The sequence below is a fragment of the Rattus norvegicus genome, chromosome 8 (assembly GCF_036323735.1).
Source record: "Rattus norvegicus strain BN/NHsdMcwi chromosome 8, GRCr8, whole genome shotgun sequence".
Taxonomy (NCBI): Eukaryota; Metazoa; Chordata; class Mammalia; order Rodentia; family Muridae; genus Rattus; species Rattus norvegicus.
This window is the reverse complement of record NC_086026.1, coordinates 26,603,428-26,675,516: the sequence shown is the minus strand read 5'-3', so window position 1 is coordinate 26,675,516 and position 72,089 is coordinate 26,603,428. Positions and strand designations below refer to the sequence as shown.

The 72,089-nt window shown below is 37.0% G+C and overlaps 1 protein-coding gene and 3 pseudogenes across 1 annotated transcript in view; 1 reads left to right on the top strand and 3 right to left on the bottom strand.

Annotated features, from left to right (window-relative positions):
- Olr1178-ps (olfactory receptor pseudogene 1178) lies at window positions 17,033–18,173 on the bottom strand (annotated as a pseudogene).
- On the bottom strand, window positions 25,229–45,449 carry Foxk2-ps2 (forkhead box K2, pseudogene 2; annotated as a pseudogene).
- A 10,969-nt stretch (window positions 45,450–56,418) lies between these two features.
- On the bottom strand, window positions 56,419–57,317 carry Ppp3r1-ps4 (protein phosphatase 3, regulatory subunit B, alpha, pseudogene 4; annotated as a pseudogene).
- Window positions 57,318–71,885: 14,568 nt separating this feature from the next.
- Window positions 71,886–72,089, top strand: part of Olr1177 (olfactory receptor 1177) — a 939-nt gene continuing 735 nt past the window's right edge. The window contains exon 1 of the mRNA NM_001000865.1: window positions 71,886–72,089. This exon is cut by the window's right edge and continues 735 nt beyond it. Within this exon, the coding sequence (NP_001000865.1) occupies window positions 71,886–72,089 (204 nt within the window).

The following is a 72,089-nucleotide window of genomic DNA, read 5'->3' as shown; positions in this document are numbered from 1 at the left end:
ACACACAATCAGAAGCAGCTCTTTGTTCCCAGATCCAGTTGAAAGAAAACAGGTCTACAGGAGTGGTAACACCTGTAGCTTACAAGCTTACAGGAGGGTCAAGCCACTGTCAGAGATAGCAAGACAAGCTAATAGAAACAACTTGATGGTGAGAAGCAAGTTCATGAGCCTCAGCAACAGAAGCCAAGACTACTTGGCATCATCAAAGCTCATTTCACCCACCAAACCAAATGCTGGAAAACAAAAAGGAAAAACAAGATTTGGATTTAAAATGACATCTCATTATGAGGATAAAGAACTTTAAGAAAGACACAAATAACTCTGTTAAAGAGATACAGGACAACATAGGTAAACAAGTAGAAACTCTTAAAGAGGAAACACAAAAATCCATTAGAGAATTACAGGGCAGCACAAAACAGGTGAAGGAATTGAACAAAACCATCCAGAATTTAAAAATGGAAATAGAAACAATAAAGAAAGCACAAAGAGAGACAATCATGGAGATAGAAAACCTAGGGAAGAGATCAGGAGTCATAGATGTGAGCATCACCAACAGAATACAAGAGGTAGAAGAAAGAATCTCAGGGGCAGGCAGAAGATATCATAAAAAACATTGGCACATCTGTTAAAGATAGTGTAAAATGCAAAAACTCCTAATGCAAAACATCTAGGAAATCCAGCGTACAATGAGAAGATCAAACCTAAGGATAATAGGTAAAGAAGAGAGTGAAGACTCCTAAATGAAAGGGCCAGTAAATATGTTCAACAAAATTAAAGAAGAAAACTTTCCTAACCTAAAGAAAGAGATACCCATAAACATACAAGAAGCCTACAGAACTCCAATAGTTTGGACCAGAAAAGAAATTCCTCCTGTCACATAATAGTCAAAACATCAAATACACAAAACAAACAAAAAATATTAAAAGCAGTAATGGGAAAAGGCCAAGTAACATATAAAGGATGATCTCTCAGAATTTTACCAGACTTCTCACCAGAGACTATGAAAGCCAAAAGATCCTGGGCGCATACCATACAGACCCAAAGAGAACATAAATGTGGGCCTAGGGTACTATATCCAGCAAAACTTTCAATTAACATAGAAGAAGAAACTAAGATATTCCATGACAAAACCAAATTAACAGAATATCATTCTACAAATCCAGCCCTACAAAGGACAATAGATGGAAAACTCCAACACAAGGAGGGAAACTACACCCTAAAAAAATCAAGAAACTAATCTCCTTGGGACAAAACCAAAACAAGACAGCCACACAAACATAATTCGACCTCTAACAACAAAAATAAAAGGAAACAACAATCACTATTCCTTAATATCTCTTAGGATCAATGGACTCAATTCCCCAATAAAAAGGCATACACTAACAGACTGGATACATAAAGAGGACCAAGAACTTTGCTGCATATAGGAAACCCACCTTAGTGACTAAGACAGACTCTTCCTCAGTGTAAAAGGCTGGAAAACAATTTTCCAAGAAAATGATCACAAGAAACAACTTTGAGTAGTCATTCTAATATAGAATGAAATTGACTTACAACCAAAAATTATCGAAAAGATAAGGAAGGACACTTCATATTCATCAAAGGAAAAAAATCCACCAAGATGAACTCTCAATCCTAAATATCAATGAACCAAATGCAAGGGCATCTACGTTGATAAACAAAATCTTAATAAGGCTCAAAACACACATTACACCTCAAACAATAATAGGAGGATATTTTGTAATACCGCTCACATCAAAGGACAGATCATGGAAACAGAAACTAAACAGAGACATAGAGAAACTAACGGATGTTATGAATGAAATGCATTTAACAGATATTTATATAACATTTCATCCGAAAACAAATATAACATCTTCTCAGCACCTCATAGTACATTCTCCAAAATTGACCATATTTGGTCACAAAACAGGCCCCAACAGATACAAGAAGATTGGAAAAATCCCATGCATCCTATCAGATCACCATGGACTAAGGTTTGTCTTCAATAACAAAAAAAAAAAAAGAACATAAAGCCCATATACACATGGAAGTTGAACAACTCTCTACTCAATGATAACTTGGTTAAAGAGGAAATAAAGAAATTAAAGACATTTTAGAATTTAATGAAAATGAAGGTATGACATAACCAAACTTATGGGACACAATGAAAACATTGCTAAGAGGAAAATTCATAGCTCTGGGTGCCTCCAAAAAGAAACTGGATATAGCATACAATAGTGACTTGACAGCACACATAAAAGCTCTAGAACAAAAAGAAGCAAATACACCCAGGAGGAGTAGAAGGGAGGAAATAACCAAACTCAGAGCTGAAGTCAACCAAGTAGAAACAAAAAGGACTATACAAAGAATCAACAGAACCAAAAGCTGGTTCTTTGAGAAAATCAACAAGATAGATAAACCCTTAGCCAGACTAACCAGAGGACACAGAGAGTGTGTACAAATTAACAAAATCAGAAATGAAAAGAGAGACATAACAATAGAATATGAGCAAATTCAAAAAAATCACGATATCCTACTTCAAAAGTCTATATTCAAGAAAACTCGAAAATCTGGAGGAAATGAACAATTTTCCAGACACATACCAGATACCAAAGTTAAATCAGGAATAGATAAACCATCTAAACAGTCTCATAACTCCTGGAGAAATAAAAGCAGTTATTAAAAGTCTCCCAATCAGGGTTGGGGATTTAGCTCAGTGGTAGAGCGCTTGCCTAGCAAGCACAAGGCCCTGTGTTCGGTTCCCAGCTCCGGAAAAAAAAGCAAAAAACAAACAAACAAAAAAAAAACAAACAAAAAAAAGGTCTCCCAACCAAAACATGTCCAGGACCAGATGGTTTTTGTGCAGAATTCTATCAGAACTTCATAGATGACCTCATAACAATACTGTCCAAACTATTCAGCAAAATAGAGACAGAAGGAACACTACCTAATTTCTTCTATGAACCACATAATTATTTCATTAGATGCTGAGAAGGCATTCAACAAAATTCAACACCCTTTCATGATAAAAGTCTTGGAAAGAGAAGGAAATCAAGTCCCGTACCTAAACATAGTAAAAGCCATATACAGCAAAACAGTGTCCAACATTAACTAAACGAAGAGAAACATGAAGCAATCCCACTAAATTCAAGACTAGACAAGGCTGCCCACTCTCTCCTTACTTATTCAGTGTGGTACTCAAAGGCAATCAGAAAACAAAAGAGGTCAAAGGGATACAAATTGGAAAGAATATAGTCAAATATCACTATTTGCAGATGATATGATAGTATACATAAATGACCCCAAAAGTCCCACCAGAGACTTATTAAGCCTGATAAACAACTTATGCAAAATGTTTGGGTATAAAATTATCTCAAACAAATCAGTAGCCTTCATCTACTCAAAAAATGAGACTGAGAAAGAAATTATGGAAATGACACAATTCAAAATAGTCACAAAAAACATAAAATACCTCGATGTGACAATAATCAAGCAAGTGAAAGATCTGTATGATAAGAACTTCAAGTCTCTGAGGAAAGTAATGGGAAAAACTCAGAAGATGGAAAGACCTCCCATGCTCATGGGTTGGCAGGATTAATCTAGTAAAAGTGGTAATTTTGCCAAAAGCAATCTACAGATTCAGTGCAATCTCCATCAAAATTCCAAGTCAATTCTTCATAGAGTTAGAAAGAGCAATTTGCAAATTCATTTGAAATAACAAAAAAAAAACCAGGATAGCAAAAAATATACTCAATAATAAAAGAATTTCTGGGGGAAATCACCATCCCTACCCTCAAGCAGTATTACAGAGCGAAAGTGATAACATTTGATGGTTTTGGTACAGAGACAGGGAGGTAGATCAACAGAATAGAAGTGAAGACCCAGAAATGAACCCACCCTCCTATGGTCACTTGATCTTTGACAAAGAAGCTAAAACTATCCAGTGGAAAAAAGATAGCATTTTCACCAAATGGAGCTGGTTCAGCTGGAGGGTAGCATGTAGGAGAGTGCAAATTGACCCATTCTTATCATCCTATTAAAAGCTTAAGTCCAAGTGGATCAAGGATCTCCACATCAAACCAGATACACTCAAACTAATAGAAGAAAAAGTGGGGAAGATCCTCGAACACATGGGCACTGGGGAAAATTACCTGAACACCAATGGCTTATGCTCTGAGATCAACAATCGACAAATGGGACCTCATTAAACTGCAAAGCTTCTGTAAGACAAAAAGCTCTGGCATTAGGAAAAAATGACAACCAATAGATTGGGAAAAGATCTTTACCAATTCTACATCCAGTAGAGGACTAATATCCAAAATATACAATGAACCCAAGAAGTTAGGCTACAAAGAGCAAAATAACCCTATTAAAAATGGGGTACAGAGATAAACAAAGACTTCTCAGCTGAGAAATATTGAATGGTTGAGGAGTACCTAAAGAATTGTTCAACATCCTTAGTCACCAGGGAAATGCAAATCAAAATGACCCTGCAATTTCACTTCATACCAGTCAGAATCACTAAGATCAAAGACTCAGGTGACAACAGATGCTGGTGAGGATGTGGAGAAAGAGGAACACTCCTCCACTGTTGGTGGAAAAACTGGTACAGCCATTCTGGAAATCAGTCTGAAGGTTCCTCAGAAAATTAGACATTGCACTACCTGAGGACCTAGCTATACCTCTCTTGGGCATATGCAAATGTTGACCTAACATACAAAAAAGACACATTCTCCACTGTGTTCATAGCAGCCTTATTTATAATTGCCGGAAGCTGGAAAAGACCCAGTTGCCCTTCAAAGGAGGAATGGGTGCAGAAAATGTACATCTACACAGTGGAATACTACTCAGTTATCAAAACAATGACTTCATGAAATTCATAGGTAAATGCATGGAACTAGAAAATATAATCTGATTGAGGTAACCCAATCACAAAAAACACACATGGTATGCAGTCACTGATAAGTGGATATTAGCCCAAAAGCTCAAATTACCCAAGATACAATCCAAAGATCACATGAAGCTCAAGAAAATGGATGACCAAAGTGCAGATGCTTCAGTCCTTTTCAAAAGGGGGAACATAAATATTCATAGGAGGAGATATGGAGACAAAGTTTCGAGCAGAGTCTGAAGAAATGGCCATTCAGAGCCTGCTCCAACTGGGTGTACAGTCCATTTATATTCAGCCACCAAAACTAGTTAGTATTGATGAAGCCAATAAATCCATGCTGACAGGAACTTGTTATAACTGTCTCCTGAAGCTCAGCCAGAGTTTGTCAAGTATAGAGGCGAATGCTAGCAGCAAACAATTGAACAGAGAATTGGGTCCCCATTAGAGGAATTAGAGAAAGGATTGAAGGAGCTGTAGGGGCTTGCAATCCCATAAGAACAGCAATATTAACCAACCAGAGCTCCCTGCAACTAAACCACTACCCAAAGGCTACACACTGACTGACCCATGGCTCCACCTTCATATGTAGCAGAGGATGGCCTTGTTGGACAGCAATGGCAGAAGAAGCCCTTGGTCCTGCCAAGGCTGGACCCCCCTCCCCAGTGCAGGGGAATTTCATGGGGGGTGTGAAGGTGTGTGGTGGAGGAGGGGGAACACTCTCATAGAAGACGGGAAGTAGGATTGGATAGGGGGCTTATGGCCAGGAAACCAGGAAAGGGAATAACATTTGAAATGTAAATAAATATTCAATAAAAAGTTTAAAAAAGAAACAAAGAGAAGAGTACAAGGAATCTGTAAAACCAAAAGCTGTTTCTTTGAGAAAATCAACAAAATACATAAGCCCCTAGACAAACTAACTAAAGGACCCAGAGGCAGTATCCAATTAACAAAATCAAAAACATAACAACAGATATGAAGAAAATTTAAAAAAAAAAGAGATCCAAGTACAAAAGCTTATACTCAACAAAACTGGAAAATCTATATGAAATGTATGATTTTCTATGTCATTTTATTGGGAAATTGAGTCCTTTGATGTTGAGATATTAAGGAAAAGTGATTGTTGTTTCCTGTTATTTTTGTTGTTAGAGGTGAGATTATGTTTGTGTGAGTATCTTCTTTTGAGTTTGGTGAAAGATTATTTTCTTTCTTGTTCTAGGTTGTTATTGCCCTTCTTATGTTTGAGTTTTCCATGTATTATCCTTTGTAAAGCTTGATTTGTGGAAATACTTTGTTTAAATTTGTTTTTTTCATGGAATATCTTGCTTTCTCCATCTTTGTTAATTGATAGTTTTTCTGGCTGTAATAACCTGGGCTAGTATTTGTGTTCTCTTAGGCGCTGTATGACATGTGCCCAGGATCTTCTGGCTTTCACAGTCTCTGGTGAGAAGTCTGGTGTAATTTTGAGAGTTTTTCCTTTATATATTACTTGCTCTTTTTGCCTTAATGCTTTTAATATTCTTTGTTTTATGCATTTGGTGTTTTGATTGCTATGTGACAGAAGGTGTTTCTTTTCTGGTCCAGTCTATTATAGTTTTGTAGGCATCTTGTATGTTCATGGTCATCTCTTTCTTTACATTAGGGATATTTTCCTCTATAATTTTGTGGATGATATTTTCTGGCCCTTTAAGTTGGAAATTTTTTCTCTCTTCTCTACCTATTTTCCTTGGATTTGATTTTTCTTCATGTCCTGGATTCCTAGATGTTTTGTGTTAGAAGCTTTCTGCATTTGCCATTTTCTTTGACAGTTGTGTCAAGCCCACCCCCGCCATGGTATCTTCTTCCCCTGAGATTCTGTCTTCTATCTCTTGTATTCTGTTGCTGATGTTTGCATCCATAACTCCTGATCTCCTTCCTAGGATTTGTATCTCCAAGGTTTTCTCCCTTTGGAATTTCTTTATTGTTTCTATTTCCATTTTTAGATCCTATATGATTTTGTTCAATTTCTTCATCTGTTTTTGGTTTTCTGTAATTCTTTAAGGGATTTTTGCATTTCCTCTTTAAGCACTTCTACCTGTTTTACTCCATTCTCTTGTATTTCTTTAAGAAAGTTATTTATGCCCTTCTTAAAGTCCCTTAGCAACATCATTAGATGTGATCTTAAATTTGAATCTTGCTTTTCTTGTGTGTTTGGTTATCCAGGACTCACCGTAGTGGGAGAACTGGGTTCTGATGATGCCAAATAGCCTTGTTTTCTGTTGCTTAATTTCTTGTGCTTGCCTCTTGCTATCTACTTATCTCTGGTGTTAGTTGGTCTTGCTGTCTCTTGAGACTATCCTTCCTGTGGCCCTGTGGTCCTGTGAGCCTGTGATCTTAGGTGCCTCAGTATTCGTAGAAGACCAGCTATCTTTGGGAAGGATTTGGGTCCAAGAGCTATGACACATGGTTAGTTCTGGGGTGCAGATGGAGACTGGAAGGATTCTTTTCCCAGTTGCTTTTTGATTCCTGAGCCCTGTGTTCTTCTTGTGGTTCCCTCATTGGACAGTGGTGATCTTACACATGGGCTTAGGACTTAGAGCATTCCTGTATGGCCAGCTCTCTTCCAGTGGGATATGGGTATAGAGATCTGTGAGACAGCCTTAGCTCCAGTTTACAGATGGAGACTAGAAGCAAGGTTATTTTCTTGTGCTTCAGTAGTATTAGGATATCAAAGATTGCTGGTGTAGGGAAGCTTGCCTTGGCTTTTGCTAATTTTGTTCTTTTAAAGACCTTTAGCTCTCTGAATATCTTTGGTGGTTGAATATTCCTATTTTTAGTAAGTATTGGAAAGGAGTTTACTTTGATGGTTATCTTATGGTGATCTCCTAATGAGTATCTATGGGATGTATGGTTCTGAATCACCACATCTGTATTGTTAAGGATCCCCAGGTCTAATGAAGGTGGGCAGAGAGTTGGTAGGATAGTGGAGGTCCCCTTAGGATATCAGTCTGTTCATGGCAGGTTGAGGTACACCAGAGGTACTAGCGGGAAGGGAAGATGTTTGGAGGAAGGGAAGATAACTTGTATGGTTCAGGCTCAGCAGGTGTTTTGAATGTGGGTGAAGAGGTGGCAGGAGAATGGAGGTCCTGCCTGAGATAGCAGGATGGGCAGGGCATCTTGGCTTGACCCAGAGCAGTCAGCCAGCAGGGAAGATGGGATGGGGAAGGAAAGTTTTCCTGTATAGTTCAGGATCCATAGGTCTGATGAAGGTGGACAGAAAGAAGGTAGGAGAATGGAGGTATCCATTCTATAACAGAATGCTCAGGGAAGTTTTGCTTACCCTAGAGGACTCAGAGAGCAGGGAAGATCTAAATTTTTAATTTCCATGGCATTTATCTGTACCTTTGATTTATGATCATTTATAGCCGTTGGCCAAAATACTTTTTTTCTGGTCTCTCTTGAATAGTTTGTCTTACCTACTAAGGGTACTCTGTCTTCAATTACATCCACAGCAGTGTTGTTTTTGAACAACAGACATAAATCTTTTGACTGTTCTGTGAGTTTCTCTAATGTAAAAAGGGAAAAATTAAATAAAATTTGATATTAGGAACTGTGGGAGGAACACAGGATGTTTCCCAATAGCAAAGGGTTACATTTCCTGCTCGCAGTTGATCTGTACTCATTAATACATTCTGGCCTTTGCCATATCTTCTGCATACTCCAGAAGGCTTACATCCTTTTGTACTATCTGTAGAAGAAATATTGTTCCTAGCAACAACTTGTTTACAATTTCTTTTCAAATAAACTTGCTTGTCACAATTAAAACATGACATTTACATTATTCTTAAAACTTTGTGAAACCATTTTATTAACAGGAGATCAAATATTAGCTATATTTCTAATGCTTTCATCTATTCGTGATGATCTTGCCTTTATTTATTTTTTATTGGATATATTTCTTTGTTTACATTTCAAATGTTACTCCCTTTCCCAGTTTCCTGTCCAAAAGTCCCCATGCCCTCCCTTTCCTCCTCCCCCATAATGGTGTTCCCCCTATCCACCACCTCAACATTTCCCTGCCCTGGGGGTTCAACCTTGTCAGGCAGGACCAAGGGCTTCTCCTTAAAGAACTAATCAACATTTTAAATTTGGAATTAACATTTCTAAAAGCCACAAACTTTATTAATATTTGTCTGATTTTTGAATCTGATACTTTTCTATTTACAGCTGAAATCAATGTTTGCAAAAAATTAGTGGAGGCTTCTTTTTGAAATTGTACAATTTTAATAAATTACTCAAAACTGTTTTCTGAATCTTTAAACTTGTCCCAAATCTTTAAAGGTGTTAAAAAACATAAAACCAAGCCATGATCATCAAATTTAAGCTGACTTTGTAACTCAACATAATGATCTTCATCTAGCAACTGATCTTGGGAAATATTAATACTTCTAGCTCTATATTGTTTTTCTATGGCCCCAGCTTCCTCTTTCCATCAATAAGCCATTGTAATAGAGGACCAGCTTCCAATATTTGTGTCGCCAAGTCTTTCCAATCTTAGAGCATAATTTTTTCTATATTGTCCGTGCATTTATTATCTGTTTCACATATGGTGAATGCATATTATATTAAATGATCATGACCTTGAATATTTTCAAATCTAATATGTCTATAGGATTACATTTAAATTCTTTATAACCTTGGGAGTGCCTACCATCTGCTGCTAATTCTTGTATAGAAGCTCTATAAACAAAAGTTAATTTTCTTACACTCTTGGGCAGCATCTATTTAGATTCATCTTGTGTTGGCATGGTAGATTCTTATCTAAATTCCTCTGCTTATGTCTGAATATTTTTCTTATTTTCATTTATAGATCTTATAAGGCTTACATTTTATCAATACTCTATTTATACTTGTCACAAAGTCTCTATGGCTATTAAGAATGAATACTAGAGTAATAGTGATTATAATTAGTATTATTAGTAATTATAATTAATAAAATACTAGAATAATAGTAATGATAATTAGTATTGTGTCAATCTCCATTAAGTAATTCATTTTTTAAATTTTTTACTTATATTTTCAAGCCATGTAAAGTAGGACTATACACAATTCTATTTTTTCTTTTTTCTTTTTTTATTAACTTGAGTATTTCTTATATACATTTCGAGTGTTATTCCCTTTCCCGGTTTCCGGGCAAACATCCCCCTCCCCCCTTCCCCTTCCTTATTCGTGTTCCCCTCCCCACCCTCCCCCCATTGCTGCCCTCCCACCAACAGTCTAGTTCACTGGGGGTTCAGTCTTAGCAGGACCCAGGGCTTCCCCTTCCACTGGTGCTCTTACTAGGATATTCATTGCTACCTATGAGGTCAGAGTCCAGGGTCAATCCATGTATAGTCTTTAGGTAGTGGCTTAGTCCCTGGAAGCTCTGGTTGCTTGGCATTGTTGTACATATGGGGTCTTGAGGCCCTTCAAGCTCTTCCAGTTCTTTCTCTGATTCCTTCAACGGGGGTTCTATTCCCAGTTCAGTGGTTTGCTGCTGGCATTCGCCTCTGTATTTGCTGTATTCTGGCTGTGTCTCTCAGGAGCGATCTACATCCGGCTCCTGTCGGTCTGCACTTCTTTGCTTCATCCATCTTGTCTAATTGGGTGGCTGTATATGTATGGGCCACATGTGAGGCAGGCTCTGAATGGGTGTTCCTTCAGTCTCTGTTTTAATCTTTGCCTCTCTCTTCCCTGCCAAGGGTATTCTTGTTCCCCTTTTAAAGAAGGCGTGAAACATTCACATTTTGATCATCCATCTTGAGTTTCATTTGTTCTAGGGATCTAGGGTAATACAAGCATTTGGGCTAATAGCCACTTATCAATTAGTGCATACCATGTATGTCTTTCTGTGATTGGGTTAGCTCACTCAGGATGATATTTTCCAGTTACAACCATTTGCCTACGAATTTCATAAAGTCATTGTTTTTGATAGCTGAATAATATTCCATTGTGTAGATGTACCACATTTTCTGTATCCATTCCTCTGTTGAAGGGCATCTGGGTTCTTTCCAGCTTCTGGCTGTTATAAATAAGGCTGCGATGAACATAGTGGAGCACGTGTCTTTTTTATATGTTGGGGCATCTTTTGCGTATATGCCCAAGAGAGGTATAGCTGGATCCTCAGGCAGTTCAATATCCAATTTTCTGAGTAACCTCCAGACTGATTTCCAGAATGGTTGTACCAGTCTGCAACCCCACCAACAATGGAGGAGTGTTCCTCTTTCTCCACATCCTCTCCAGCATCTGTTGTCACCTGAGTTTTTGATCTTAGCCATTCTCACTGGTGTGAGAATGTTAGCAACTGGTTTGCTGTATATGGCTTTTACTATGTTTATGTATGGGCTTGAACTCCTATTCTTTCCAGGACTTTTATTATGAAGGGGTGTTGAATTTTGTCAAATGCTTTCTCAGCATCTAATAAAATGATCATGTGGTTTTGTTCTTTCAGTTTGTTTATATAATGGATCACGTTGATGGTTTTCCGTATATTAAACCATCCCTGCATGCCTGGGATGAAGCCTACTTGATCGTGGTGGATGATTGTTTTGATGTGCTCTTGGATTCGGTTTGCCAGAATTTTATTGAGTATTTTTGCGTCAGTATTCATAAGGGAAATTGGTCTGAAGTTCTCTTTCTTTGTTGGGTCTTTGTGTGGTTTAGGTATAAGAGTAATTGTGGCTTCATAGAAGGAATTCGGTAGTGCTCCATCTGTTACAATTTTGTGGAATAGTTTGGATAATGTTGGTATGAGGTCTTCTATGAAGGTCTGATAGAATTCTGCACTAAACCCATCTGGACCTGGGCTCTTTTTGGTTGGGAGACCTTTAATGACTGCTTCTATTTCCTTAGGAGTTATGGGGTTGTTTAACTGGTTTATCTGTTCCTGATTTAACTTTAGTACCTGGTATCTGTCTAGGAAATTGTCCATTTCCTGCAGATTTTCAAGTTTTGTTGAATATAGGCTTTTATAGTAAGATCTGATGATTTTTTGAATTTCCTCTGAGTCTGTAGTTATGTCTCCCTTTTCATTTCTGATTTTGTTAATTTCGACACACTCTCTGTGTCCTCTCATTAGTCTGGCTAAGGGTTTATCTATCTTGTTGATTTTCTCAAAGAACCAACTTTTGGTTCTGTTGATTCTTTCTATGGTCCTTTTTGTTTCTACTTGGTTGATTTCAGCTCAGAGTTTGATTATTTCCTGCCTTCTACTCCTCCTGGGCGTATGTGCTTCTTTTTGTTCTAGGGCTTTCAGGTGTGCTGCCAAGCTGCTGACATATGCTCTTTCCTGTTTCTTTCTGCAGGCACTCAGCTCTATGAGTTTTCCTCTTAGCACAGCTTTCATTGTGTCCCATAAGTTTGGGTATGTTGTACCTTCAGTTTAATTAAATTCTAAAAAGTTTTTAATTTCTTTCTCTATTTCTTCCTTGACCAGGTTATCATTGAGTAGAGCATTGTTCAATTTCCACGTATATGTGGGCATTCTTCCCTTATTGTTATTGAAGACCAGTTTTAGGCTGTGGTGGAACGATAGCATGCATGGGATTATTTCTAACTTTCTGTACCTGTTGAGGCCCGTTTTTTGACCAATTATATGGTCAATTTTGGAGAAAGTACCATGAGGAGCTGAGAAGAAGGTATATCCTTTTGCTTTAGGATAGAATGTTCTATAAATATCCGTTAAGTCCATTTGGCTCATGACTTCTCTTAGTCTGTCTATGTCTCTGATTAATTTCTGTTTCCATGATCTGTCTATTGATGAGAGTGGGGTGTTGAAATCTTCTACTATTATTGTGTGAGGTGCAATGTGTGTTTTGAGCTTTAGTAAGGTTTCTTTTACGTATGTAGGTGCCCTTGTATTTGGGGCATAGATATTTAGGATTGAGTTCATCTTGGTGGATTTTTCCTTTGATGAATATGAAGTGTCCTTCCTTATCTTTTTTGATGACTTTTAGTTGAAAATTGATTTTATTTGATATTTGAATTGCTACTCCAGCTTGCTTCTTCTGACCATTTGCTTGGAAAGTCGTTTTCCAGTCTTTCACTCTGAGGTAGTGTCTGTCTTTGTCTCTGAGGGGTGTTTCCTGTAGGCAGCAGAATGCAGGGTCCTCATTGCGTATCCAGTTTGTTAATCTATGTTTTTATTGGGGAGTTGAGGCCATTGATGTTGAGAGATATTAAGGAATAGTGATTATTGCTTCCTGTTATATTCATATTTGGATGTGAGGTTATGTTTGTGTGCTTTTCTTCTCTTTGTTTTGTTGCCAAGACGATTAGTTTCTTGCTTCTTTTAGGGTGTAGCTTGCCTCCTTATTTTGGTCTTTACATTTATTATCCTTTGTAGTGCTGGATTTGTAGAAAGATATTGTGTAATTTTGGTTTTGTCATGGAATATCTTGGTTTCTCCATCTATGTTAATTGAGAGTTATGCAGGATACAGTAACCTGGGCTGGCATTTGTGTTCTCTTAGGGTCTGTATGACATCAGTCCAGGATCTTCTGGCCTTCATAGTTTCTGGCGAAAAGTCTGGTGTGATTCTGATAGGTCTGCCTTTATATGTTACTTGACCCTTTTCCCTTACTGCTTTTAATATTCTTTCTTTATTTTGTGCGTTTGGTGTTTTGAGTATTATGTGACGGGAGGTGTTTCTTTTCTGGTCCAATCTATTTGGAGTTCTGTAGGCTTCTTGTATGCCTATGGGTATCTCTTTTTTTAGGTTAGGGAAGTTTTCTTCTACGATTTTGTTGAAGATATTTACTCGTCCTTTGAGCTGGGAGTCTTCACTCTCTTCTATACCTATTATCCTTAGGTTTGATCTTCTCATTGAGGCCTGGATTTCCTGTGTGTTTTGGACCAGTAGCTTTTTCTGCTTTACATTATCTTTGACAGTTGAGTCAATGATTTCTATGGAATCTTCTGCTCTTGAGATTCTCTCTTCCATCTCTTGTATTCTGTTGGTGAAGCTTGTATCTACAGGTCCTTGTCTCTTCTTTTGGTTTTCAATATCCAGGGTTGTTTCCATGTGTTCTTTCTTGATTGCTTCTATTTCCATTTTTAATTCCTTCAACTGTTTGATTGTGTTTTCCTGGAATTCTTTCAGGGATTTTTGTGTCTCCTCTCTATGGGCTTCTACTTGTTTATTTATATTTTCCTGGAATTCTTTCAGGCATTTTTGCTATTCTTCTCTGTAGGCTTCTACTTGTTTATTAATGTTTTCCTGTGTTTCTCTAAGGGAGTTCTTCATGTCTTTCTTGAAGTCCTCCAGCATCATGGTCAAATATGATTTTGAAACTAGATCTTGGTTTTCTGGTGTGTTTGGATATTCCATGTTTGTTTTGATGGGAGAATTGGGCTCCGATGGTGCCATGTAGTCTTGGTTTCTGTTGCTTGGGTTCCTGCGCTTGCCTCTCGCCATCAGATTATCTCTAGTGTTACTTTGTTCTTCTATTTCTGACAGTGGTTAGACTGTCCTATAAGCCTGTCTGTCAGGAGTGCTGTAGACCTGTTTTCCTGTTTTCTTTCAACCTGTTATGGGGAGAGAGTGTTCTGCTTTCGGGCCTGTAGTTTTTCCTCTCTACAGGTCTTCAGCTGTTCCTGTGGGCCTGTGTCTTGAGTTCACCAGGCAGGTCACTCGCAGCAGAAAAGTTGGTCTTACCTGTGGTCCTGAGGCTCAAGTTCGTTCGCGGGGTGCTGCACATGAGCTCTCTGCGGCAGCAGCAACCAGGAAGATCTGCGACACCGTTTCCGGGAGCTTCAGTGCACCAGGGTTCCAGATGGCATTTGGTGTTTTCCTCTGGAATCAGTAATGTGTGGAGAGTGCAGTCTCTTCTGGTTTCCCAGGCGTGTCTGCCTCTCTGAAGGTTTAGCTCTCCTTCCCACGGGATTTGGGTGCAGAGAACTGTTTACCCAGTCTGTTCCTTCAGGTTCCAGTGGTGTCTCAGGCACAGGGGTCCTGCCGCTCCTGGCCCCTCCCCCACGGTAACCCAGAGCCCTTATACAGTTTCCTCTTGGGCCAGGGAAGTGGGCAGGGGTGGGCAGTGTTGGTGGTCTCTTCCGCTCTGCAGCCTCAGGAGTGCCCACCTGACCAGGCAGTGATGTCTCTCTCCCACGGGGTCTGGGAACAGAGAGCTGCTGTGGGCCGGGATCCGCGGGTGTGGGACTCCCGGTAAACAGAGGAAGTACCTGGTCCTAGAGGAATTCTGACTCTGTGTGTCCCGAGTTCACCAGGCAGGTCTCTATCAGCAGAAAAGTTGGTCTTACCTGTGGTCCCGAGGCTCAAGTTTGCTCGCGGGGTGCTGCCCATGAGCTCTCTGCAGCGGCAGCAACCAGGAAGAAGCTATATTTTCAATCCTTAACATGGGAAACATTTTTCCTTTTAAAACTATGTAAATCTTCTTGAGAAGTTCACATGTATCTTTCCATATTTTATGGTTTATTTTTCTGCAGCTGGTTTTATTTTTCTGTCCTTGTGGTTTTGCCATGTGTTGAAACACAAAGTAGTTTTTTAACAGAGTCTAAATAGTTTGATTTTAGCAATTAAGACTTGGAAGTCAGATGTTGGGGAGAAAGCATGCTAGCTCACCTGACCTACTTTCTCATCCAATGTCTCAGAATGAATTCCCTCTCTCATGCCATCCCAAAAAAGCTGCTCCAAACTGAATGTCTTCCTTTCGACTTCCTGTGTGTCTAGTTAGATGTTCTTATGACTCCCTTTTACTTTCTATGATTTTTTTTGTAAATAATCCTATGATCACTTCCTGTGAACTTGTTGCTTGTTCCTCTCTTAACTTATGGTTAACATTTTTTAATCCTATTACAATATCCAAGCAGAAAGGTCTTGGAATAAAGGTATATGTTAAGAGGAATATATCTAAAACAGATTTTCCAGTAAACAATGCAAACTTGGGCTTCATAGTTTGATCAAATATTCTGCAACAGGGAGAAAGCAAACAACACCATGCTTCTGAAAGCTATGAGTACTTTCAGTCACATCTCACTACTTCCAAATAAAAGCATCACTTATCATAGACAGCACCTTATTCTGGGTGTATCAACAACCAAGTAGAAGGTAATTTGTTAGGCACAGACACAGAATATCTATTGAGAAAAATTTGACAGGAGTGATTTCCCTACTAGGTACTTATTATTTCTGTTGCCATGGAACTCTCTCTCTCTCTCTCTCTCTCTCTCTCTCTCTCTCTCTCTCTCTCTCTCACACACACACACACACACACACACACACACACCTTTCTTTTTCTCTCAGGTTTATATCATATAAGGTATAAATATCCAGTCATGAGTGGAAGAACCATAATATCCCACCCCCTCTAACTCAGAAATATTCTGGAGGGAAGTTTAGAAAGAGCCAAAAAGCCAGGGAAAACTGAGGAGAATTATGCAGAACTCTGACTTCCAGATATGATATACCTACTATATTCTTGATCACAGAACAGGTGTAATTAGCTCTAATAAAACCACAAAATTTGTCCTGTCAAACCTTGTCATGGGAACAGGAGAGGTTATAGCACCCTGTCTTAGGGTTACTATTGCTGAGAAAGGACACCATAAGGAAGATAACTTTTATATAGATGGCATTTAACTGGGGTGGTTTAGTTTTAGAAGTTCAGCCCATTATTATCATAGCAGGAAGCAAGGCAGTGTCCAGGCAGACATGGTGTTGGGGAAGGAGCTGTATGTTTTGTATCTTGATCTAACTGTAACAAGAAGAGACTGACATAGGACCTCAAAGCACACCATCACAGTGACTTACTTCTTTCAACAAGGCCACACCTACTTGAACACAGTCACACCTCATAATAATGTCAGTTCCCATGTTCCAAGTATATTACAACCACCATAGATTCACCTACCACTGAAGTTACAGTTAATGGGGGAGAGAAACATATTGCAGTATGATGTCCTAATATTAGTACTTTTCATAAGATTTTCACAATGAAAAACAAAGATACTACTAAATTAAGGTGAAGAACATTACCATCCCAAGAATGATTTTGACAGACCCCCTGAGTTCATTAGCCATATTTCACATCATATCTAAAATATAATAAAGTGACCCATAATAATGACTGCAAACTTTAAATGCCATGCATAGAGAATTAAAATATCTGTAAAAAGTACACAAGTGCAAAGTTACATAAGTTTTCAGGATAGTGTAAATTAGGCATGTGATTTTTTGATAGAAAAAGACTTAAGAGAGGTATATTTATAAAATTTGTCTTATATTTCTTAGTATGAATTTAGTTCTGATGTTATTGATCCAGGATGGACAAGAGGCAACTCTGATAAAAAGTTTACTAAGGGCACCCTTCACATCTTTGTTTCGCAGGCTATAGATAAAGGGGTTCAGCATAGGGCTAATCACAGAGTACATCAGTGAAGCAACCATTCTTCTTCGGGTAGAATGGACCACAGAAGAGCTGAAGTAAACTCCAATTCCTGACCCATAGAACAAACAGACCACACAGAGGTGAGATCCACAGGTGGAAAAAGCTTTGTACTTACTCACAGTAGAGGACATCCTTAATAAGGATGAGACAATCTGTGAGTAAGACATGAGTATTCCTGTCATAGGAATCACACCTAGTAGGGAACTCAACACATACATGAAGATATTATTGATATGAGTGTCAGAGTTGGAGACTTTGAGAACTTGAGCCAGTTCACAGAAGAAATGTGGAATTTCTGTGCCTCTGGAGAAGTTCAGTTCATTCATCAATAGAACATGAATCAGGGAGACCCAGAATATGATAATCCAAAACATCAGAACCAGAAGGGTACACACCCTAGGGTTCATGATAACAGTGTATTTGAGGGGGTTACAGATGGCTACAAAGCGATCATAGGCCATTAAAGTGAGTAAAACATCATCCATCCCAACAAAAGTATTAAAAAAATATACCTGTGTAAGGCATTCTATGTAGGAGATGTCTTTTGTCTTTGACTGCATGTTCACTAGAATTTTTGGTATTGTGGTTGAGATGAAATAGATGTCAACAAAGGACAGATTGGAGAGGAAGAAATACATGGGGTTGTGGAGATGTGAGTTAGAGCCGACAGCCAAGATGATGAGCAAGTTCCCAAGCACTGTGACCAGGTACACGGACAGGAACAGTCCAAAGAGAATGGGTCGCAGTTTAGGATCATCTGAGAAACCCAGGAGGAAAAATTCTGATATCAGTGTGTGGTTTTCTGTTTCCATATAACTTGTGTATCTGTTAGAGATAAGGTAAGGATGGTTTTCAAATAATAGCTACTGACATACTCTTGAAAGCCTACTTTTCATTCTGGCAATGACTGACACCTACTTAACCAACTTATTTAAAAATGCCTTATGAACACTATTTCAATGTGTATTGTTTCATTTTTATAATATTATTATTAATACTAATCGACTTCTTTATAATAATTGTTTTGGTACATGAAATTCCCCAGGTAACTATTTAACTGAGATTTAGAAATTTAACTTCTTATCAAGTTTCTTGAACATAATTTTGATTTATTTATTTAAATCAGTGTAAAGAGAAAGTCATGAGGACTTTTATTTTTGGTTGTGAGCCTAGCCTTTAACGGCTGAGCCATCTCTCCAGCCCTCATGAGAACTTTTAAATTTGTCAGGAATAATTATCATTGAGTATATCTTGTCAACTGGAGCAGCAACAATTCATCGTTCATTTATTAATGTAAATGTAGTAGCTATTTTTTCTATTTGAAAGCCATGAACAACTTACAATTATTGAAATTTCCTGAAGCTCCTTCTGGGAAGAGAAAGGATCATGTGGATTATAAAGATAGAAAACAAGATAGCATATCATTAGTATAATAAAACAGGGGGAACTACATATTCATGTGTGCTTATATGTCCATGGATAGGAGTATGAATACATTGTTTTGAAAACTGGAGCACTAATGGTTAAGATATCTAATCAATTGATTTGATTATAAGTGTTGAAAGGTAATGTAAACAAAATTATCATTGAAAAGTAAAAGTAAAAGAAAATTATGACATATGCATTGCCAATTTTCAGTGATGGAATCTGTTGGTATTATGAATACTTCATTAATTTCATTTAATTTAGGAAAAAACACCTGCAAAGTGGTAAAGTAATTTATCCTGTGACAGTTGGGGAATGAAATATAATACCTTTTCTGAAGTAGGAATGTTTAAGCAGAGAACAGAAAGCAATAAAGACAAAAGAGAAAGAGTGAGAATAAGAGAGAGAGAGAGAGAGAGAGAGAGAGAGAGAGAGGCATTTAACCTGAGAACACAGAATATAGTTACTCTATGATGTCGTCACCTGGAATTGGTGAGGATTTCAATGACCAGTGAAATAAGAAGCAAAGGATGAGGACATCGGGAATAAGGTGTGAGGTTCCCGTACTCTCTTCTGCATTTTCTTCTTGTCAATTTAACATTTGTTATATTACATTCTTTATTAGTCTGAGATCCCGAGTTTTTGTCTCATTACTTGCATTTTTGGTGAATTGTGTTTTGCCTATTATATTTTAGAGCCTAATAGTGAGAAATGAAGTATGTATTGTGGAGAAATCACTAACAAAACAGAAATTTTACAAATTTTTTATATGAATGTTAGTACAGGGAATAGTAAATGTAAATAAAAATATTAATGTTTATATAAACGGAGTAACAGATGACAAACAGGAAATTATAATTCTAGAAATTAATCTTGAATAGATATGAATTATGAAATTCACCAAAGGAAGTCTTACATGATTCTACAAGTCATAGAATTGGATGGAGAATAAAGAGATTCTCTTCAGAAACTGAAATTGGAATATAACTATATTTCAAAGATGGATTGTAATATCTGGAAAAGAGTCAGTGAAATGCATATAATAATAGAACAATCAGGCACTTTCCACTTTCCAGTCTTCTAATGGTGTAGCCCACTACATGCATCCTTTCTGCTTTCCTAAGTACCTCACCAGTCCTGACTGGAGCATACCAGCTCTTCCAATATTTGTTACTGAAGCTGTTTTCTGCCAATTATCTGTTCAGAGAAGGCATATCAGATGAGTTTTTCACAGCACAGATATTGGGAGTGGAGAAATAAGGAGTAGAAGGAGCATTATTAAATTGTCGTATGTCCCAGGGCATGAATTCTCAAAGCTCCTCATTAGTTTGATTGTTCTATTGTCTTTACACTCTTTAAAAGTTTCCCTGGGGTACATAAAAAGGAAACTTGAAAACTGTTAGTCACCTTTGTGATTTTGCAGTTAATAGTTAGTAGTTAATAGTTAATAGTTAATAGGGAGGTTGATTTATTTTCTCCTAGGAAGAACTCTTAATTTATATTTTATTAAAAGTCATACTATGGATCACACCCCACAGATGTTAATTATAACCAAAAAATCCAAGGAAATCTGTAATTTAACAACATTACTGGGGTTGAGAAGTGTTATATATACAATATTACAAAGGAAAGTAATACTTTTTATATTATAACAATTTCTGTTTATTTTTCAATCTTGTTAATTAATTATCTTACTTGACAGATAAAATCCTACATATGTAGCCCATAATATAACATGTTTAAAAGTATTTTACCTCAACACCCAGAGGAAGCTTAAATCCCAAGTGCTCTAATACTCCCAGGATTACAGGTGAGAAGACCACAGCATCCGCCCCCAAAGCCAGAGTAACTGGGTCCCCAAGGATCCAGGGACACAGGAACCCTAACAAAGCCAGGGGCACTGTTCCCTTCCAGTCTGAACCAGTGCCCTATGAAGACCTCGGGCACTGGCTTTGCACCCAGTCCAACAACATCCAGAGGAAGCTAAACTCCCAGGAGCTCTAATATGCCCAGAATCACAGTTTGAACCTGCACCTGGAGCAGACCTGGTGTGCTGGCTTTGAAGTGTGGATACTTCAGTCCTTCTTAGAAGGGGGAAGAAAATACTCACAGGAGGAAAACAAAATGTAGAGCAGAGACTGAAGGAAAGGCTATCTAGAGACTGCCCCACCTGGGAATCTATCCCATATACAGTCACAAAAACCCACACACTATTGCAGATGCCAAGAAGTGCTTGCTGACAGGAGCTTGATATAACTGTCACCTAAGAGGCTCAGCCAGAGCCTGACAAATACAGAGGTAGATGTTCACAGCCAAGCAATGGACTGAGAATGGGGTCCCCAATGGTGGAGTTAGAGAAAGAACTGAAGGAGCTAAAGGGGATTATAACCATATAGGAAGAAAACAATATCAACCAACCAGACACCCCACAACTCCCATGGACTAAACCACCAACAAAAGAGTACACATGGAGCAACTGATGGCTCCAGCTATATATGTAGTAGAGGATGACCTTGTTTGGCATCAATGGGAGGAGAGGCCCTTGATTCTGTGAAGACTTGATGCCCTATTGTAGGGGAATGCCAGGGCAGGTTGTAGGGAGGGAGTGGATAGGTGGGTGGGAGAGCACTTTCATAAAAGCAGGGGCAAGGGGGATGGTTAGAGGGTTGCTGGAGAGGAAACTGGGAAAGGGGATAACATTTGACATATAAATAAAAAAAACTAATAAAAGAAAAGTAGTATTTTACATTAGTCATAAATTAAACCTGAGAATTAACATATGTATCAAATTACTATTTCATATTAGAGTATTGTTCATGAACACATGTAACTAGTACGTCACTGACTACAATTACTCTCCATTACACTCCATTATATAGTCCCATATTCAAAATGTAATTTTGTCATCTTTGACAAGTGCTTATCTAATATGACCCTTCAACTCTACTGGCCACTTTCAAATCTCTCACGGTAAACTGAAGAAATTTTAAATATCAATGTAATCATGTTCAATTTTCCTTACTTTGCTTCGTTTATTTCAAAACACACACACACACACACACACACACACACACACACACACACACACACTTTATTTTCCTGATACAAATTGTCAAGTTATTTTTCCCCATACATAACTACATAATATGATAATTTGGTATTTATTTGTTGTTTTTCTTTATTTCCAAATCTAAAAACATTATTCAGCTTGGATCTGGTGGCACCTGGTGATGCATGCCAGCACTTGAGAGAAAACTAGAGAAAGATATCTGAGTTTGAGGCCATCATTATCACAGAGCAAGTTCAAGGACAGCTGTGACTACACAGAGAAACCCTCCCTTGAGAATACAAACAAATGGACAATGGTTCAAAGAATCCCTTTTCTTCCCAGCCTTCAAAATGCTTATTTTGATGTTAATATTATTGATGCATTTTACTAAAAGTGAAGAATCTTCACTATTATGTTTCTATGTTTGCACATTAACTCAACTTCTCAGGAAGAAATGCAACAACATTAAATTCTCTACAGGACTGATTGTCACATAAGTAAATGTGGAGTGTTAGACTTTTGTATGTCCACAATCAAATTGTCTTGGGCCTTTTAACTTCCTATGTAGCTATTTATTGTCCAATTCTGGATGTGTTCTAATATCTTTGTGTTTATCAGATAAGTATTTTGAATATACAAAGAGGTCCATATCATTCAAGAAAATCTAACAATATTATTAGGCAATATCAGAAGTCATAAGAGTTTCCATTTTGCTGTTACCACTTACTGTATATTTTCAGCAGTGTATTTCACGGCATCCTTATTTATGATTTATGTTTGAATGTGCTCTCATACTATAAAATTTTATAAAACTGTTACCATATTAAATAGGTATTATGAACATGTTTTACTAGGTCATGGTCATTCAGAAGTTATTCCATAATAAATGATCTCTTCTTACCTATGAAGTGACAACTATGTGTTTTGTGTTAACACACAAATTCTGTTTTGCACATTTGCATACCCTGTTTTATTGTTCACCCTATACATCTGACCTATTAATGTGCTATTCATAGTTCTCCCTGCTCTGTGTTCATATTATTATTTTATCACCTTCTACTTGTTCAAGCAACACATAGTACCTTTCTAACTCATGGTTTAACATGATGTCTTTCTCTTTAATCTACATTTTTGTCTGCAACTGATGTGATGTTATAATTTTCATGGTTTCACAATATTCCACTGGTTAGCAGTAAAATTTTTCTGGTTGTGACAATCTCATTAGATGCTATTAAAATTTGTACTTTCAAATTTTGATTCAACTTCATTAGGTCACATGTTCCCATCAACAGATCACTTTCTTCTAGATTCCCCAAAATAATAGATTATAACTTTGAAATTGATGTCTAAAATTTCGATGTAAGCTAAGAGTCTGTGATAATAACCTCATTTCCGTTTCAATTGCATCAATGTGTTTCTTTTTCTTTTAATATTGCTTAGTTTTCTCAATATATTTTCTGTCTCATTTATGTTTGTTTGTATGTATGTTTTTGCAGTGTTGATAATCAAATCCAGGACTTTACACATTATAGTCAATAAATATACATCCTAACTAATGATACTTTTTCATTATGAAAACTGATGCTTTCCTCTCGACACTTCAAAAGGTTTTTTTAGATTAAATTTCATCTAACTCTGAGTCTTAATAATTTCCTTCTTTTGGCAGTTATTCTTTTCTTATAACCATAGGACACAACATCTGTTTTTTTTTATTCTATATATGTTAGTGAATGTACTGATAGTTACAAGCCATCCTTTGAGAACAAACTGCCTTTTCTGTATTCCATATATTTTTATTTTATTAATTAAACCTGCTCTCTGAAAAGTTTATACATATATACTGTGCATACTCAACAATTCTTATCCCCAACTTTTTTACACTCTCGATTACATTCTCAATTCTCTTCCCTAAAAATCCCTTTCTCACATTCCTGTGTTTTTGATTTGTTTGACTCTCTGATAATAACTAGAGCCATCAGTGTCCCATAAACTAGAAGCTGCCTATTGGAATTTAGTGGCCTAGGAAGTTGTTATATAACTACCTATTATTTGATGGTCTGTTTCTGCTTCTTCCCTGGTGATATTTAGATAGTGTAGTGCATCAGGCTGCAATGAAAGTAAAGAAGCTTAGGTTCATAGACACTCAGTTGGCATGAGTTCAGGGAAGAAATAAACCTTCTCCAAGATCATTTTCAGATTTACAGTTCTCTTTATTCTGGGGTAATAAGAACTACATAAAGCTTGGGGAGTTGTTAGGCATTTTCAGCATGAAGGTCCATTATTGATTGGTATGGAAGTGGTGAAAATTCTTCATTTGCAGTAGGAGGAATTCCAGGTGCTTGCTTATATGAAATGAGAAAGTTAAGTCTGTAGTTTGGTCACAGGCTCCAACCTTACCCCTGCCAGTATCAAGATGAGATTTTTCAGGTTTGGAAACATCTCAATGTTAGTCTTGCCCCAGGTCCATTTCCCCTGGTTTTACTTGCCCCACACCTATTTCCCAGAATCTCTCAATAACCAGTAGTCTGATAGTAAAGGAAAACACATAAAGATCACCTCAAATTCTGTCACAAATTCTTGTGACATATCCCATAAAAATAGTTTTTTTTGACTGACAATGCTCAAGATAAGGTTTCATGGAGCAATGACCGGGATAAGCATGAGAGTCTGAAAAACCAGATGTAGTCTTACCAGAAGAATAGTGCATAAGTCATCAGGATATGAACTACATCTATTTACAGCAATGTAGTAGGGAATAGTGGGCCTGTGGTGGCCCAAGGCATGGCAGCCAGGAAGGGAAACCAATCTACACTATGGTAAGGAGGTGGGATGGATCTGCCATATTCTGAGTATAGTCCTTAGGTGCCCAAATCTAAACCACATCCTGGGAGAGTTAGGCCTTCTGTCTGAAAGTCAGTAAAGTGTTCCAGACCTCACAGAAATGAACATTCACCAGTGCAAGAGCTTCTTAGAAGGGAGGAAATGGCTATGGAACTCAATGCTTTGATGTCATACAAAGAAACACAGGACTAATTTGACTAACCCCACAAATATACCCATTTTCTTATCTAGCTGAACAAATAACCTTAAAGAAAAACCCCAGGCATGAGAAAATCACACCATACAATATATGATTTTACGACACTATCTCTTTACATTTCCTATGTAATTATATGGTAAATATTTTACTTTTTCTTTATTTATTCATTCTTTTCCTCTTAAGTTAATTTGTGCTGCTTTTCATTTAACTCATTAGGTTCCCTTTGCAGTCATCTATCTTACAAATATTGACATTCTTGTATTACTTTTTTCCATTAATTTTTACTCATTCACTTTACATCTGATCACACTTTCCCCTACACCCAGCATCCCCCACATAGTCCCTCCCCTCATATCTTCTATTCTCCACTGAGGTGCGGGACACCCCTCTCCCACGTATTAAATCACCTGGGCACCTAAAGTCATTGGATGTCTAGGTGTATCCTCTCCTACTGACGTAAGGCCTTTGCCTGGTTCTTCCTGGGAACGTGGCACTTTGATGAAATAACGGTTCAGAGAGAGATTGTGGCGAATTGAATTCTGCTAGCCCTTGTCCGCAGTCCTGTAGTATGGATAGTTTTTAGTGATGTGTGTATAGATCCCATTTAGGGTAAGTTGTTTATCAGGAGCCATTGCAATTGCTTGTACTATCAATTGTACATAGGAATAAGGTGGTTTTGAGTCATCATTTGGGCTGTCTCCACCTAAAGCTTCCTTTTCATTTTCTTGGTGTGAATTGTCAGCTGTTAAATTAAGGTCAGATGGTATCACACAGCCCATTTTGTACCCTAAAATCCTGCTCCCTGGGGGCTGGATGGGCAGGATTTTGCAGCAGTGATAGTTCCCGTGGGGGAGGGAACGGGGCTGATGAGGAGGGCCACCATGTCTTGAATGATGGTCAGGGGTGAGATGTGTGGCTGCACAGGCTTCACCGGTGACTCAGGTGCTTCCTGCTTCTCTCTTTTCTCTCTGGATAGGGCTGTGAATGTTATTTTGATATTTGTGCTCAGAAACCTGAACGTGCACACGCGTGGCAGCTGCAGCGGCGGCGCCCCCCGCCACTGGAACACCCCGTACACGAACACGCAGTTCTTGCCAAAACAGCTTAGGTAGAAGTCGCAGCCCGGGTCTGGCCGGGGCTGTGTGGGTTCCGGGACGGCCGCTCTGTGGCCACCGCCGGGGATGTGAAGATCTCCAGGTGGCGCGACAAGATGAAAGCTCTAGTGGCCCATGCTCTTATCTACCGAGCCCTGCGAAGAGTTGCGCCCGATGGTCACCGAATGGTTCTTCATGAGGCACTCGAACTCGCGGCCTTCGAGCCGCTCCACTGCCCAACTGCCGGGCGGGGATCCGCCACACCCAGTCCCGCCTGCGGGGCCTGGCTGATACGCGTGGGTGCCCTATAAATTCACCTATCATGAATTTATAAAGTGAAATTATGGTTGTAGACATTATGCATTATATGATAAATTCTAAAGTAATCATTAATTTAAAACTGAAAAAATTAAGTTTCTAGTAATATGTGATTTGAATTGCTTTGAATTATATACACTAAATATGACACAATTATGTTTGATTATACGTCTATTGGAAATCAAAATTATTCATTTATTTTTATACTCCAGATATTATTCCCCTCCCAGTTTACTCTCCCTGTCCCCCAAAAGTTCCACATCCCATACTTCCTCCCAAGGTCCTCCTCCACAAGGATATCCCCACCCCACCCACACCACCAGACCTCTAAACTTCCTGGAGCCTCCAGTCTCTTGAGGTTTAGGTGCATCTTCTCTGAGTACACCCAGACTCAGGGATCCTCTGCTGTATATGTATTGGAGTCCTCATCTCAGATGGTGTATGCTGCCTCCTTGGTGATCCAGTATGTAACCTCAGGGGAGAGGTCTGCTGGTCCTCCTACAGGTTTGCCCTCCACCTTTTTTCCTCCTGTTTCCTCCTGCTCTTTCCTAATTCAACGGAAGGCTCGGCAGCTTATGCTCATGGTTGGGTGCACATATCTGCATCTGACTCTTTCAGCTGCTTGTTGGGTCTTTGAGAGGGCAGTCATGATAGGTCCCTTTTGTGAGCGCCCCATAGCCTAAGTAATGGTGTCAGGTCTTAGGGCCTCCCCTTGAGGTGGATCCCACTTTGGACTTGTCACTGGACCTTCTTTTCCTCAGGCTCTTCTCCAGTTCCATCCCTGAATTTCTTTCAGACAGGAAGAATTATGGGTCAGAGCTTTGTGGGATAGCATCCCGATTCCTAATTTGTTGTCTTGTCTTTCTGTTGGAGGTAAGTTCAGTAAGATCCTTCTCCCTACTGTAGGGTTCCCCCTTTGAGTCCTGAGGGTCTCTCACTTCCCAGGTCTCTGGTATATTCTAGAACATTCTCCTTCCTCCTGAGGTGTCCTGTTTCTGTTCTTTCTTATGTCTCTCGGGGATTCAGTCCTTTCCCCCCCCCCACAACACCAGATCATGTTTCCCTCATCCCCAACACTATTCCCTTTCTCTCCACTGACCCTCTTTCCTTCCCCTCACTTGTAGTTGCTTTCTTCTATCTCCCAAGTGTGACTGAGGTATCCTCACTTGGGCCCTTCATCTTGTTGACCTTTTTGAATTCTGTGGAATATATCCTGGGTATTCTGTCCTTTTTTTTTTCTTTTTTTCGGAGCTGGGGACCAAACCCAGGGCCTTGCGCTTGCTAGACAAGCGTTCTACCACTGAGCTAAATCCCCAACCCCCTTATTTTTTGTCTAGTATCGACTTATTGGTGAGAACACACCGTGCATGTCCTTTTGGGTCAGAGTGGGTCACCTCACTCAGGATGATATTTTCTAGTTCCATCTATTTGCCTGCAAAACTCAGAAGGTCCTCATTCTTAATAGCTGAGTAGTATTCCATTGTTTAAACAAGCCACATTTTCTGCTTCCATTCTTCAGCCGTGGGACATTTGGGTTGCTTCCAGCTTCTGGCTATCACAAAGGCTGCTATTAACACTGTGGCATGTGTGCTCCTGTGGCATTGTGGACTATCTTTTAGGTATATTCCCAAGAGTGGTATTGCTGGGTCTTTAGGTATGTCTATTTCCAAATTTTTGAGAAACTTCCAAATTGATTTCCAGAATGGTTGTACCAGTTTGCAATCCCACTAGCAATGCAGGAGTGTTCCTCTTTCTCCATATGCTTCCCAACATATGTTGTTTTCTGACGTTTAGAACTTAGCCATTCAGACGGGTGTAAGGTGGAATCTCAGGGTCGTTTTGATTTGCATTTCTCTGATCACTAAGGACTTTGAACATTTCTTTAGGTGCTTCTCAGCCATTCAAAATTCTTCTGTTGTGAGCTCTCAGTTTAGTTCTATACCCCATTTTTGGTTGGGTTTTTTTTTTTTTTTTTTTGGTGGTTGGCTTCAGGAGTTCTTTATATATTCTAGATAATATGTGGGGTTAGTGACTTTTTTCCCAATCTGTAGGATGCTGATTGGTCTTATTCACTATGTTCTTTGCTTACAGAAGCTTTCCAGGTTCATGAGGTCCCATTTATCAATTCTTGATCTTAGAGCATGAGCCATTGGAGCTCTGTTTAGAAAAATTTCCCCATGCCAATGAATTCAAGGCTCTTCCCCACTTTCACTTCTTTTAGATTCAGGGTACCTGGTTTTATGTTAAGGTCCTTTATTCACTTAGACTGGAGCTTTGTGCATGGTGACAAATATGGTTCTATTTTAATTTTTCTACATACAGACAGCCAGTTAGACCAGCACCGTTTATTGAAGATGCTTTCTTTTTTGCATTGTATATTTTTGGTTTCTTTGTCAAAGATAAAGTGTGCGTAAGTGTGTGTTTTATTTCTGTGCCTTCAATTCTATTTCATTGATCAACCTGTCTGTCTCTGTACCAATACCATGTAGTTTTTATCACTATTGCTCTGTAGTAAAGCTTGAGGTCAGGAATGGTGATTCCCCGAGCCTCTTTTATTGTTAAGAATTGCTTTTTGCTATTCTTGGTATTTTTTTCCTTTTCCAGATGAATTTGAATATTGCTCTTTCCATGTCTTTGAAGAATTGTGTTGGAATTTTGATGGGGATTGCATTGAATCTGTAGATTGCCTTTGGTAGGATGGCAACTTTTACTATGTTCATTCTGCCAATCTGGAAAATCTCTCCACTTTCTGAGATCTTCTTAGTTTTCTTTTTTGACAGACTTGAAGTTCTTACCGTGGAGATCTTTCAGTTGTTTGGTTAGAGTTACCCCAAGATATTTTATATTATCTGGGTCTATTGTTAAGGGAGTTGTTTCCCCAATTTCTTTTTCACCCTGTTTATTATTTGTATAATGGAAACCTACTGATTTTTTTGAGTTAATTTTATATCTGGGCACTTTTGCTAAAGTTGTTTATCAGCTGGAGAAGGTCTATGGAAGAATTTTTTGGGTCACATATGTATACTATCATATCATTTGCAAATAGTGATAACTTTGGTTCTTCTTTACCAATTTGTATCCCCTTGATCTGTTTTTGTGTCTTATTATTCTAGCTAGTACTTTGAGTACTACATTGCAAAGATATGGGAAAAGTGGGCATCCTTTTCTTGTCCCTGATTTTGGTGGGATTGTTTCAAGTATCTCTCCATTTAATTTGATGTTGACTGTTGGTTTGTAGTAAACTGCTTTTATCATATTTAGGTATGGGTCTTGAATTTCTGATCTATACAATAGTTTTAACATGAAGGGCACTTGTATTTTGTTAAAAGCTTTTTCTGCATCTATGTAGATGGTCATATGAATCTTTTCTTTGAGTGTGTTTATATGGTGGATTATGTTAATGGATTTTTTTATATTGGACCAACCTTTCATCCCTGTGATGATGAATAAAGAATTTTATTGAGTATTTTTGCTTCAGTATTCCTAAATGTGTTTGGTCTGACTTTCTCTTCTTTGGTAGGGTCCCTGTGTGGTTTAGGTATCAGAGTAATTGTGGCTTCATAGAACGTATTAGGTGGTGTTCCTTCTGTCTCTATTTTACAGAGTAGTTTGGGGAATATTCTTGACAGGTTTTCTCTGAAAATCTGGTAGAATTCTGAACTAAATCCTGTTTAGAAAGTTTACCTGTTCTTGATATAACTTTTTTTTTATTAACTTGAGTATTTCTTATATACATTTCGAGTGTTATTCCCTTTCCCGGTTTCCGGGCAAACATCCCCCTCCCCCCTCCCCTTCCGTATGGGTGTTCCCCTCCTAAGCCTCCCCCCATTGCCGCCCTCCCCCCAACAGTCTAGTTCACTGGGGGTTCAGTCTTAGCAGGACCCAGGGCTTCCGCTTCCACTGGTGCTCTTACTAGGATATTCATTGCTACCTATGAGGTCAGAGTCCAGGGTCAGTCCATGTATAGTCTTTAGGTAGTGGCTTAGTCCCTGGAAGCTCTGGTTGCTTGGCATTGTTGTACATATGGGGTCTCGAGCCCCTTCAAGCTCTTCCAGTTCTTTCTCTGATTCCTTCAACGGGGGTTCTATTCCCAGTTCAGTGGTTTGCTGCTGGCATTCGACTCTGTATTTGCTGTATTCTGGCTGTGTCTCTCAGGAGCGATCTACATCCGGTTCCTGTCGGTCTGCACTTCTTTGCTTCATCCATCTTGTCTAATTGGGTGGCTGTATATGTATGGGCCACATGTGGGGCAGGCTCTGAATGGGTGTTACTTCAGTCTCTGTTTTAATCTTTGCCTCTCTCTTCCCTGCCAAGGGTATTCTTGTTCCCCTTTTAAAGAAGGCGTGAAACATTCACGTTTTGATCATCCGTCTTGAGTTTCATTTGTTCTAGGCATCTAGGGTAATTCAAGCATTTGGGCTAATAGCCACTTATCAATTAGTGCATACCATGTATGTCTTTCTGTGATTGGGTTAGCTCACTCAGGATGATATTTTCCAGTTCCAACCATTTGCCTACGAATTTCATAGAGTCGTTGTTTTTGATAGCTGAGTAATATCCATTGAGTAGATGTACCACATTTTCTGTATCCATTCCTCTGTTGAAGGGCATCTGGGTTCTTTCCAGCTTCTGGCTATTATAAATAAGGCTGCGATGAACATAGTGGAGCAAGTGTCTTTTTTATATGCTGGAGCATCTTTTCGGTATATGCCAAAGAGAGGTATAGCTGGATCCTCAGGCAGTTCAATGTCCAATTTTCTGAGGAACCTCCAGACTGATTTCCAGAATGGTTGTACCAGTCTGCAATCACACCAACAATGGAGGAGTGTTCCTCTTTCTCCGCATCCTCGCCAGCATCTGCTGTCACCTGAGTTTTTGATCTTAGCCATTCTCACTGGTGTGAGGTGTAATCTCAGGCTGAACCCCATTTTTTATAGGGTTATTTGTCTCCCTGCGGTCTAACTTCTTGAGTTCTTTGTATATTTTGGATATAAGGCCTCTATCTGTTGTAGGATTGGTAAAGATCTTATCCCAATCTGTTGGTTGCCATTTTGTCCTAACCACAGTGTCCTTTGCCTTACAGAAGCTTTTCAGTTTTATGAGATCCCATTTGTTGATTCTTGATCTTAGAGCATAAGCCATTGGTGTTTTGTTCAGGAAGTTTTTTCAAGTGCCCATGTGTTCCAGATGCTTCCCTAGTTTTTCTTCTATTAGTTTGAGTGTGTCTGGTTTGATGTGGAGGTCCTTGATCCACTTGGACTTAAGCTTTGTACAGGGTGATAAGCATGGATCGATCTGCATTCTTCTACATGTTGACCTCCAGTTGAACCAGCACCATTTGCTGAAAATGCTATCTTTTTTCCATTGGATGGTTTTGGCTCCTTTGTCAAAAATCAAGTGACCATAGGTGTGTGGGTTCATTTCTGGGTCTTCAATTCTATTCCATTGGTCTATCTGTCTGTCTCTGTACCAACACCATGCAGTTTTTATCACTATTGCTCTGTAATACTGCTTGAGTTCAGGGATAGTGATTCCCCCTGAAGTCCTTTTATTGTTCAGGATAGTTTTAGCTATCCTGGGTTTTTTGTTATTCCAGTTGAATTTGCAAATTGCTCTGTCTAACTCTCTGAATAATTGGATTGGTATTTTGATGGGGATTGCATTGAATCTGTAGATCGCTTTTGGTAAAATGGCAATTTTTACTATATTAATCCTCCCAATCCATGAGCATGGGAGATCTTTCCGTTTTCTGAGGTCTTCTTCAATTTTTTTCTTCAGTGTCTTGAAGTTCTTATTGTACAGACCTTTTACTTGCTTGGTTAAAGTCACACCGAGGTACTTTATAGTATTTGGGTCTATTATGAAGGGTGTCGTTTCCCTAATTTCTTTCCCGGCTTGTTTCTCTTTTGTGTAGAGGAAGGCTATTGATTTATTTGAGTTAATTTTATACCCAGCCACTTTGCTGAAGTTGTTTATCAGCTTTAGTAGTTCTCTGGTGGAACTTTTGGGATCACTTAAATATACTATCATATCATCTGCAAATAGTGATATTTTGACTTCTTCTTTTCCCATCTGTATCCCCTTGACCTGCTTTTGTTGTCTGATTGCTCTGTCTAGAACTTCAAGAACTATATTGAATAAGTAGGGAGAGAGTGGGCAGCCTTGTCTAGTCCCTGATTTTAGTGGGATTGCTTCAAGTTTCTCTCCATTTAGTTTAATGTTAGCAACTGGTTTGCTGTATATGGCTTTTACTATGTTTAGGTATGGGCTTGAACTCCTATTCTTTCCAGGACTTTTATTATGAAGGGGTGTTGAATTTTGTCAAATGCTTTCTCAGTATCTAATAAAATGATCATGTGGTTTTGTTCTTTCAGTTTGTTTATATAATGGATCACGTTGAAGGTTTTCCGTATATTAAACCATCCCTGCATGCCTGGGATGAAGCCTACTTGATCGTGGTGGATGATTGTTTTGATGTGCTCTTGGATTCGGTTTGCCAGAATTTTATTGAGTATTTTTGCGCCAGTATTCATAAGGGAAATTGGTCTGAAGCTCTCTTTCTTTGTTGGGTCTTTGTGTGGTTTAGGTATAAGAGTAATTGTGGCTTCATAGAAGGAATTCGGTAGTGCTCCATCTGTTACAATTTTGTGGAATAGTTTGGATAATGTTGGTATGAGGTCTTCTATGAAGGTCTGATAGAATTCTGCACTAAACCCATCTGGACCTGGGCTCTTTTTGGTTGGGAGACCTTTAATGACTGCTTCTATTTCCTTAGGAGTTATGGGGTTGTTTAACTGGTTTATCTGTTCCTGATTTAACTTCAGTACCTGGTATCTGTCTAGGAAATTGTCCATTTCCTGCAGATTTTCAAGTTTTGTTGAATATAGGCTTTTATAGTAAGATCTGATGATGTTTTGAATTTCCTCTGAATCTGTAGTTATGTCTCCCTTTTCATTTCTGATTTTGTTAATTTGGACACACTCTCTGTGTCCTCTCGTTAGTCTGGCTAAGGGGTTATCTATCTTGTTGATTTTCTCAAAGAACCAACTTTTGGTTCTGTTGATTCTTTCTATGGTCCTTTTTGTTTCTACTTGGTTGATTTCAGCTCAGAGTTTGATTATTTCCTGCCTTCTACTCCTCCTGGGTGTACTTGCTTCTTTTTGTTCTAGAGCTTTTAGGTGTGCTGTCAAGCTGCTGACATATACTCTTTCCTGTTTCTTTCTGCAGGCACTCAGCTCTGTGAGTTTTCCTCTTAGCACAGCTTTCATTGTGTCCCATAAGTTCGGGTATGTTGTACCTTCATTTTCATTAAATTCTAAAAAGTCTTTAATTTCTTTTTTTATTTCTTCCTTGACCAGGTTATCATTGAGTAGAGCATTGTTCAATTTCCACGTATATGTTGTTATTCTTCCCTTATTGTTATTGAAGACCAGTTTTAGGCCCTGGTGGTCCGATAGTATGCATGGGATTATTTCTATCTTTCTGTACCTGTTGAGGCCCGTTTTTTGACCAATTATATGGTCAATTTTGGAGAAAGTACCATGAGGAGCTGAGAAGAAGGTATATCCTTTTGCTTTAGGATAGAATGTTCTATAAATATCCGTTAAGTCCATTTGGCTCATGACTTCTCTTAGTCTGTCTACGTCTCTGTTTAATTTCTGTTTCCATGATCTGTCCATTGATGAGAGTGGGGTGTTGAAATCTCCTACTATTATTGTATGAGGTGCAATGTGTGTTTTGAGCTTTAGTAAGGTTTCTTTTACGTATGTAGGTGCCCTTGTATTTGGGGCATAGATATTTAGGATTGAGAGTTCATCTATGTGGATTTTTCCTTTGATGAATATGAAGTGTCCTTCCTTATCTTTTTTGATGACTTTTAGTTGAAAATTGATTTTATCTGATATTAGAATGGCTACTCCAGCTTGCTTCTTCCGACCATTTGCTTGGAAAGTTGTTTTCCAGCCTTTCACTCTGAGGTAGTGTCTGTCTTTGTCTCTGAAGTGTGTTTCCTGTAGGCAGCAGAATGCAGGGTCCTCGTTGTGTATCCAGATTGTTAATCTATGTCTTTTTATTGGGGAGTTGAGGCCATTGATGTTGAGAGATATTAAGGAATAGTGATTATTGCTTCCTGTTATATTCATATTTGGATGTGAGGTTATGTTTGTGTGCTTTTCTTCTCTTTGTTTTGTTGCCGAGATGATTAGTTTCTTGCTTCTTCTAGAGTATAGCTTGCCTCCTTTTGTTGGGCTTTACCCTTTATTATACTTTGTAGTGCTGGATTTGTAGAAAGATATTGTGTAAATTTGGTTTTGTCGTGGAATATCTTGGTTTCTCCATCTATGTTAATTGAGAGTTTTGCAGGATACAGCAACCTGGGCTGGCATTTGTGTTCTCTTAGGGTCTGTATGACATCAGTCCAGGATCTTCTGGCCTTCATAGTTTCTGGCAAAAAGTCTGGTGTGATTCTGATAGGTCTTCCTTTATATGTTACTTGACCTTTTTCCCTTACTGCTTTTAATATTCTTTCTTTATTTTGTGCGTTTGGTGTTTTGAGTATTATGTGACGGGAGGTGTTTCTTTTTTGGTCCAATCTATTTGGAGTTCTGTAGGGTTCTTGTATGCCTATGGGTATCTCTTTTTTTAGGTTAGGGAAGTTTTCTTCTATGATTTTGTTGAAGATATTTACTGGTCCTTTGAGCTGGGAGTCTTCATTCTCTTCTATACCTATTATCCTTAGGTTTGATCTTCTCATTGAGGCCTGGATTTCCTGTGTGTTTTGGACCAGTAGCTTTTTCTGCTTTACATTATCTTTGACAGTTGAGTCAATGATTTCTATGGAATCTTCTGCTCCTGAGATTCTCTCTTCCATCTCTTGTATTCTGTTGGTGAAGCTTGTATCTACAGGTCCTTGTCTCTTCTTTTGGTTTTCAATATCCAGGGTTGTTTCCATGTGTTCTTTCTTGATTGCTCTATTTCCATTTTTAATTCCTTCAACTGTTTGATTGTGTTTTCCTGGAATTCTTTCAGGGATTTTTGTGTCTCCTCTCTATGGGCTTCTACTTGTTTATTTATGTTTTCCTGGAATTCTTTCAGGCATTTTTGCGATTCTTCTCTGTAGGCTTCTACTTGTTTATTAATGTTTTCCTGTGTTTCTTTAAGGGAGTTCTTCATGTCTTTCTTGAAGTCCTCCAGCATCATGGTCAAATATGATTTTGAAACTAGATCTTGGTTTTCTGGTGTGTTTGGATATTCCATGTTTGTTTTGATGGGAGAATTGGGCTCCGATGGTGCCATGTAGTCTTGGTTTCTGTTGCTTGGGTTCCTGCGCTTGCCTCTCGCCATCAGATTATCTCTAGTGTTACTTTGTTCTGCTATTTCTGACAGTGGCTAGACTGCCCTATAAGCCTGTGTGTCAGGAGTGCTGTAGACCTGTTTTCCTGTTTTCTTTCAGCCTGTTATGGGGACAGAGTGTTCTGCTTTCAGGCGTGCAGGTTTTCCTCTCTACAGGTCTTCAGCTGTTCTTGTGGGCCTGTGTCTTGAGTTCACCAGGCAGGTCTCTTGCAGGAGAAAAGTTGGTCTTACCTGTGCTCCCGAGGCTCAAGTTCACTCGGGGTGTGCTGCCCACTAGCTCTCTGCGGCGGCAGCAACCAGGAAGATCTGCGCTGTCGTTTCCGGGAGCTTCAGGGCACCAGGGTTCCAGATGGCATTTGGTGTTTTCCTCTGGCGTCCGAGATGTGTGTGCAGAGTGCAGTCTCTTCTGGTTTCCCAGGCGTGTCTGCCTCTCTGAAGGTTTAGCTCTCCCTCCCACGGGATTTGGGTGCAGGGAACTGTTTATCCGGTCTGTTTCCTTCAGGTTCCAGTGGTGTCTCAGACGCAGCAGTCCTGCCGCTCCTGGGCCCTTCCCCACGGGAACCCAGAGGCCTTATACAGTTTCCTCTTGGGCCAGGGATGTGGGCAGGGGTGGGCAGTGTTGGTGGTCTCTTCCACTCTGCAGCCTCAGGGGTGCCCACCTGACCAGGCGGTGAGGTCTCTCTCCCACGGGGTCTGGGAGCAGAGAGCTGCTGCAGGCCGGGATCCGCGGGTGTGGGACTTCCGGTAAACACAGGAGGTGCCCGGTCCTAGAGGAATTCTGCCTCTGTGTGTCCCGAGATCATCAGGCAGGTCTCTTGCAGCAGAAAAGTTGGTCTTACCTGTGGTCCCAAGGCTCAAGTTTGCTCAAGGAGTGCTGCCCACGTGCTCTCCGCGGTGGCAACCTTGATATAACTTTCATATGTGGAATCTGTCTAGAAAAACCATCCATTTCATCTATATTTTCCAGTTTTCTTGCTGGGCCCATATTGGAAAATTTTAATACATTTATTCCTTGATAAATACAGTACAAAACAAATGCCTCTTAAAACACATAAAAATGACATGTTTTTTTGTCTCTGATCACATAAATATTTTGACTCATATATAGTAGTAAAGGAAGGAAGCAGTACTCAGGAATTTTTCTAGAGTAAAGGAAAATATACCTCAAAAATTCTGAAAATTGACATTCATTTTTTTCTTATACTTCCAACATTAATTTTTGGAAGTACTTACAGACTAAGATAAATTAAACCAATTTGGATAATGTTGAGCTTTGTGCATTTAGCCTTCCAGGTCCTAGTGCAGTCAATAATTATCCAGTGCTTCTAGCTCTTCGTTTTTATGTTTGTAGTGAATTGGCACACATGTTCTTCTTTTTCCATGAATAACTCTATCAAAAAACTCTTAAATGTCACTATTTATATTGATCTTGTCTCAAGACCTGGTACAATAAGGTGAACATATCTGTACTTTCTAACCATGCTAGAAGAGAACAGAAGCTTAACCTGGTAGGTATAGAGAGTGTGGAAGAGTGAAAGGGTACTGAGATGTTTCTTTATGTATTGTGCAGACAAACTTCATGATTCTGGTATAAAGATGAGGGACAATTAGCATGAACTATTTCATTTATTTGGACTTTGAAATACATACTTTGTTATACTGTGTGTACTAAATACTTCAGTTAAGATTTGCTTTCCAATGACCCAGATTTTACATACACATATCTCACATAAAATGAATCCCTTTAAATTAATTCTTACAAATCCCCAAATGTCTATAATGTACTTGGTGAGGGAAAGTATGAGTAGCCTATTTACCATGACTCCAAGTATTGTTGTCAATGTTAGTCTGAGTATATGAAGTTTTTTCTATCTGCTGCCTTTCTGTCATATGTTAGAACATAAAACAGTATGTTAGTTTGGGTCACTGACTCCAAGATTGTCAGGTAGAAAAAAAATTAAACCATGTATACACCAAGTGGACTTATCATAGACACAATTTTCCATAATAGGAGAAATTGCAGTTAGCCACTTAATAAAACCAACATTTTTTACTTCCCATCTTCCCAAATGATTCCTCATCTCCCTGTCTTCATTTTAGAATTCATTGTCAATCCCATATGAAATTAGTGGAACCACTAGGTATATTTTCTGTAGGAAAAAGATACAAGAGGAAAACTAGAGTGTTCATATCATATCTGAGATCAGAACTGTTTCTGCTAACCACTCTGGGATCTATGTGTAGCCTTCCACATTTATCTTTTGCTTGTGTTAGTCCAGACAACTTCAAAAGAAGACACAGTGTCAGGTTTTATATTTTGTATGTTCCTGAGAATGATCTCCAATGTGCCAAATCGAAGTAAAAGAATAGCAAATTTTTGTAGGTATACAACAAATCATCACCAGTGTAAACATTGAGAACAGGCATCATAAATCTCCTGGGAAATCTCCTTTAAGGTAGTCAGGGGGAACTTCTAATAGTAAGAGTCACAGAGCAGAGTGAATAACTCGTGTAAGCATTCCAGGTAAATGAAAGATAAGAATGGCAACTTGAAATGAGCTCTCATGACATCCAACAGGTGGTTAACTGGACTTCTACTTGCACTATTTCTCCATTATTGAGGTTCCCCTGTATGGACTTCCTGTGGCTAAATTTTCAGATTCCCTTTACAAATACAAACACTTACATAATGCAGTAAGCAATAGCAGCATTTGCTGAAAATAATTTACTTTCTACCTGGTCTTAAGAGCACAATGCTTATACTCAGGCAATTTTCTCTTCCCTCCCTATTAGAGATACTCCAGACCTTGGTGATTGTTGGGGGGAAGGTGGTAATAGGGGGAGGATGGGGAGGGGAACACCCATACAGAAGAGGACAGGGAGGAGTTAGGGGGATGTTGGCCTGGAAACTGGGAAAGGGAATAGCAACGAAATGTAAATAAGAAATACCCAAGTTAATAAAGATGGAGGAAATAAATGGCTTAAAAAAAAGGAGTGGGAGCATCCGCATATTGGCCATCCTTCTTCTTGAGCTTCCTGTGGTCTGTGGATTGCATCTTGGGTAATTCGAGCTTTTTGGCTAATATCAATGAGTGCATACCAAGTGTGTTTTTTCTTTTCTTGAGTTACCTCACTCAGGATGATATTTTCTAGTGCATTCCATTTGCCTATGAATTTCGTGAAGTTATTGTTTTTGATACCTGAGTAGTATTCCATTGTGTAGATGTACCACATTTTGGAATCCATTCCTCTTTTGAAAAGCATCTGGGTTCTTTCCAGCTTCTGGCTATTATAAATAAGGCTGCTATGAACATACTGGAGCATGTATCTTTGCTGTATGTTGGAGCATCTTTTGGGTATATGCCCAGGAGTGGTATAGCTGGGTCCTCAGGTAGTAGAATGGCCAATTTTCTGAGGAACCTCCAGATTGAGTTCCAGAGTGGTTGTACCAGTTTTCAATCCCACCAACAGTGGAGGAGTGTTCCTCTTTCTCCACATCCTCACCAGCATCTGCTGTCCCCGGAGTTTTTGATCTCAGCCATTCTGACTGGTGTGAGGTGGAATCTCAGGGTTGTTTTGATTTGCATTTCCCTGATGACTAAGGATGTTGAACATTTCTTTAGGTGCTTTTAGGCCATTCGATATTCTTCAGACAAGAATTGTTTGTTTAGCTCTGTCCTCCATTTTTTAATAGGATAATTTGGCTGTCTGGAGTCTAACTTCTTGAGTTCTTTGTATATATTATATATTAGCTCTATATCAGATCTATGATTGGTAAAGATCTTTCCCAATTTGTTGTTTGCTATTTTGTCCTGATGACAGTTGTCTTTTGCCTTACAGAAGCTTTGCAGTTTTATGAGGGTCCATTTGTCGATTCTTGATTTTAGAGCATAAGCCATTGTTTTTGTTTTGTTTTGTTTTTCAGAAAATTTTCCATACTGCCCATGTGTTTGAGACTATTCCTCATTTTTCTCCTATTACTTTGAGTGTATTTGGTTTGTTGTGAAGAATGTTGATACACTTGGACTTAAGCTTTGTACATGGTGATAAGAATGAACCAATTTGCATGCTTCTTCACGCTGACCTACAGTTGAACCAGCACTTTTTGTTGAAAATGCTATCTTTCTTCCATTGGATGGTTTTAGCTCCTTTGTCAAAGATCAAGTGACCATAGGTGTGTGGGTTCATTTCTGGGTCTTCAATTCTGTTGCACTGATCTATCTGCCTGTGTCTGTACTAATACCATATAGTTTTTATGACTATTGCTTTGTAATACTGCCTGAAGTCAGTGATGGTGATTCCCCCAGAAGTTCTTTCATTGTTGAATATATTTTTCGCTATCCTGGTTTTCTTTTGTTTTTCTGAATGAATTTGAAAATTGCTCTTTCTATCTCTATAAAGAATTGAGTAGGAATTTTGATGGGGATTGCATTGAATCTGTAGATTGCTTTTGGCAAAATTGCCATCTTTACTATATTAATCCTGCCAATTCATGAGCATGGAAGATCTTCCCATCTTCTGAGATCTTCCTCAATTTCTTTCTTCAGAGAATTGAAGTTCTTTTCATACAGATCTTTCACTTGCTTGGTTAAAGTCACACCACAATATTTTATATTATTTGGAACTTTTGTGAAGGGTGTCATTTCCCTAATTTCTTTCTCAGTCTGTTTATCCTTTGATTTGAGGAAGGCTACTCATTTGTTTGAGTTAATTTTATACACGACACTTTGCTGATGTTCTTTATCAGGTTAAGTAGTTTCCTGGTGGAACTTTTGGGGTCACTTAAGTACACTATCATATCACATCCATTATTTTAAATTCCTGCTGAGCAACTTAGAAGGAGTCATTAAAAAATCTGAAACATAACTGTGGTAAATATTTCTGAATACCAACTTAAATATTAGTGTTGACTGGAGCTGGTAAAAGAAATTAGTGAATCAAATGCAGACTATATTTCTTCTATATCAGCATCCTCAGTACTGAAGTTACATGGATGCATCACTACATTACACTTGATTGTTTACTATTTAGTAATACTGTTTCCACTTACTTCTATGTTTCATAAGACATTATCAAAGTATATTTCTAGGAGGTACCCATGTTGTATATGGAACAAAAATTAATAGGTTCTTTATGTAGGTTTTTTATATATTAATTATATTATATATACCAATATTACATATTGCTTGAAATTGGCAGATATTACTGGAATGATTATTAAAATACATGCCATTCAAGTAATATATCATTAAAATTACCAGTATATCTTTGGAAAGCCATAAATAAATTCTTTCATTTCTAAATTTCTGAGGTCTATACTTCAAGATATTGGAAGCATGAACATTTTAAGTTTTGTTAACCACTCAATAAATACTTTCATGACTTAGTTTCCAAATGTTCAAAATCAATGACACTTCAACAGAGTAGCTTCTCTCCTGTTTGGACAATAATTTGTTAATGGATACCCAGTTATAGACAACATGAAGAAGCTCTTACTTTTAAGGTATAGTTACATTCCTTTATATAGACATAAAAATAGAGACAAAAACTATTCTTCAAGAAAAGGAAGGACAAATTGTCAGGCAAAGACAGATATATTTTAGACTGAGACACAAACATATTTATTTTCTGGCATTGTTTTATCCATTGGAAAATGGCATATTATTACCTAGCCATGTTGAAATTTGTGTATCATTACGCTGAACAGACTGCTAGTATAATGTTGTCCTGCAATCCTAGCAAATAGAACAATGCGGTTAAGGCAAATAATTTTTGGAGCAAAACTAATGTAACTGGTTAAGAATGATATCAAAAGTAGGTTATTCACTGGGACTCAGAGAACTTTACTCAGTCAACCTATTCAAATTTCTCATTTGTTTATATGCCTAAGGATTTGTTAGTAATATAGCTGCATTTTAGTGTTGGTGTATTGCCGGCTACCTTTGGAACCACTACACTTCATTAATGATGTACAAGTTTGTGCTCCCACAAGCAATCGATAAACATTCCACTTTCCCAACATTCTCATCAGTATGACCTGTATTTGTTTTATCTATCCTGGCCATTGTGACAGGTATCAGTTCAAATCTCATAGTAGCTTTTATTTGCATTTTCCTGATGGCTAAGGAGGTTGATAATTTCTTTAAGCATTCCTCACCTCTTTATGTTTCATCTATCAGTAACTTACTTCTTTTTAGGACTCATTTTTGATAGAGTTATTTATTTTCTTGTTGCTCAGAATTTTGGATCTTTATATATTTTATATATTAACCCTCTAATTAGCATATAATTTCTAAAGATATTTTTCTTTCTTTTTTATTGGTGATCTGTTTCTTTGCCTTATGTTTTCCTTTTCAGTTTCCTGAGGTATTATTTATTTATTTTTGGTCATAGTCCTGCAATCAGTGTCCAGTAACTTAAGAGTAGGCGCAATGACTAGAAACAGACAACCAACACAAAATAAACTCAATTGAGTTTTTGTAGATATTTTGTTTTGTGTTGAATTCTTTGGAAAATTTTTTTCATCCCTCTCTAATAAGATCTTTTGCTTGTACATTACATTATTGTTTTGAGTTTGTATTTTGTGGTATATGAGTGTATTTCTTATCATTTTGTTTGTTTGTTTGTAGTTTGTTTCCTCTTAGACATATATTTCACTAGTTGGGGATGGGGAAGATATGGGGAAGTGTCGAGAGAGGGGGAAAGCATAATCAAATATATAGTAATAGAAAATTTCAATAGAAAATTCATAAAGTAAATAAATGATCCTCTTTGTGTGCACTGAGAAAAAGATACCTAGATGTTTTGAAGATGTTTTCATGGAAAGAAGCTTAAGTTGAATGTTGTTGCCCTCTCAGTTAATTTATGTACAAGAGAAATCATTTTAATATATGTATGTGCTCTATAGGGATACTAAACTCACTTGATAACACAAAATTATACCTTCTAATTGTTTATTATTTTGTGTTTATACAGTTGTATTATGCTTATATGAACAATAGGTACTTTTATATAAATATTTTTATGCAACTCTCTTTGAGGGATGTGAAATCAATATCAATATGGACATTGGTGGGAAAGATCAACACAAGAAATTCATGAAGTAATTCTAATTACAGAGTTGACATGAAATAATCTGAAGATAACCACAGTCTACAACTCCATTAGAAATAATGCAAATAATATCTAGTATGTAAATGTTACTATACATAGTTCCATGATGGAAGAAGAGTTCATATTCATTAAACATTTTCTGAAGTTCATTAAATATTCTAAGACAATATTTCTCATCATTAGTTAGAAGGAAAAAAAAAACATCTTGAATGTTACTGTCATGTAATTAGTTTTGATGTTATATCAAGTAATTTTGATATGTTAAATCATTCACAGATTATGTGTGTGTGTGCAACGTGTGAAATTCTAGATAACTAAATAAACATTTTGTAGAATTTTTATAAAAATGTATAGAAAGGAGGAAAATATTGTCCCTGGTTTAAAAACGTGGTAGCATTATTGCAAAGTATATTTATATTATTTCATTTATTTTTCTGTTTTGTACTTCATAATATATTTACAGTAAGATATGATGAACATGAGTATATGTCTTGAATTGGAATTGTTTATAATTTATCAGAATATTTCATGTAAGTATCTATTAAATACAAATAAGGTTAAGTCTAGTAAATTAGGTTTTTGACTTTTTCTTCTAAATTATTCTACATTATATAGGAAAGTAATTAAAAATGGCTTGGTATATGCTTTTACCAGCAGGGAATATAAGATATGGAATAAATTAGATATTAAAATTGAAGTTAGTTTCCACCAAAATTTAATTGTTATAAAATGATATAATTAATAAAACACTTGGAAATGACTATGAAGTATTTTCTATGAGTTAACTGAAGAACGAAGACAAACTTAGACATTTAGGACTGAATAAAAACAACAGATGAGAAGAAGACCTATGTAATGAAAATAATACCTTTTTGTCCCGTCCTCTGGTAAACACTTGTGTCTAGAAATATTAAGTGACCACAGTCTTTCCCAACTATATCAGAAATCTAGGAAATAGTCAAAAGTTATGAAAATATTATTATCCAATTATTAGTACAATTAGTTTAAAGTATAAATATTATTTGCATGAGGAACTACATATTTGAATGAAAAATTCTGAAAAAATAATTGCTATAAGAAAACAGTACCTGTAAATGGCACCTACTATCAACCTAAGTTTATTGTTTACACAAAGTAGTTTTTAAAGCCTGTGTACCAATTCTCAAAACAATTTTATAATATGCTTGAAATAGTGCATGCATATTTTTATGTTAATTTATTTTATTTCAATAGTTTTAAAATGGACTTCTGTTATTCTTTATTTTCTCTTAAGAATGGTCACTACTTGACTATCATCACAAGTTTATAAATTCTAGTGTTTCTATTATACTAAGATTTAATTAAATGCCTCTAGTGTGCACATATTGATGGGGATGTAATTGTCACAGAATATACTTTAAAAAGATTCTAGGGACAATGTTCTTGTCAAAATAGGGAAGTATTAATAAGGTATATGAGTCTCTAGTGGTAGAGCTTTTTTGAGAGTATCTGCATGAGAAATATAAGGAGATGCGTGTTATTAATTATTTCTACCCAGCCTTTAACCAATTAGATCCTGTATAAAACACACACACACACACACACACACACACACACACACACACACACACACACACACACACACGTCTTGGGTTCCTGAGATAGGGGCCAAGAAATGAAGTGATGACTTATATTTGACTTCCTTTAACTAGATAAAGTTATAAGTATAAAATGATAGGTTGGTGTGAGGCAGTAAAAGACACCCTCATTCCTGGTTGAGGAGGTTCACCTGATCATGATTTTTAACTTTAGTATGTATTGAGAAAGTTGTTTATTTATTTTTAAATTTTCCATTATGGTAGAATATATGTATTTATATTATAGTATGCCCTTATGATTCTCTGGATTTCCTAGCTAGCTTTTGTTAGATCTGCATTTTCATTTCTAAATGTGTTGATTTGGACATTCTCTCTCCACATTTTAGCTAATTTGGATAAGTGTTTGTCAATCTTACTGGTTTTCTCAAAAAATAAATTCTTTGTTTATTTAATCCTTATATTTTTCTTAATTGTTGTTTCTATTTTGTTTATTTCAGCCCAAAGTTTGGTCTTGCTGTCTACTTTACTCTTTCTTTTCTTTCTTTTTTGCTGTGGAACTTGAAGTTATCTTGCTAAGTGACTGGAATGAGATTTCTCCAATTGTTTTTTTTTTTTTTTAATGTAAGCACGTACTGCTATTAGTCTCTTATAAAATTGTCTCTTAGAACCAACTTCATCATGTTGTATAAGTTTCAATAGCCTTCTCTTAGTTTTACTCTTTTACAAAGTCTGTAATTTCTTCCAAATATTAAAAAGGCCATACAAGCATGTGTATTAGGCTCTTGTGTTTTGAATATTTTTTACTTTTTTACAATGAAGTGATGTCTTTTTTCATGTTTGGTGTCATTTTGGGTGCAGTAGAAGTATGAATATTGATTTTATATTCATTCTGTTAGTCTGTGCCTTTTTATTGGAGGAATTAAGAGATTTGATTTTGAGAAATATCAATGAACAGTGTTTATCTATTCCTAGTATTTTGCTGTTGGGTGTTTACTTTTAAATCTGAAAATGGTCCTTTAAAGATATTTGAAGATTTGTATTAGAATGCACATGGAATTTGCACTTTTTCTTCCATTTTTTTATCTACTCACTCTTGTATACCACCCTACCTTGGAATATTTTGCTTTTCTACTCTCATTCTTACCCTTACAAATTATTTTCTCCATTATGTACTTCACTTTTCTAAGAGAAGAGCAAGGCTTCCTTGCATATCACTATACCCTGGGATATCTAGTCCCAATAGAACTAAGTACCTTATCTCCTACAGAAGCCTAACCAGGCTATTCAAGTAGATGTAGGAGATCTAATGGCAGTCAACAGAGTCAGAGACAATGCCCACTCTAATAGTTAGGGGACCCACATAAAGTCCAAGCTGTACATCTGCTACAAATGTGTAGGGGATCTAGGTCCAGCTTCTACCAGCTGTTTGGTTGTTGGTTCAGTATCTGTTAGCTTCAATGGGCCCAGGATAGTTGCCTCTGTAGGTCGTTTGGATCCCTAATACCTCCAGCTTGCTCAATTCTATCACCCATACTTCCTCAGGACTCCCCAAGATACAACTGATGTTTGGCCATGGGTCTCTGTATCTGTTTCCATTTGCTGCTAGGTGAAGCCTGTCAGGTGACAGTTATGCTAAATTCCTGTTTTCAAATATAGCAGAGTATTAATTTTAGTGTGTGGGTTGGCTCCTCACTTGGGACAGAACTTAAGTTGGGCCAGTCATTGTTTGTCTGTTCCCTCAGTCTCAGCTCCTAATATATCCTTGTGCATCTTGTAGGCAGGACAAATTTTGCATTGTATTTTCTGTGAATCAGTTGATTTCTACTTCCCTCCCCTAGAAGTCTTTCCAGGCTGTAGGAGGCGACCAATTTAGTCTCTATATTTCCCACTAGTGGGAATCTCATCTAGTGTAATCTTTGAAGTTTCACCATAGCATCCCCAATCACAGGTCTCTAGATAGTCACAGAAATGCTGCCAACTGATTTTCATTCTCCTTCCCAACCCTCTCCCATTCACTTCTATATACCTCTCCTCACCCTGTTTCCTATTCAATTCCCTTCCTCCATCCAGCTCTCATTACTATTTTGTTTCACATTCTGAGTGAGATTCACACATACTCCATAGAATCCTCCTTATTACCCAGTTTCTTTGGGTCTGTGGATTGTAGCATGGTTACCCTGAACTTTATGGCTAATGTCCAATTATAAGTGAGTTTTTTACCATACTTGTTTTTCTGGGTCTGTATTATCTTATTCAGGGTGATATTCTCAAGTTCAACCATTTGCCAGCAAATTTCATGATGTCTCTCTTTTTTTTAATAGCTGAATCATATTCCCTTGTATAGATGTACCACATTTTCTTTATTCATTATTCATTTCTAGGTCATCTAGGTTGTTTTTCAGTTTCTGGCTATTATAAAAATGTTGCTATGAACATAGTTGAACAAGTTTCCCTGTGGAACAATGGGGCATCTTTTGGGTAAATTCTCAGGAGTTACCAATTTTATTCCAAAGTCGTTTTAAGTGTTTGCACTCCCACCAGTAATGGAAGAGTGAACCCCTTGCTCCATATCCTTACCACCATGCATTGTCACTTGAGTTTTTGACCTTAGCCATTCTGAGAGTTATAAGGTAGAATCTAGTGCCTTTTTCATTTTCATTTTCCTGATGACAAAGGATGTTAAACATTTCTTTAAATATTTCTCAGCCTTTAAAAAATCATCTGTTGAGAATTTTATGATTGCTCTGTATTCTGTTTTTTAAAAAACAAGTTATTGGGTTTGTTGTTGTATAACGTATTTTAGATATTAGCCCTCTTCCTGATAATATAGGGTTAGTGAAAAAATATTTCCAAGCTGTAGGGTGCCATTCTATCCTATTGACAGTGCTCTTTGCCTTACAGAAACATCCCAGTTTTATGAAGTTTCATTTATCAATCATCATTCTTAGTGCCTGAACCACTGGTGTTTTGTTCAAGAAGTTATTTCCTGTTGAAATGCTTTCAAACTCATTTTCAAATGCGATGCCTCATTTTCTCTGTTATTAGATCTGGATTGATAGTGAGGTCTTTAATCCACTTGGTTTTGAGTTTTGTGCAGGGTGATGAATATGGATTTATTTGCATTCTTACATGAAGACAGCCATTAGTTGAAGATGCTTACTTATTTCCATAAGTAATTGTCAAAATTTGGATTCATTGTCAAAATTCAAGTATACATAGATGTGTGAGTTTGTTTTAGAGTCTTCAATTTTATTCCATTGACCATCTATCTGTGTCTATACCAATACCAAATACTTCTCATTACTATTGCTCTGAAGTATATCTTGAATCAGTGATGGTGATAGTGTCAGTTCTTTTAATGTACAGGATTGTTTCTGCTATCCTTTTTTTCTTTTTCTTTTTCTATATGAAGTTGAGATTTGTCCTCTCAAGGTAGGTAAAAATTTGTGGTGGAATTTTGATGGGAATTGAATTGAATTTGTAGATTGTTTTTGGTAAGATGGCCATTTTCATTATTTTAATTCTACCAATGAATGCAAGATCATTCTATCTTTAGAAATATTCTTTAATATCTTTCTTGAGTCATGAATTTTTTGTCATACAGGTCTTTTACTTGCTTGGTTAGAGTAGAATTTTATATTATTTGCAGATATTGTAAGGGTGTTTATTCCATGATTTCTTGCTCATCAAATTTATCATTTATATAAAGGAGGGCTACTGATTTTTTTGAGCTAATTTTGTATACACATTTTTGAAGGTGATTATCACATGTAGGAATTCTCTGGTAGAATTTTTAGGCTACTTATGTATACTATCATATCATCTGTAAATAGTGATACCTTTAACCCTTCTTTGCCAATTTGTATCCCCTTGATGTCTTTTTGTTGTCTTATTATTCTAGCTAGCATTGAATAGATATGGGGAGTGTGGACATTCTTGTCTTGTCCCCAATTTTAGTGGGATTGCTTTAAGTATCTCTCCATTTAATTTTATATTGACTGTTTGTTTGCAGTAAATTGCTTTTATTGTGTTTAGTTTTGGGCCTTGAATTCCTGATCTCTCCAACACTTTTAACATGAAGGGGTATTGTATTTTGTAAAATGTTTTTTTCCTGCATCTAAGGAGATGATCCTAGCCTTGTTGGACATGAATGGGAGGAGAAGCCCTTGGCCCTGCCAAGACCAGACCCCTCAGTGTAGTGGAATATCAGGGCAGGGAGGTGGGAAGAGGTGGTGGTTAGGTGTGGCAACACCCTCCTACAAGAAGAGAGAAAAGGGATGAGAGGGTGGCTTATGGAGGCAAAATCATATAGGGGATAATATTTGAAATGTAAATAAAATATATCCAATAAAAATAAAATAAAATTCCACAGATTATACCTACCATTTCCCCTATGTGTTTTTGTGGGAAACCATCTTCTGAAGAAAGGACAGTCACTCTTTGGTTTATTCCATGAAGAAAACTCACTGTCCCCAATCAGACATCAATTGTTTATATTTCATTGCATAATGCTCAATCTCCATGAGCTTTTCCCCACCTATTCTCAGGGTATGACTGTGACTACATTATGATGCTTTTGGAAGCTTTTGGTACAGTTTCTAGGCAATTGGCAAGAATATTTAGCATTGAGCTAGCAGAAGGAGGTAAGCTCAAGAAAAATATAGCTGAGGAATGTATCCCTTGTGTCTTATCATCTTGATACATCTCTAGAAACAGTGATCTCTGGATCTTTGTTTATGCCTTGACTACATTGTCAATGCCTTAGAACTGGCCATTTTTTCCCCTTCTAAGAAGGTCTGAAGTATCCACACGTTGGTGTTCCTTCTTCTTGAGCTTCATGTGGTTTGTGGATTGTATCTTGGGTATTCCTAGTTTTTGGGCTAATATTCAGTTATCAGTCAGTGCATATCATGTGTGTTCTTTTGTGATTGGGTTACCTCACTCAGGATGATATTTCCTAGTTCCATCCATTTGCTTAAGATTTTCATGAAGTTATTTTTAATAGCTGAGTAGTATTTCATTGTGAAGATGTTCCACATTTTCTGTCTCCATTTCTCTGTTGAAGGATATCTGGGTTCTTTCTAGCTTGTGACTATTATAAATAAGGCTGCTATGAACATAGTGGAGCATGTGTCCTTGTTATATGTTAGAGCATCTTTTGGGCATATGCTCAGGAGTGGTATAGTTGGGTCCTCAGGAAGTACAATGTTCAATTTTTTGAGGAACCTCCACATTGATTTCCAGAGTAGTTATACCAGCTTGCAATTCCACCAACAATGAAGGAATGTTCTTTCTCCACATCCTTGCCAACATCTGTGGTCACCTGAGTTTTTGATCTTAGCATTTCTGACTGGTGTGATATGCCCAAAGTTGTTTTGATTTGCATTTCCCTGATAACTAAGAATGCTGAACATTTGAATGCTTCTCAGTCATTCAATATACTCACAGGAGGAAATGTGTATACAAAGTGTAAAGCAGAGAGACTGAAAGTGAGTCCATCCTGAGACTGCTCCACCTGGGGGATCCATCCCATACACAGACACCAAACTCAGGAATTATTGAAGATGCCAAGGAGTGAATGCTGAAAGGAGCCTAATACAGCTGTCTCCTGAGAAGTTCTGCCAGAGCCTGACAAATACAGAGTTGGATACTCTCAGTCAACCATTGAACTGAGAACAGGGTCCCTGATTGAGGAATTAGAGAAATGACTGAAGTAGTCAAAGGAGTTTGCAACCCTATAAGAAAAACAACAATATCAAGCAACCAGACCCCCTAGAGCCCCAGGTACTAAAGCACCATCCCAAGAGTACACAGGCATGGGTCTATAGCTCTGTCAGCTTATGTCAAAGAGGATGGCCTTGTTGCACATCAATGGGAGGAGAGACCCTTGGTCCTGCCAAGGCTCGATGCCCCAGTGTAGGGGAATGTCATGGTGGAAAGATGTGAAGGAGTGAATGGGGAACACCTTCATAGAAGCAGGGGTGAGTGGGATGAGATAGTGGGTTTTTGGAGGGGAAACTGAGAAAGGGGATAACATTAAAATGTTAATAAAATTATCCAATAAAAGAAAAAAAAAGAACTGGCCATACACTTTGTATTTACCTAGAGTGATATAAAAGCAGATTGGAAGATATTAAACCCACTTCAGCACTTGCTTGTGGCATGTTATAGTGTTGTCTAATTGTCTTTTCTTTCTTTATTCCTTACTCCCTTCCTTGAGACTCTGTTAACTGACTGAGATAGTTTAGGCACATGGTGCCTCAATGTTGTGGTTTGAGTGTGATGGGTGGGACATAGAAGCTTGTGTAAAGGAAAATGTAGAAAATTTGGGACAATGGTGAGTAAAAACTGAAAAATGGGACAGGGTAATGGTAGAATGGTTTTGCACATATGTTCAGAAATATACTAAAATCAAGAGGAGGTCAGGAGATATCCTGCTTACTTTGAATTCCACTAGGGGAATGTCTAGTTGTGGTTCTGCATACCTTTGGTGGGACATCTGATTCTCATTCCTTTCTAATGCCTGTCAGTTTTTGCTCTATGTCTCATATTGAAAAGAAAAACTGGTTAAAATTTTATCTGCTGGCTGTTTACTCCTTGATTTAATTTTAACTTATTTTTAAAAAGCAGACTTAATTAGGACAGCAAAAACTGATAAACTGTCCTTGGAGCCCTGTACCTGTAGCTAGGAGTTGAGCATTGTGGGGAAAGCCCTGCTGGCAGCTAATTGTCTGTACAAGCTGCTCTTAAATGGTCCAATACCTTCTTAGCTTCTCTGGACAGGATGCTGATGGCTGCTTCTCTTACAAAAATCTCTGTGGCTGGGATTATTGGGTTCAACAGATGTCAAGGTGCTCTTCACTTGACATTACAGCTAGATAAGGAAGAAAATATTTTATATCTATTCTAAGTATGTAAATTATGCATATAGCCAATTTGTGTTTGTTTCTGACTGGTCCTAAATATATAAATGTATTCTGCCTATCTTGGTTATAGATTATTGGCTTATAAGTTGTTGAGTATGGTTAAAAATTTGTAACACTCATAACAGAAAGTTGATTTAAAACTGGTAACTCAGAGTTGGAATCATTATGGCCAACAATACATGACATGAGCCAACCCAGATAAACAGGTCTTTAAAGATACCTCTAAATTGGAATAATATTTTTAGTAATTCCTGTCCTAGAAACCAGACATAAAAGATAGGACTTAAAGCAATGTTTGTCTAATGAAGTGTTAAAAACTGCACCATCATGCATTCCTCTAAATGAACTGGGAGCCAAATTTTGTAACATGTAAATAATGCACTTGGTATTGATTTTAGAGACATTGGATTGTTTACACTGTTAAAAAATTGTTTTTGCCTTCCAAAGTTATGACTATGCTCTATGACTTCACTCTCAAAAATACTTTATTTTAACATTGCAAAGTAACTTTTAAAGGTTTAAATATAAATATAAATATATATATGCTAATATATATGCTAATGGAACATTGGCAGTTTACAATTCAGTCACAAGTTCAAGATTATAATTCCTCATCGGTAGATTTCTGAATATACATTTAAAGATGCTTATCATGCTAAAATCATTGCTGTTACAGGCAATTATAGAATAAGCCTATGGTGCTCTAAAAATTCAGTTACATAAAAAAATTCAGTTACATACATTTTAGCTTATCATGCTAAAATCATTGCTGTTACAGGCAATTATAGAATAAGCCTATGGTGCTCTAAAAATTCAGTTACATAAAAAGTGTGAGTTTTATAATCTTTCACCAAAAATTATTTTGAATATTTTGATCTGAATACCAAGGAACTCTCTGCTGCTAAATGTTTATGGCATTATACCACTCAGCACACTAATGTCTAGATGAAATGGAAGGATCCACCTACTCACATATGCCTGGTCCCAATCAGGTATTAGTATGGGGAAGAAGGCACATTCCTTTTTCATTTGTTTTTTGTTTGTTTTGGAGGATGCTGAAGATGTGTGGTTGCTGCCAGAGTGAGTGCCCTGACAATGGTGACAGGGAAACAGTATTGGAGATATGTTCTGACCCATCTTTTCTTGCCTATATTCCAGACTGGACAAGCTGCCTTGCCTCAAGCTTTTAGACTTTGTGGATAGAGAACATGGGGACTGTGGAAAATGCTCTCAAAAAATTAACCAAATAGAGAAGTTGTTATAATGACCTTTCTCTTTCCTTTAATGTGACCAGTTATTCTGACTCAATCATGGACTGGTCTGGAAATCAATCTAATATTGGAAAAAGCAAAACGACAGTTGGCATTTAGAAAGCTTTTTCTGAACACTTTCAGAGACATTTGAAAATTGACAACTGTTTGCTGTGGCTAAAAAGGAAACAGTTTCTGGGGTTAAGGTAAATGTAATGTCCTGTGTTACCGCATCTAATCTTTTTTATTTTATTTTTTACTGGATTTTTTGTTTACATATCAAATGTTATTCCCTTTGCTGGTTTTCTGTCCATAAGCCCCCTATCCTATTCCTGTCCCCCCTCTTCTATAAGGGAGTTCCCCCTTTCCAACCACTGCCCCTTCCTGCCTCCCTGCCCTGACATTTCCCTATTCATAGGAGGAGATATGGAGACAAAGTTTGGAAGAGAGACTGAAGGAATGTCCATTCAGAGCCTGCCCCACCTTGTCTACACAGTCACTAAAACTAGACTGCATTGATGAAGCCAAGACGTGTATGCTGACAGGAACCTGATATAGCTGTCTCCTGAGTGGCTCAGCCAGAGCACGACAAATACAGAGGTGAATGGTTGCAGCAAACCATTGAAATGAGAACAGGATTTCCATTGGAGGAGTTAGAGAAAGCATTGAAGGAGCTGAAGGGGCTTGCAACCCCACAAGAACAACAATATCAACCAACCAGAGCTCCCAGGGACTAAACACTACCTAAAGGCTATACATACAGACTCATGGCTCCAGCTGCATTTGTACCAGAGGATGGCCTTGTTGAGCACCAATGGGAGGAGACGTCCTTGGTCCTGCCATGGCTGGATCTCTCCAGTGTAGGGAAATGTCGGGGTGATGAGGCAAGAAGGGGAGGTGGTTAGGGAGGGGGAATACCCTTATAAAGGAAGGGGAGGGGGCTTGGATAAAGGGCTTATGGGTGTTAACCAGGAAAGGGAATAACTTTTGAGATGCAAATAAAAATATCCAATAAAAAAAGAAGAAAAAGTCCCTCACCACCAAAAAATCCAATTGGAGAAAAAGATCCAAATGGAGGTCTGGGCAAAAGTTTCAGATGTGCTCTTATTCTGTCAGCTTGTAATGGCAGCAGTTAACCTGCAGAATTTTGTTTTTAAAAAGAGAGCAATGAACAAACATAGGGGAGCAATGACAGCTTTACTGTAAAGCATTTGCTTAGCAGGAACCATGGGGTCATAATCTCCTTTATTTGGGAAAAACAAAGGAAGTATTATTGAAAATTAGGAAAATATTTGTACTATAATTGAAATTGAATAGAATTAGTTTAGAAAGTATAAAAAAGCCCCCTTTTGTTATAAGGTTGCAATTGTATGCCTTTGACCTTTATATCATTACCAACTCTCAAGTTAGACTGGTCTTCCTGCTTAAATTGTCAGAAGAAAATAATAATGTGCTGATGTTTGTATGTTACTCTTCCTTTCTTCATTTTGAAACACTCATGTGTTAGAAAATTGGACGAAGTAAAGAATTTCCAGAATGGTAGTTCAGGCTGATGATGGTCATTGTATCTTCAACCTTCTGTAGAAATTCATTTGAGTATCCATGACTTTGTGCACTTGCCTTTATAGATGATAAGAAAATGGGTAAGTATTATTAAGAGCAAAGGGAGTCATTGTACATATTTATAAAAACCAGTGGATACCATTGCTGAGGGGGTGAGCAGTCGATGCTGAAATAAATGGATGGTGATGAGTTAAAAAAGAGTAAAAAGCCATTTTTAGTGTCACACTGAATAACAATGGATTTGTGTCACTTCTAAAATTTAAAATGACAGTCATTATAATTGGAGTAAAATGCAATGACAATTGCAGTGTATTTGGCATAATTATAGCACCTCTTCAGATATTATAACTTCGCATACTGAGATTATGAATTTAAAAACTGCTGCTCCACTGAGTTGTGATGCCACAGATATTGCTGTTAAAATTATTTCTGGCTTAAGGTATTTCCATCTAGAATGGCATATGTAGTTTGAGCATGTTGGCCCTTCTTGTCCTGAGAATACTTTTATTCTTACCCATTTTGATTAAACTTGCCTTTTATAATAGCAACATGTAGGTGGTCGAAATAAATTGCTTGAAACTTAAGATCGATTGCCAGGACAAAGTAATTTATTTAATAGAATGGCAGTCAATGACCTATAAGAAGGATTGCTTTGGATAATGCATTTTCTTTTTTTTTCAAGTTTCAAATATTTTATTTTCTTACTCATACAGTGTGAAGTTCTCTAAAGATTTCACAACATGACATGTACCATGCAGAAGAAAATTTAAACATTCAACATAAACCATGCCCTCCCCACCTCCCTCACACAAACTAAAAAAGAACCCCCCTCATTCCCCAGTAAGGAAATAGTTTGCACTATTTTTTCCACAATGCTAGCCAAGATATGCACAAGCAAGAGATATAGAAAGCATTTGCTAAAATATTTGTAACAAATAATTATGTACAAAAAAGTCACAAAAGACAAGTTAGTCCCTCTTGAAGCAAAGCACATGGCGGTTGACACTGGGACAGATCACACCAATGGCTGGGATTGCAAGCCATGTACTGATCCAGAGGGAGAAAGTAGTTACATGGAGCAGAGATTTTCATTTTGAGTATTAACATTTCCAAAGTTTGGCAACATCATCTTTTAAAATTATGCAAATTGTATAAACAAGAGGTACATTTTAAATTGATCTACATGCAAAACTCCATGTCATGCAAAGACACCAAGCACTGGGATTTTTCTCTCACAGACAGAGCCAGGGTGTGCAACACTCAGTTGAAGGGACAGCGGTGGCAGGCAGGTGTACTCAATTTAATATTCCCTCACCTCGATTAAACCTGCCCTTTACCATTCATCATTACAAAACCAACTTATATAGCAAAACTGTATAGGGAAGAATGCCATATAACACTATCCAGAATGTCTTACTTCCAGTACCTTTGCAGAAAAGGCAAGGGATAATGTCAAGTGGTAGAACTTGACGTACTTTTATGTCACACAAATCTAATTAATCATCATCCATCACTAGTTGTGGGGGCAAAACAAAAATCCATCTTGTGCTATCTTGTCTTCTGGCAAAGGAATTTTAAAAATATAAATGTGGGCAAAATCTGCTCTCCTATGGCATATAGATTAGCAGGATATTCCCCCATTTTAACCACAAATGGGATTTTACATAAATATGTGCTCATTAAGTATCAGTTGACTTTTTTTCCAGTTAACTGTCTTTTGAAATGCAGAAGGAAAATAAACCCATGATTTACAGTTTAGTGACAAGTGTTTCCTTGTGTACAATGAAACAAGGATGTTTTAAGTCATTGCATGATTTCTTTGGGTTTTCTTCACTAAATAATACATTTAAAAAAAAAGTCATGACTGCCTCAGAAAACTTCTGACCTTGATAAAAATCACAACTGCTAATTACATTTTTCTCAGGGACGCTTAATAAAAGTAACAGTGACTACTTAAAAAGTATCAGCCTGAAGCAGCCACAGTATATGCAGTTCTATGGACACAAGAACCCACTCTTGACAACAGCACTGAACTAGACCTCCAACAGAGATGGATTAAACACTGCTCGGCAATAAGACACAGTCCCTGGAAAGATATTCAGAGATATAAATAAAGTTACAGGCTCATTACAAAAGTGTAATTAAGGTAAATAATGGGGCATTAACAAATGCTTTGTCTAATCTCTCAAGGGAGAAAGCACAGAGAAAAGAAACTAGCTGGCCTAATACCTGGCGCAAATTGTACAATCCTCTATCTACATATAAAACTGTGTGAAATAAAAGTAAGGATGGTGTATGTTCTGCTTGGCACTTTTGTACTCTAACATTTTGCTTCTGAATCAAGTATATTAAATTAAAGCCAATCTACTAAATATGTAGAAAGCTATATATATATATATATATATATAATTATTTACATATGTATATATAGATACTTTCTTGTTATAAAAGTTGAAGAAAAATAAATTAAAGAGCCACACCTCCCCTTTCTCCACCATACTGATATGCTCTTTTCATGCTGCTGCCCCTCAAACTTTAAAGTGCTACACTTAGTTATTGAGAGAGTAGGAGTTCAATAACCACTTAGTTGGCTTCATGAGGCTCATGTTGGAAAATGTGGCTTCTCCAACAGAGAAAAATACTTCCATTTAAATACACAGAGAGCATTGTTGGACGTCTTGAGCAGATCTTCAGAGATGGAGAAGAAAGCAAAAGCGTTGGGTTGTATTCTTCAAAGAGTCACACATCCACCACCATCTTTTTGTGGATAGCTAGGCCACCTACAACAGCACAGAATTCCTCAAAGGATATTCTGCCATCTCTGTCCTTATCTGCATTTATTATGGTTTTGTTTACAATCTGTTGTAACTGTGTACCTTTCAGATTGTTGCCCGCCATCATCTTCAACACCTGGAAGAGTTCTCCATTGGAAATATAGCCGTCTTTATCCATGTCATAGATACGGAAAGCAAACCTCAACTTCTGTTCCTTATCGCCTTTGACACTGAACTGAGAATCCTTCAAAGAATTCTTTGACGTCAACTTCTCTATTCCCAGCTGTACTATATATATCTATTACCAGCTGTACTAAAGGATTCTGTTGTAACTTAGGCAGAGACATGAACTCTTCCACGCTCAAAGAACCAGAATTGTCCAAGTCAAGCTTCTTGAATCTCTTTCCTAGCCTTTTAATTTCATCAGCATCGAAGTGTGAGCACATTTCCAAAGAGTAACTCGCCTCATTTCCCATCTTGCTAGGTGGGCGGCGATGGCAGAGGCTGTAGGTTCCTCGGGACGCGGCGAAGGCGGCTTTGCTGTCTGCTGCTGGATGGGGTGCAACGGGGCCTGGGCCCAGAGTGAGGCAGGCAGAGTTTCGGTTGGAGAAGCGTTCAGCGGGAGGAGAGGAGAGGGTTGCAGCCTCACACTCACAGGCGGCCCTGAACCTCTGCAGCGGCTCGCGCTGACAGCAACCTCAAGGCCTGGATAATGCATTTTCAATGATGGGTAAGGAATGCATTCTTGTCATAACAACATAAACAGACGCAGTCTTATTTATGAAATAAAAAAGGTGGAGATGTTGAGAGCATTTGTTGTCACTTTTAGTAAATTGGTAAGAATATTTGAAATTGAGCTGAGACAAGGAAGTAAGCTCAAGAAAAATACAGCTGAGGAATGTACCCTTGTTTCTTGATCGTCTTGATCCATCCCTAGAAACAGTGACCTTGGGACTTTTGTTTATGGCTTGTTTGTTCCTCGACTACTTTGTTTATGCCTTAGAACTGGCCATATTCTTTGCACATACCTAGAATGAGATAAAAAGCAGACTAGGAGAAATTTAAGCCAGTTCAGCACTTGCTGGAGTCATGTTTTTAGTGTTGTCTTTTCTTTCCTTAATCCTTACTCTGTCCCTGAAGACCCTGTTGACTGACAGAGCTGGCTTGGCCAGAAGTTGCATACATTTTGTAATTTACCCTTTTCTAATAATGTTTTACAAAAATAATTATTACAGGAAAAATTGATTACAAATATTCTTCATTTGATATAATAGTAGTCCTAGTCTTAGTCCTCATGCCATATTGAAGTATGCACATCATTTCCTACATTCTGTAGTGTGTTTGGGCTCATATACCTTTAGTTTTTTCCTTAAAGTCATTACTGTAGAGTGGTAATTGCATTTAGGTCAAGAAAAACTTCTGATTAGAGAACTTAATGACAACAACCTAAAGGCAGCTAATAATACCTTTATATTAAATATGTCCCTCAATGTCTCCATCAAGAATCACAGATAAAACTAAGAAATGTATACTACCCGATATTATTATATTATTTTAATATTTTATTATTATAAAAAATCAAATATTTGTTCCAAATATGACTATGAAAGGGGCTCTACAACTGCAATTACTCCTAATTTTGGTAATGCCTATCTTGTGCCTAAATGTAAACAATTTGGTATAAATATTCAGTATAAAGGTAAAACAATATTGTGAATGGAAATGTACCTTTAATTCACCTCAGGGAAGTTTTGTCTTCAAGGCTTGCTGTCACTGTCTTTTAACCTAGGCTACTCCTGGAATCTTCTAACCTTAATACAATCACCTAGGCCTAGAATGCTTTCAGTCTCTGAGACTTGCTGGGCTTGATACTGAATAAGTTCTTTCTGATCTCTGGCTTTCTAATTCTACTTAGGTGTTGTGGCTCAAACTCTTCTCCAAGCTGACTGATTCAAAATAGTTTCTTGCTCAGCCTCTGGCTTTTTGCACTCCTGGGCCTCAAACTAACTCTCGCAATCTGTTCTAGTCTTCTACTTCCTTCTCATTCTCTTGCTTTTTCTTTCTTCGGATGTGTCTAGCTTGTTCTCTCTCTGTATCTCTTCTCGGCAAAATTGCAATGGTTTAAATGAAAAGGCTTTTTCTTTGTCTCTCTGAGCTGTTCCCTCTCTTTCCTCTCTTTTCTCCTGAGAGTTGGGCACATGCTATTCTGCAGGTCTTTCTATGATTCATCACTTTGCCTCTCAATTAGACATCACTTTCAAAGGTGGGTGCTACCTTCTAAAAACTAGCTTTATCTTCATTGTTTGCTCTTAAAGGTGTACACTAAGGGCATGTTTGTATTCTACACAGAGAGACTAAAGGTGTGTGCTTAGGGCTGAGTCACACAACTAGTAGAAAAAATGTTTTGTCTGTTTTCTGTTTTTGTGTCTGTTTTGTTTTTGTTTGTTTATTTTTTTATCTTCAGATTTTATTCTCCTCTTGGTTCATCCTTCGACTCTTCCACATCCCATATCTCCTCCCTGCCCACCCTGTCTCCTTGAGAGGTCCCTACCTCACCCACCCCATCAGATTTCTAAACTTCTCCAGTCTCTTGAGGGTTAGACTAAACCCAGACCCAGTAGTCCTCTGCTGTATTTGTGTTGGGGACCTCATATCTGCTGGTGCATGTTACCTGGTCTGAGAGATCTCAGGTGTCCAGGTTAATTGAGATTGCTGGTCCTCTTACAGTGTCACCATACTCCTTAGCTTCCCCCAGCTTTTTCTTAATTCAAACAGAGGGGTCAGCATCTTCTCTTCATTGACTCAGTGCAAATATCTGCATCTGACTCTTTCAGCTGCTTGTTGGGTCTTTCAGAGGGCAGTTATGATAGGTCCCTTTGTGTGAGTGCTCCATAGCCTCAGAAATGGTGTCAGGCCTTGAGGACTCCCCTTGCACTGCCCTTTGGACCAATTGCTGGACCTTCTTTTCCTCAGTCTCGTCTCCATTTCCATCCCTGCAGTTCTTCAGACAGGAACAATTATGAGTCAGAGTTTTGATTGTAGGATAGCAAACCCATGCCTCACTTTATGCCCTGTGGACTTTATGCTGTAAGTGGACTCTACAAGTTCCATCTCTTGATTTCATCTAAGGTCTCTCTCTCTTTGATTCCTGAGAGTTTCTCAACTCCCAGGTCTCTTGTATATTCTGAAGGGTCCTCCCAGTCTCCTTCCTCCTGAGGTCTCTTATTTCCATTCTTTCTTCTGGCCCTCAGAGATTTAGTCTTCTTCCCCACCCAGTACCAGCTCATGTTTCCTTACCACAACCCATATCCCTTTTCCCTCCCAGGTGCCTCCCTCCATCCCCCTTGTGGTTGCTTTCTTCTCCTCCCAAGTAGGACTGAAGCATCCTTACTTGTGCCTTTCAGCTTGTTGAACTTTTGTGGACTCATGAGTATTCTGTACTTTCTTTTATATATATTTGGCTACTATCCACTTATCCATGCATGTACTTTGGGGTGTGAGTTACCTCACTTAGGATGATATTTTCTAGTTTCATTCATTTGCCTGCAAATTCAGGATGCCATCATTCTTTTTTTTTATTATTTATTATTTATTATTTATTATTTTTTATTTTTATTATTTTTATTATTTTTATTATTATTTATTTATTATTATTTATTATTATATATTATTTATTTATTTATTTATTATTTTATTTTATTTTTTCCTTATGTCCTCATTCTTAATAGCTGAGAAGTAGTCCATTTGGTAAACGAATCATATTTTCTGCATCCATTCTTCTGTCTTGGGCTATCTGGATTGTTTCCAGCTTCTGGATATCACAAATAAGGCTTCTACGAACATAGTGGAGCATGTGCCCCTGTGGAATGGTGGGGCATCTTTCAGATATATTCCCAAAAGTGGTATTGCTGGGTTTTTAGGTAGATCTATTTCCAATTTTCTGAGGAACCTCCAACTTGATTTCCAGCATGTTTGTACCAGTTTGCAACCCCACCAGCAATGGAGAAGTGTTCTTCTTTCTCAATAGCCTTATCAACATGGGTTGTCACTTGAGGTTTCAAAATTATCCATTCTGATTGGTATAAAGTGAAATCTAAGGTTCATTTGCAATTCTCTGATCAATAAGTACTTTCAACATTTCTTTAGGTGCTTCTCAGCCATTTGTGATTGCTCTGTTGTGAATTCTTGGTTTAGTTCTACACCCATTTTTTGATAAGGTTGTTTGGTGGTTAGCTTCCTGAATTATTTCTATATTTTGGATATTAGCCCTCTATCAGATGTGGGGTTAGAGAAGGCTATTTTCCTAATGTGTAGGATGTTGATTTGGCTTATTGACTGTGTCCTTTGCTTTACAGAAACTTTCCAGTTTCATGAGGTCCCATTTATCATTTCTTGATCTTAGAGAATAAGCCATTGGAGTTCCCCCTGTGCCAATGAGCTCAAGGCTCTATTCCACTTTCTCTTCTATTAGATTGAGTATATCTGGTTTTATGTTGAGATCTTTGATTCACTTGGACTTGAGCTTTGTGCAAAGTGATAAATACGGGTTTATTTTAACTTTGCTACATACAGACAACCAGCTAAACCAGCACCATTTATTAAAGATGTTTTCTTTTTTCCATATTTTTGGCGTTTTTGTCAAAGATTGAGTGTGCATAGGTGTGTGGTTTTATTTCTGGGTCTTCAATTCTATACCAATGATCAACCTAAATGTCTCTGTACCAATACCATGCACTTTTTATCACTATCACTCTGTAGTTGAACTTGAAGTCAGGGCTGGTGATTTCCCCCAGCTATTATTTTATTATTAAGAATTGTTTTCACTATTCTGTTTTTTTTCTTTCCAGAGGAAAGTTCTGTTTTTTGGTTGGGTCCTTATTTGGTTTAGGTATCAGAGAAATTGTGGCTTCATAGAATGAATAAGGCAATATTCATTCTGTTTCTATGTTATGGAATAGTTTGAGGAATATTGGTATCAGGTCTTCTTTGAAGGTTTGGTAGAATTCTGGACTACATTCATCTGTCTCAGGCTTTTTTGTTTGGGAAGTTTTTAATCATTTTTTCTATTTTCTTATGGGATGTGGGCCTGTTTAGATAGTTTACCTGGTCTTGATTTAACTTTGGACAGTGGTATCTGTCTAGAAAACCATCCATTTCAACTAGATTTTATACTTTTGTTGAGTATAGTCTTATGTAGAAGGATCTGATAATTTTTAAAATTTTCTCAATTTCTGTTGTTTTGTCTCCCCTTTCATTTCTGCTTTTGTGAATTTGGATACTGCCTTTGGGATCTTCAGTAAGTTTGGCTAGGAGTTTATCAATCTTATTGATTCTCAAAGAACCAGCTTTTGGTTTTGTTGATTCTTTTTATTGTTTTCCTTTTCCTATTTGGTTAATTTCAGCCCTGAATTTGACTATTTCCTGCTCTCTACTCCTCTTGGGTGAGTTTGCTTCTTTTTGTTCTAGAGCTCTCAGGTGTGCTGTTTAGTTACTAGTATAAGACCTCTCAAGTTTTTTTTTTAACTAGGCCATTTAGTGCTATGAATTTCTCTTATTCTTGCCTTCATTGTGTCCCATAAATTTGGGTATGATGTGTCAATATTTTCATTAAATTCCAGGGAGCCTTTAATGTCTTTCTTTATTTTTTCTCTGACCAAATTATCTTTGAGTAGAGAGTTGTTCAGATTCCATGTGTGTGTGTGATTTCTGTTGCTTTTGCTGTTATTGAAGATCATCCTTTGGCCATGGTGGTCTGATAGGGTACATGAGATTATTTCAATCTTCTTGTATCATTTGAGGGTTGTTTTGTGACCAATTATATCATCAATTTTGGAGAAGGTACAATGAGGTGCTGAGAAGAAGGGGTATTCTTTTGCTTTAGGGTGAAATGTTCTGTAGATATCTCTTAAATCCATTTGGTTTATAACCTCTCTTAGTTTGACTGTGTTTCTGTTAGTTTCAGTTTCAATGACCTGTCCTTGGTGACAGTGTGGTGTTGAAGTCTCTCACTTTTATTGTGTGGAGTTCTATGTGTGTTTGAGCTTCAGTAAAGTTTCTTTAGATAACACAAATGTGGGGTTCATAGTGAGATTAAATATCTTGTAATGTGAACAAAGTATTATATTTTCAGAATATAATAAAATGTTATTACAAATAGTATTCCATCCATCTTATATCTCAGAAGCTGTTGCCTTTATGTGGGATATGATCTTCTAGCTAGGCTGTTAGTTTGGCCTCATTGGGTGAGGATGCACCTAGCCTTATAGAGTCTTGATGTGCCAGCATCAAGGATGCCCATTACACTCCTTGCCACTTGCTCAGATGTGAAGGGCAGTGGGAATGTTGGACGGACTGTCTGACAAGGGTGTTCAGGAGAGGACAGTAAGTAAGATGTAAAGTGAATTAGAGGGTTGGGGATTTAGCTTAGCGGTAGAGCGCTTGCCTAGGAAGCGCAAGGCCCTGGGTTCGGTCCCCAGCTCTGAAAAAAAGAACCAAAAAAAAAAGTGAATTAGAAAAAATTCAGTTAAAATAAAAATACATTGCTTTTTGACCTTTTGGCTAAGATCAATTGTAAAATAAAAATACTATTAATTTTATCTTGTATTTCAGGTTTCCTTTTATATTCCAGTGCAGCTTGATAACTTATCCAAGGAATAACCCCTATTATTAGAGGTTAACCTTAAGCCATGTTAAAGAAATAGGTGGACAAAATAGTCTTTTAAAGGCATTTTAATTTTTTCCTACAAATATACCATTTCGGTGCAGTAGCTTGTAAGACCACAGCCATATAGCTTAGGAGTTAGCACTTTTCTGAAGGAACAAAAGTTACTTTTTGTTTCCATCTCTTGTCATAGTCTGTTTTTCTTTACACATTTGATTTCTACAACATAGTGAGATCCCTTTATATTTCTCTACAGCCTGCCTGTTCACCATGTGGCAGCTTTTGTTGTGTATCTGACTTCTTTATCAACATAAGTGACATGGCTTTTTCTTCTTTTTTCCATTACTAGGCAGATGTTGAGATTAATATTTTGAGCACCCTCAAGATTTGTTAAGATTATAGTCAACCTTGTCAAAATGGCTTTTTAAATAAACAGACAAAGAAAATAAAAGCCAATGAAGGTATGGGACAAAGGATTCATATACAATATTGGTGAGAACTTGATCTAGTGCAACTACTGTGTAATTTAATATCAAGGCTTCTAAAAGTTAAAACAGCTGAGAACATAATGCATCTCTAAGAACCTAGGTAATAAATGCAAAGGAATGCACGTCTATATAATACAGAGACTCCTGCACATCCACATATTTATTATTACAACATTCATAATAGTCATCAAATGACTTCATCTGTAAAGCTAATAAAACTTAGATATGAAACTTACCTACATGTTAATTAAATGATAAATAAAGAGGTATGATGTATACATTCAAAGACTTTTCTCTATTAAAATGTCATCAGTCCTATATATTTTCCTGGGAACACAGTGCTTTCATTCTTTAAGGGTGAAATACACCAGAATCAAAAGGACAAATCAGTGAATGTTTTCCACATATATAGAAGCTGTATTTTACACACACACACACACACACACACACACTCCACATATGAAAAGAGATAGGTTGTTTTGGAATGAAATGAGAAATGAATTATATATGTGAGTGAAGATATAACACCACTTGTAGAAAAGAAAAAATGTTTTTATGTATACTGCAACTAAATAATTTGATCTGAAGACTTATGTCATTCATTTCAATGCTTCCTGGAAAACCAATAGATTTTAAAACGCATATTTGTAACTCTTGCTTTAATTCATGCATGGCAACTTTAGCTTGCCATGCATTTGTAAAGTAGAATTGTGGTTGCAGTCATTGTACATTATATGATAAATTTTTAAAGTGATAATTACTTTCAAACTGAAAAATTAAGTTTCTAGTACTATATGATTCTGATTGCTTTGAATGATAGGTAATGCACATAATATGACAGAATTTTGTATTACCTATACTGCTATTGGAGATATTAAGTACATGCCTTCTTTAATAAAAGTATAACTGACCATCCAAATGACTCTAAAAATGTACAAAATTACATTCTTGTCTTCTGTTCACATAAATATTGATAATTAGATATAGTAGTAAAGGAAAGAAGCAGTACTCAAAAACTTTTCTAAAATAAACAAAATTATATCTCAAACAGAGTGTTCTGATATTCATTTTCTTTTTTCTTTCAATGGAATTTTTTATTTACATTTCAAATGTTATTCCCTTTCCTGGTTCCCCATCCATAAACCCCGATCCCATCTCACCTCCTCCTTCTTCTATGAGGGTGTTCCCCCGCCTGTCCACCCACTCCTTCCCACCTCCAGCCCTGACATTCCCTTAAACTGAGTGGTTGAGCCTCGGTAGAACCAAGGGCTTCTCCTCCCACTGGTGCCCAACAAGGCTAACCTCTGCTACATATGCAGCTGGAGCCCTGCGTCTTCCCATGTGTACTGTTTGGATGGCAGTTTAGTCCCTGGAGGCTCTGGTTGTTGGTATTGTTGTTCTTAAGGGGTTGCAAGCACCTTCAGCTCCTTCAGTCCTTTCTCTAACTCCTCCAATAGGAACCCCATTCTCAGTTTAATGATTGGCTGTGAGCGTCCACATCTGTATTTATTGTGCTCTGGCATAGCCTCTTAGGAGACAGCTATATCAGGCTTCTGTAAGCATGCACTTCTTGGCAGCAGCCATATTGTCTGAGTTTAGTTCATTTTCTTTTCTTATTCTTTCAACATTAATTTTAGGAAGTCTTTAGAGACTAAGAAAAATCGAACCAATTTTGGTAATGACGAGCTTTGTGCATTTAGTCTTTCAGGTCCTAGTGCAGCCAATAATTGTCCAGTGCTTCCAGTTCTTCAGTTTTTGTGTTTTCAGTGAATTGGCAACATGTCCTTCTCTTTCTATGGATAACTATATCAGGCAACTGTTAAATTTCACAGTTCATATCTATCCTGGCTCAGGACATGGTGTGATTAAGGTGAACATATCTGCACTTCCTAACCATGATGGGACAGAACAGTAACTTTAACTGGTAGGTACAGAGAATGTGGAAGAGTGAATGTGTACTGAAATTTTTTTTATATATTGTGCAGACAAACTTCCCAGTTCTGCTATAATGAAGAGACAATATTAACAAAATGATTTCAGTTTTTGGACTATGAAATATATATTATGTTGTAGTATATGTACTAGATCTCTCATTTGAGATTAGTTTTTCATTGACCTGATTCTACATATAGCTATTTCACATCAAATGAATGCCTCTAAATTATTTCTTATAAATCTCAAAGTGTCTATGATGTCCATGATGAGGAAAAAAGTAGGACTAGTCTATTCACCATAACATCGAGTATTGTCTTTATTGGTACTCTGAATATATAAAGTCTTTCTATATGTTGTTTTCCTGTCATATTTTCAAAAATGAAACATATTATTACTTTGAGTCAACAGCTCCAAGATTGTCAGGTAGAAAAAATTAAGCCATGTATATATTGTTTGGATTTATTATGGACACAAGTTGCCATGCCATGAAAAACAGCAGTGAGCCATTTAATAAAACCAAAAATTTCACTTCCTATATTCCAGAAAGATACCACATCTCCTTGTCGTCTTCCTTTTGGAATTTAACACCAATTCCAAGTGAAATCATTGCAATTAGTAGGTTTTTTTCTCTAAGAAAGAAATATATTGGGATAACCAAAGTATGCATATCATAACTCAGAACAGAGCTGTTTTTTCTAATCACTCTAGTGTATATGCACAGCCTTCAAAAATTATCTCCCTTCTTAATTTAGTCCGCACAATTTCAAAAGAAGAGATAGTGTCTGGTCTTATATTCTGTATGTTCCAAGAATGATCTACAATGTCCCAAACCAAATTGAAGAATAGCAAATTATTCATAGCTAAAAAGCAAAACATCTTCAAATTGGATACTGAGAACAGGCAATCTAAATCTATTGGGAAATCTTTAAGGCAATAAAATGGAACTCATACTAAAAGGAGTCCCTTGTAGAGCAGAGTGAGTGATACCTTGTATAAGGATTCCAGTTAAAGAGGAAATATGTAAGATAAGGATGACAACTTCCAGTTGGGCTTCCATGAATTTCCAATGAAGTTCTAATTGAACTATTCCTCCATGTATGGGCTTTCCATGTATGAACTTCCCAATTTTCTGATTCTCTTTACCAATACAGGCACTTACATAATGCAGTTATTCAATAGAAAAATTTGATGAAAATACCTTACTTTCTAGCTGTTCTCATGGGCACAATGATTTTACTTTTAGGTTCCTTTCCTCTCTTTTCCCTTCCTATCATAGAGACCTCCAGACCTTGGAGGGCACGGTAAGAGAAACATGCTTGGGTCTGAAATATGTAGGAGAAAATACAATTGAGCGCAAACAACACACTACAACTTAATAACCTAATGACCATTATATTTATTTTTTATTCATGCTGAGGAACTTTGAAGGAGTCATAAAATGATTTCTTAAATACATCTGTGGTGTGGATTTCAGAACACTAACTTAAATAGTCATGGTGACTGGAAACTGATAAAAGAAATCAGTGAATCACATGCAGAGAGTGATTCTTCTATATCAGCATCCTGAGTACTGAAGCTGTTATGTGGATGTGTCACTACATCATATTCTGATTATTTACTTTTTAGTCTTATTTGTTCCACTTACTTCTGTGGGTGGGAAGCCAGTATCAAAGCTCATTTCTAGAAGGTACCCATGCTGCATAATTAAAGAAATTTAATAGGTTCCCCATATAAGGTTTTTATACATTGTATTATAGTTATATATATGTATATATTTACATTTATATATAATATATCTTGCTTTAAATTGACAGATATTGTTAATAGCATAATAATGCATATACATATGTATTTTAAGTGATGTATCATTCAATTTACATTTATACTTTTGGAAAGATAAATAAATTCTTTCATTTCTAATTCTCTGAGGTCTATACTACAAGATACAGGAAATGTGAATACAATAACATTTATTAACCATTGAATAAAGTCTTCCATACCTTAGCTTCCAATTGTTCAAAAGTGATGCAATTTCAGAAGAGTAGCTTCTTTTTTGGCTGCAAAATAATCCTTAAAGTAATTCCTGATTAAAGTAGAAACAAGATAAAACATTCTTATTTGTAAGGTACAATTATGTTTTTTCATATAGACATTAAAATAATGACAGAAACTTCATTCCATGAAAAGAAAGCACAAATTGGCAGGCATAGATATGTGTATTTTAGACGGAGAAATGTCAAAGATATTCTAGAGTCATATGCTAATTATTTCCATATGAAAATATCTTGTGTGTTTTGAACCTATTGCGATCAGTTTTTGAAGAAATAAGAGGTACAGATGGTAAAGATTGGAGGAATGAGAATTAAAAGGGTCTGATATAGTAACACTTTATAAAATTAAAATGTAAAAAGTACCACAATAAATTTATTTTCATGAAGACAGCCTTTTCAATGATTTTAATTTCATGGATTACCTTAGATTCTACAAATATCACAGAGGTAGAATTTTTCTCTCTTTTACCATTGATCAATATAAATGGCATAGAGAAATGAGAGGAAATTTGTATGTGCCTTTTAAGTTTTTTCTATTTATTTTAAAGATATTACTGAGTTATATTAGTCGCATGTTTATATTTTATTGGATATAATTCTGTCTTTACATTTCAAATGCTATTTCCTTTCTACCCTCTCCCATCCCACTTCCCCTCCCCTGCTTCTTTAAAGATGCTCCCACTCCCACCCACCCACTCCCACCTTAACACCCTGGCATCCCCTGCACTGGGGAAATGAGTGTTCACAGGATCAAAGGCTTCTCATCCTATTGATACCAGATAATGCCATCCTCTGTTACATATGCACTTGCAGCCATGGGTCTCTCCATTTATTTGTAATATTCCATGTATTCTTTGAGAATTTTATGAACAGCAAACACATTTGTTTTCTGAACTCCACTTTGTGGCATTGTTGCGACTATTGGAAAAATGACATTATCATTACATAGGCATGTTGAAATGTATTTGTGTATTATTAAACAAAGAGATTGCTAGTACAATGTTCTCATGAAATCTTAATTAACAGAACAATGGAAGATAAGGGCAATTTTTTAGAGGTAAACTAATATAACTGATCATGACATTAAAAGTAGATTTTTACTGGAAATAAGATCACATTCAACCTAATGAACATTCTTGTTTGTGTATATGCCCAAGTAAGTACCAGGAGTATAGGTGGATCTTAAGGTTGATATACACCTAGCTTCCTTTGAAACCACTACACTTCATTAGTGACCATACAGTTTGTGCTCCCACAAGCAATAATAAAAATTCTACTTTCCCAGTATCCTCATCAGATGAGGTGTATTTATGTATCTTGGCTATTCTAACAGGTGTAATTTCAAATATCAGAGTGATTTTGGTTGCATTCTCTTGATAGCTAAAGAGGTCGATAATTAACTTAAGCATTTTTTACCAATTACTTTTCATCTTTTAAGATCTCTCTGCTTTTTAGAACTCATTCTTTGAGGTATTTATTTTCTTCAGTCCTGATTTTTTGGCTTTTTATATATTTTATGTATTAATGTTCTAATTGATATATAATTGCCCATTTTGTAATCTGTTTATTGCCTTAATTATGTTTTCTTTTACAGATTCTTGAAGTCATATTTATTAATTTTTGTTCTTAGTGCCTGTGAAATCACTGTCCTGTTACTGAAGAGTAGACACAATGACTAGAAGATGGCTAACACAAAATAAACTCATTTTTTGGTAGACTTTTTGTTTCCTGTTGAGTTTTTTGTATTTTTTTCTCTAATAAGATCTTTTTTGGTACATCACACATAATTTTGAGTTTTGTGAGATTATTTGTGTTTGTTTCTTGTGTCTTTGTTTTGTTTGTGGTTTTCTATGGTCTTTTGTTTTCTACACAAAGAGAGAAATAAGGGGTATGTGTTTCATTGGTTAGGAATAGGGAATATATGGGCAATGATGGGAGATAGGAAAAACATAATCAAAATACAGTGCAAGAAAAAGTTTTCAATAAAAATTTAGAAAAGTAAATAAATAATATTCTTTGTGTGGACGGAAAAAATAGCAGATGTTTTGAAGATGTTTCATTGGGAATAAGATTACGTTGAATATCGTTCCCCTCACCATTACTTCACATACAAGAGAAACCATTTTAATAAATGTATGTTCTCTCTAGTGAGACTAAACCTACTTGATAATACAAACTAATAAATTCTCATTGTTATAAGGATAGGATTTTATTTTGCATACATAAGTAGGAGGTAACTTTACATAAATACATTTTTGAAGTATTTTTTGAGTGATATAAAATCAATATCAACATAGATACATTGGTGAGAAAGAGCTACCCATCAAATGCATGAAATAATTCCAATTGCACAGATGAAATAATAAGAGGATAGCAAAGGACTTAAATTGACTATTTAATTGTAATAAATTTAATTTAAATGTAAAAACTCCATATGTAATTTTCACATTTTGAATATATTTATGATATAAATATTATCAAGTATGTATTTCTATATAAAATTGCATGATTGACTGTAACAAGAGTTCATACTCATTAAGCATTTTCTGAATGTCAGGAAATATTCTGAGACAGCATTTCTCATCCTCAGAAGGAAACAAATACCTTGAAAGTTACTGTCATGTATTTAGTTTCAAAATTAAATTAAAAAATGTGTGTGTGTGTGTGTGTGTGTGTGTGTGTAAAAGTTGAGATACTCTGGCTAACCAATTAAACACTTAGTCAAGTGTCTTTATGAAGGTATAGAAAGAAAGGAGGTAAATATTTTCCCCAGCTTAAAAATGATGGAGCATTACTGTCAAGTATATTTTCATTACTTATTCATAGCAAGATATGCTGAACATGAATATATGTCTTGAATTGGAAATTAAGTAATTGTGTAAAAATTATCAGAATATTTTCTTTAAGTCTATTACAAACAAGGTTAATTCTAGTAAATGAGATTTTAGATTTTCTTAAACTAAATTATTCAACTTTATGTTAGAGAATAATTAGAAAAATGGCTGAGCATATTCTTTTGCCTGTGTGGAATATATGACATGGAATGAATAAAATATTAAAATTGAAGTTAATTTCATAACTTATATTGACTAATTGTAATAAAATGATATAAACAAAACACTTGGATGGGTCTGTGAAGCAGTTTCTATGATTCAATTGAAGCATAAAGATAAATTTAGATGTTTAGTCCAGAATTAAAGAAACAGATGTGCAGAAAGCCTATGTAATGAAGTGATATCCCCCTTTTCCAGTCCTTTTGTTAACCTTTGTTGCCAGTGATAATAGGTGACCATAGGTCTTACCATATCAGAAAATTTGGGAATAGTCAAAAGTAAGGAAGAGATTATTATTTAAGTATTCATTTAATTAGTTTGAAATAGAAATAATATTTGTGTGAGGAACTTCATTGAGTGTAGAAAATCAGGAAAAATTAAGAATTGATATATGAAAAGGGTACTGTAATCCACAAATATTTTCAACTTTAATATACTGTTAAACAAAGCAGTTCTTATTGTTATACAATATGTACAAATCCTCAAACTAATTTTATAATATTCTTAAAATAATGGATGGGTATTTGGTATTTTTTGACTTGTTAATTTTCTTTTGCTATAATATTTTTCTTAAATGAACTTCTGTTATTCTCTATTTTCTCTTAAGAATGGTCACTACTTGACTATCATCACAAGTTTTTTCTTCCTTTCTAGAGTTGCTTTTGTCCTAAGATTAATTAAAATCCTCTAATGTGCACATATTTATGACTATGTAATAGAAAACATTAAGGATGGGATTCTACGCATGCTGTGTTTGTCAAAACTGGGATGCATTAATAAGATTTATGAAACTCAAGTAGTAGTATTTTACTTGAGAGAATCTGCATGAGAAATATAAGGAGTTGTGAGTGCTCTTCTATTTGTCTCATCATTTGAATACATTTTCTTCTTCTAAAGGGCGATGATTCATAATGATGTAAAGAATTTAACAGATGTCTTGGAATTCCATCTCATGGCAATTTCAGAGGATCCAGATCTGCAGCTTTTCCTCTTTGGATTATTCCTATCAGTTTACCTGGTCACAGTGCTTGGGAACCTGCTCATCATCCTGCTCATCATCTTTGACTCACACCTCCATACCCCTATGTACTTTTTCCTGTCCAAC